The sequence below is a fragment of the Oryctolagus cuniculus genome, chromosome 8, assembly GCF_051225735.1.
Source record: "Oryctolagus cuniculus isolate XC-2025 breed Fujian yellow rabbit chromosome 8, ASM5122573v1, whole genome shotgun sequence".
NCBI classification, from domain to species: domain Eukaryota; kingdom Metazoa; phylum Chordata; class Mammalia; order Lagomorpha; family Leporidae; genus Oryctolagus; species Oryctolagus cuniculus.
In genome coordinates, this window is record NC_142874.1 from 58,794,712 (window position 1) to 58,866,800 (window position 72,089).

Genomic DNA, 72,089 nt, shown 5'->3' on the forward strand with positions numbered 1-72,089 from the left:
AATCCTAATTGAGGGTGATTTAGTAATATCTAACATGGTGATAAATTTACATATTTTGCTGTCTATAAACGTGAAGTAATTCAATTTATTATATCACATAATGCAATTTTATGCAGACATAAAACAAATTTAAAGGTCTGTGTATGGTAATGAGAAAGGATCACTGAGACAAATTATTAATTGACACAATGAATTGAAGAGCAGATTCTGTGATATGCTGCAGCTTCAGTGACTAAGGAACAAGAAGAGGGAGAAGAATTTTCACTACATAACACATGATATATCTTTCATTCAGCTTATATTGAAAATTATATGAAAATGTGAAGACAGTAAGTTGAAATAAAAGAGTTATGTAGAAGACTATATCAAAAAGAACATTTACAGTAGCAATAGTACTTTACTAAAATAGTACAGAATTAAATTATTTCTGTAAAATATTAGGCTAGGGATACAGAAGAACTATTGTGCTAGTCTAAGAACTTCAAAGAAAAAGCTAAAGACATGGAAAACACAAAATACAGCAAAACTAGTGAAAGTAGATGATATAAATATTAACTTAAATTTGTATCTATTCATTAGTGCAACAGATTATTAAACAGAATTTTTTCTATTATCTTAAAATTGACAATGTGGTCTCAGATCCAAAAACAAGACTTCATTACTTGTCCCACATCTATGACAAGCTTCAAAAGAAACAATGAATTCAGGTATGGAGGGTTTTGTCAGAGCTGTATCACAATGTCTTTCACTGTCTTCGCACTCTACCATTACCTTCATCTCAACATACAGGGCATGGGGGAGGCAGGTGGTATGATAAGGGGAGAGTGCCATACAAGTATGTTTTTGATCTAGTTGTGAAGGTTGTGATTCCTATAAAGGGAGTTTTCTTTTCAGACACACTTTCAAGTCCAATGAGGCTGACTATGCTCTCAAAGAATCATTTGAAGAGATCAGGCTTGCCTTCAGGAGTGGAAGTGAAGCTTTGATTAGCTGCTCTATCTACATCTAGATGAAAAGGTTGGAATAACTGAAGAGAAATTGCAAAATAAAAAAGTAATTAAACTGTAATATCCTACTTTAATTCATTTTCAATTATTTTTTAAAAATTATTTATTTGAAAGGCAAGGCAACTGAGAGACAGACATAAAGGGAGATTTTTCCATGTGTTGTTTCATTCCCTAAATAATCACAAAAGTCAGCATGGGGCACACAGAAGGCAAGGACTCCATCCTGATCTCCCAGGTGGGTGGCATGGGCCCATGTATTAGGGTCATTTTCCACTGGTTTCCCAGGTGCATCAGCAGGAAGCTGTATCTAAAGTGAAGCAGCATGGGAACAAACGAGTACTCCAATATTGGATGCTGTCTTTATAAGCAGTGACTTAACCTGCTGTGCCACCATAGACACCCCTTACTCATTTTTTGTCAGAGGAAAAATGTATCATCCCACCTCTGGGTGTACCACTGAGCATAGATTCACTGAGCAGTCTTGCTGATTGCCCAGTTAAAGAGGATGATCTGATCGGTGAGGGGAAAACACACCTGCAAGATAGTGTGAATGAAGAATAAATGGATTTTTAGTTGCATTTCCCTTGCCAGATAACTCTGTACTTATCTGAGTCCATGGTGTCACGTGAGAGAGGTACAATTTAAAAACCTGCTATAGAGAAGACACTGATGAGCATTTAGCATTAATAAGAGGTAAATGAATAACTATCAAGGAAGTAAATAACATGAAAAACAGTTATATGAAATAGAATTTGCTTCTATAATCAAGGCCATGAGAAAGGAGAGAATGCAGGTGTTTCTACAGCAGCCCACATAAACATACAACTCAGATCCAAAGGGACTGAACTGGAAGGAGGATTGAGAGGGTGGAGATAATGTCTATTACTCCAAGTCTCCAAGATTACAAGTGTGGCCAAGGCTTTGGGAAACAAAATGGAAAGACTCATATTAAATAGGGCATGAATCTGGCATTTTAAAATGGTTGACTGTTTTATCACCGAATATAATCAAGAAGTATGAAAACTGCCCCAAACATCTCTGGGGGTCAGAAATTATTCTGAAAAGTATGCTTGAAAGCAGTCATTGGAGAAATATAAAATGTTTTTAAACTTGTATCTCGCTACAGTTAAACTACTAAATAAAGCAGTTACCCAAGGAAGCAATAGAAACAATTAGAGCAGAAATGGCAATAAAACCATGCCTGAAGAAAATAATTCAGACTTGAAAAAAAATGAACATTCAAATTTACATTTTTGAAAGGGTCAGGGACCTTTGAAAAAAATCAGTGTTCAGTACTGGGGATGTGGTTTTAGGTTGTCAAAGTCCACTGATGTGAGCACAAAGCCATGTGGGGGAACTCCAGGGTCAGAGGCAGTAGTAATCAGAGAATGTGCATTCATCACAGAAAGTATTTAAGAAAGATTATATATAAGTGACAACATTTTTTCCAAAGGTTTCTGTATCAAAATTTCAAATATGGCTTAATTTCCTTGTCTAAAATTTTAGCTCCCACAGCAAAATATTTTGGAAACTCAACACCTGTGTATTCAAATATATTCACTGGATAAAACCTCTCAGAAACGACCAAAAGATGATAGAACTTATTTAGAATATTACATAAAGTTGCCCAATACAGGTTCATAAGGAAATACACAGACAATTTTATTGGACTTGCAAACTGTTGGCTCACAATTGTTAGGGAGGGAGCAGCTTTTGACTCCCTTCTCTAATCTGATGGCCCTTTTGCAGATGTGACCTGAGATCAGCTCTCAGAGAGTCAATTGCAGAGACTGATATTTTCATCAGAAAGAGGAGATTATCATGTGTCATGACTTATGTGAATATCACTTTGAACAATAGCAGTTTGATGTTTTTCTCCCCATATCCTACTAGGGACTTTTAAGAAATCTGGTAAGTCATTGCAAGGCACAGAAATGAGGTAGCAATGGTAGAGCAAGGGTTCAATACAAAGACAGCATGAGAAAGATGTCAGATGAGAAGTCATAGCTAGAGACTAACTATGGACAAGTAGTTTTATAACAGGTAGTACTAACTATAGATTGGCCCAGTTCTGGCCATTGAGGCCATTTGGGTAGTGAACCAGCAAGTAGAAGACTTCTCTTTCTGTCTGTTTCTCCCTCTCTCTGAAGCTCTGCCTCTCAAATAAATAAATAAATTTTTTAAAAAATGCTGCTGAGTTGTAACTGTAACAGTTTTCCAAAGTGAAAATGAGTAGCTTTCAAATGATATATGGAAAATGGAATTCAAACATAAAATACAAGTTTCACTCAAGTTTCATCAAGTTCAAGATACTCTTTATCTGAAGAGCAGAGGGGCAGAATAAGCAAGAGAAACAGAGATCTTTCTTTCATCCATTGATTCTTTCACCCAAATGCCTGAAGCTGGGTTAACCTGAAGCCAGGAACCAGGAACTCCATCTGAGTCTCCCGTGTGTTATGGAGATCCAAGTTTTTGGGCCAATATCCCTTTCCTTCCCAGGTGCATTAGAAGGAAGCTGGATTGGAAGCAGAGACAGAGGAAGAATTCAATATCAGTCTCTCCAAAATGAGATGCAGGAAGTCCAAACAGTGGTTTAAATTGCTGCACCACAATGCCTGCTACTTAAGCCACTTTTTTAAGTGATAATACTATTCAGTTGTTCAACCATAGGGATTTAAGGGTTACAGGAATTTAACTATGTCAGCACAGTTTTTCTTATTGTTATTAACTGAAGAAAATTGTGTGCCATTTAAAGATTTTTAAGAATAAGAAACAAAAAGAATTCAGAAAGAACCAAATCAAACTAGATGGTGGTATCTAATGACTTCCCTTGAATGGCAGCATGGCTGTGGTGATGAAGGGCTCTCTGGTGAAATTTTCCCTGGTGTTTTTCTGCTAAAGATTTTGATATTGGAATTTGGTCCCCTAAAATATATACGAAATGTGACCCCTTAAAGTTTCTCAGAAGTCCCACCTGGGGTACCATATATGTTATTGGAATTTGGGGCACCATATGATATTACCATATGCTTATTAATAAGTCCCCAATATTAATAAGCCCGAGTGGGTTCTTGCCTAATATTCAGAGAAGAATTCTGAATATCAGCATAAATGAATGAGATAGCATGATACATTTTTAGCTTTTATTTAGTGAGAAAAATGCATAGGGAATTGAGAGCTTTATCTAAGATATAGGGGTAAATCTGGGTTCATACCGAGTACCAGGAACCAGCCATGTGGAGGGGCATCTATACCAGGAAGCATGGGGTGGGTTGGCCCGAAGGCCATGAGCCCTGAAGACGCAGGGTTACAGCCAGCCCCCAACTGGCAAGAGGCCAGGGCAAGGAAAAAGGAGGAAAGAGGTCAGACACACCCTGTCCCAGGCTTTTAATCCACTTTCAAAAGGGAGGGGTTAATTAACCTGATTGCCCTGTGGGCATTCAGGTGTGGCCAGGTAGGGGCATGAGTTCACACATGGGTGTGCCAAAGGTGTGGTCTTCCAGGTCACAAATCTAGTCAATTTTAACCTGTATGCCTGTCTACTTCAGTTTGAATAGCTTTCTCAAAAGAGTCTCCTAATAAGCAAATGTAATCATGTTTAGTCCTTCTGAAAAAAAAAAAAAAAAAAAAAAAAAAAAAAAAAAAAAAAAACAAGTAAAATGCCTTGGGCATCTCCAAATTTCTTCTTATGATCGTTGATTTTGACCATTTCTATTTAGACTGGACCACTTCTACCCCTTGGCTGCCAATGCTTTGATTGTCCTTTGTAGCCATATTACATCTCATATTTAATTCTTTGAAGTAATATTTTAGGATTTTGATCCCACTTGTTGAAAATTTCCATTTAAAGCTCTGCTCAGGGCCAGCACTGTGGAATGGTGGGTGAGGCCACCGCCTGTAGTGCCAGCATCCCATATGGGTGCCGGTTCGTGTCCCTGGCTGCTCCATTTCCAATCCAGCTCTGTGCTGTGGCCTGGGAAAGCAGTGGAAGATGGCCCAAGTCCTTGGACCCCTGAACCTGCATGGGAAGACCTGGAGGAAGCTCCTGGATCCTGGCTTCAGGTTGGTAAAGCTCTGGTTGTTGTGGCCAATTGAGGGGTGAACCAGCAGATGGATGACCTCTTTCTCTCTCTGCCTCTCCTTCCCTCTCTGTGTAACTTTTTCAAATAAATAAATAAATCTTTAAAAAAAAAAAAAAAAAAAAAAGCTCTGCTCTTATCTGCAACTGATCTGGGGGTCCACAGTTTTGGCATCAATTGGTCAGTTTTCTCCACTTTAATTTCTCAGAATTGCATAAACTGAACCCATCAATATGTCTACAGTGTTGAACACCATTTTTGCTATAAATTGTTGGTCCTTTTCAATTAGGAAATGAGCAAGATTAATCTCTTTCTCAACCACTGATGTGAGTGATCTCCTGCTGCAGGCTTCATCTTCAATATCTTGTGTCCCTTCTTAAAATAATTTGTCTAATTGTAACCTATTTATTTGTGGGTGCATTGTTCCCATATATTTTTTGTAAATGTCAATGATTTAAGTATTGTTTCATCCTCGTTTCATCATACATTAGTTGTTTGATGTTGCACTGACATGGGCTCTGACTGAACTGATGTGTTACACTTTGTAATACCTCAAATTAAATTCTATTCAGCCATGTTATAAAAAGTTAATATGAGTTTATTTTGGCACTAAAATGCTGGAACCCATGCATATTATTCTCAATAAGCATACTTCATTAATTTTTTAAGATTGATCATATTATTCTTATTATTGAAATTTCAAGATAACAAATACTATGGTTTGAATATGTTTCAGCTCCTCTGAAGCACATGTTGAAATTTTATTCCCATAGTAATAAAGTTGAAAAGTGGTGGGAAATTTCAGATGTAATTGAGTCATTACGGCATATGAATACCTTTTTTCAGAGGAAAGGGTTAGTTAACATGGGTGTTTATCCTCCTTTACTCCCTTTCACTTGGACCCCCTTTCCTTTCCACATTCCTCCATGAGTTGAAGCCCTGTAGAGACGTCTCCAGAAGCTGAGAAGATGGTAATACCAGGCTTTCGCTCTTCTAATATCAATTTTGCTGATGTGCAAGGCACATTGAGATGTATATCCACACTTAGGAAGCCAACTCTGATGCTTATTACATAAAATATCCTTACTGATATTTAAAATTAACTAATTCAAATACTACCAAATTGTATCTGATAGGTTTGTCATTCCAAACAAGAAAGGTAAGAGGTGGATATAATAATATCAACACAATGGCAATTAAATTTCAACACGAGTTTTGGAAGGCACTTGCACATTAACATTTCATTTTAGCATTAAACTCCTCATTCCTCAAACTTATATCCTTCTCATGTATACAGTATATTCATCCCACCCTAAAAAGGTCCCAAGGTCTTAACTTATTCTAGCACCAACTCAAAATTCCAAAATTCAGGGCCTCACCTAAATTCAAAGGTTAGACTCAAGGAATGAATCACTGTGAGGTAAATTTTTTCCAGGTGTGACCTTATGAATTTAACACTCTACTCTGAAATACAATTGATAGACATTCCAAAAGGGAGAAATATATATGAAAAAAGGGATAACTGCTACTCAGAAAGTCTAAAATCCAATAAGGGAAATGACATTAAGCCTTAAAACTCAAGAAGCACCTTTTATTTAAATTCCATGCCCCCTTCATGGACATACTCTGTAAAGTTGGTGTCTCCAAGGCTGGGAAAGGTTCTACCCCAAGGTGTTGGCTGAGCTCCACAGACTGTAGTCTCTTGTGAGCAATTCTCCCAGGCTGGATTGCTAGCTGGTAGCTCTAAATTTCCAGAGATAAGGAAGTGGCCACACACCCATTAGGTATTTCCCCAGCAAAAATTTCTCTCTGCAATGGCTGTACCTCTGAGGCAAGTCTCTGACTGGGACCCCAGACTGTTTGGGACTTCTTTGAAATTTAGTGGAAACCATGTCTGCATGAGCACCACATGGATGCCCACAGAGTCAGCTCAAGCCACACCTGGGCCCACCTGAGCCAGAAGTTACTCATTATCCAGTTCCAGAACCAGGTATTTGTATGGCAACAGCTCCATTCCTGGTACCAATATTCTTCAGTATTAAATTTTCTATTTCTATAGCAGAATACGATGGATGTAAATTTTATTCAAGAATTTTATTTATATGGTAAGGATATAAGAACAAACCAGAAAATATAATACTACTATACATGCATCCAAAGAAATAAAATTCATGGGATGAAGGCGATATTATTACAAAGAACCTGAAAAACTTATTTTCGTAATTCTTTTTAACTTTATTTTAATATTTTTCTATCAGGTTTATGATTTGAAGACAAAACTTTGAATAGCAAACATTTTACATTACTAGGAGTATTTTTCTTGATTTTAAATAAAAATATCATTGAGTTCAGGTTGGATTTTACTATAGTGATAACTGATTTTTTAAGTCAACAGTTTATAAATAGTGCAGAATTATTCCTTACTATTGCTAGAGTGATACTGACTACACTCTGGTCCACATTTTATTCACGTGGGACTCAGAGATTAACAAAGTTAACTCTAAGTAAAACATTTCTGATCTGAAGGTAGAAGGGGTAAAAAGCAGGAAACCATTATCTCTTAGAGATTCTGTTCTGCTTTGGCCCACATTTCACTATTCTCTTTCACCCAAGGACAACACCTGTCTGAACCATCAGAAATATCACACCAATAAAATCCTTCTATAAAAATATAACACTGTAAAGAATATTTTAACATTTATAATTGCAAATACAGGGGAAAAAGATGTTGTATGAGCCCTGTATAATCCCTCCCCTTTGATACCTGTGTAGAATGTGAATGTGATGGTAGATCACTGTTGTGATTTTACTATCTCTTATGGCAAAAAAATCTTTATATGTAGTTAAAATACCTAATTTGTTGACTTTGAGTTCATCATAAGGAGATTAATTTAAATGAGCCTGACATATCAAGGTAAACCTTAAAAACAGATTAGAAAAATTTGGAGGCAAAGACATTTGATTGCTGGCAATGCAGTAACAGATCACCACGTTGTGTGGAGTGCTGACAGTCAGTAGAGGCAGCCTACAAGAGCTGATAAAAGTCTTTGGTTGAAAGCCAAGAATGGGGGTTCTCCACATTCAAACAACAGGACTTTAATAATTTAAACAACTAATGAGTTTAGCAGATGATCCTGAGTCTCAGATAATGTTATAGCCTAGCTGACTTCTTACTGCATCCTTGTGAATCCCTGAGCTAAGAAGCTAACTAATCCTTATTCAGACTTAGGATGAGAAATGAGAACAAGCAAATGGGGCTTCCTTTTTGCAACTAAGTTTTGTAGAAATTGTTATAGAGAAGTAAATAAGTAATATAATTACTGTAAAACTTCTATATGGAGCCAGCACTGTGGCAGAGTAGGTAAAGCTGCAGCCTGCAGCACTGGCATCCATTATGGGCACCAGTTCCAGTCCCAGCTACTCTACTTCAGATCTGGCTCCCAACTAATGTGCCTTGGAAAGTGGTGAAAGATGGCCCAAGTGCTTGGGTCCCTGCCCACCTCGGGGAAAGCTTCTGGCTCCTGGGTTTGGCCTGGCCCAGCCCTGGACATTATGGTCATTTTGTGAGTAAACTATCAGATGAAAAACCTCTCTGTGTCTCTCTGTATCTCCCTCTCTGTATCTCTGCCTTTCAAATAAATAAGTAAATCTTAAACAAAAAAAAATCATCTATGGCATTAACAATTCTAAAAACACTGATCAAGCTAATATATATAATATAATATACTATATTATATATTGTATATATAGTATATAATATATATTATATATATTATTATATATTATATATTATATACTGTATATATAATCAGAGGCTTTCTTCCTATTCCTTGTTTTGATAAGACACTCATTTTGGTTATTGGCCTTTAAAAACCACTTCTGATGAAAATCCCTGGAATACCGGATATTTCTGTATAAATTTTGTAAAATAATATCCATGATGTTAAATACATTTTTAGTCTTCCATAGTAGTTATAGTAGTTCACACTAAAGCAAATGTATTTGTAATACATGTAAAAGAAATTAGATTTTACTATTCATTTCCAACTCTTTTGGGTTTCATCTTTGATAATAAAAAGTTTAATTCAATGAAAATTTTTTGCCATTTTCCTCTATCAGCTTAGAAATGTAGCTTAAAAGAGATTCCTCCTGGCTGGTGCGACGGCTCAATAGGCTAATCCTCCACCTGTGGTGCAGGCAAACCGGGTTCTAGTACCGGTGGGGGCACCGGATTCTGTCCTGGTCGTTCCTCTTCCAGTCCAGCTCTCTGCTGTGGCCAGGGAGTGCAGCGAAGGATGGCCCAAGTGCTTGGGCCCTGCACCCGCATGGGAGACTAGGAGAAGCACCTGGCTTTGGATCAGCGCTGGTCACAGTGTGCAGGCCACAGCGGCTACTGGGGGGGTGAACCAATGGAAAAAGGAAGTCTTTTCTCGCTGTCTCTCTCTCTCCCTATCCACTCTGCCTGTCAAAAAAAAAAAAAAAAAAAAAGCTTTTAGTTATTGATTGACAAATTATACAGGCATACAATTTTACCAGCCATATTTTATATATGCTAAGAGGCATTAATAAATACTAGCTTAATAAATAACAAACATTTAATTTCCTATGCACATATGTGTAATACAGTTGTAATTTTGTTTATTCATAATTCTTTTTGTGAAAAATATTCTATTTAATAATCATTCCATGTAAGCACTCAAATTTTTTTTTTTTTATTTTTTTTTTTTTTTATTTTTTGACAGGCAGAGTGGACAGTGAGAGAGAGAGACAGAGAGAAAGGTCTTCCTTTGCCGTTGGTTCACCCTCCAATGGCCGCCGCGGCTGGCGCGCTGCGGCCGGCGCACCGCGCTGATCCGATGGCAGGAGCCAGGAGCCAGGTGCTTTTCCTGGTCTCCCATGGGGTGCAGGGCCCAAGCACTTGGGCCATCCTCCACTGCACTCCCTGGCCACAGCAGAGGGCTGGCCTGGAAGAGGGGCAACCGGGACAGAATCCGGCGCCCCGACCGGGACTAGAACCCGGTGTGCCGGCGCCGCTAGGCGGAGGATTAGCCTACTGAGCCGCGGCGCCGGCCTCAAATTGTTTTATATTGACTAATTTTGTGTCTTTTCTTAAAATTTATTTTTAAGATTTTTTTATTTATTTAAAAGGCAGAGTTACATAAAGAGAGAGACAGAAATCTTCCATCTACTGGTTCACTCCTCAAATGGCCACCATGGTCTGCGCTGGGCCAAGTGAAACTAGGGCACCAGGAACTCCTTCTGTGTCTCCTGTGTGTGGTTGGGATACAACTAATTGGATCATAGTCTGTTTCCAAAGCATGTTAGCAGGAAGCTGGATCAGAAACGGAGCAGTCAAGACTTGAACTATGCCACCACACTGGCTCTTAGAAATGGCTTTCTTAACATACTTCAGTTAAATATTACACACTTTAAAATATTATAAATTAAGTGTTAATGAAATTTATGAAAATTATTCATTCAAATATTTTCTCAATATGATTTTATAAATTTAGGAAAATAAAACACTAATTAATATAGTCTTATCAAGTAAGATGAAAGAATGGATTTGTCTAAAGCCAGGCTGTGTCATTCTATTTTATTTTTAAAAGTAACTACTACTAAACACCTCTTAAAATGTCCAAGTCCTGAATACTGACATCAAATGTTGGCAAAGATATACAGCAACACAAAATCTCATTCATTGTTGGTGAGAAAACAAAATTGTACAGCTGGTATGGAAGATAGTTTGCCCATTCTTTCTGGAAAACAAAAATATTTTTCCTATGTTATCCTGCATTCAAGCTCCTTGATATTAACTTATAAGAGTTAAAAAATTACCTCTATAAAATAAATGCATATGTGAGTGTTAAAGCTGCTTTATTCATAATTACCCAGATCTGGAAAGCTCTGAGATGTCCTATAGTGGATGAATAAACCAGAGTACATCCAGACAATGGGACAATATTTAGTGCTAAGAAAAAATTGATAAAATGGCATGGATGAACAATACATGCGTCTTAATGAGTGAAAGAAGCCCATCTGGAAATGCCACATCCCATATGATTCCAATTTAATGATTTTCTCAAAGAGGTAAAACAACAAAGACAGCTAAAATCTTTGATGCTAAGAGGTAGACTTGAGGGATGGCTGAAATGATGGAACAAAGAGGTATTTAAAGTGCAATTAAAATATCTATAAGATACTATAACAGTGGATAAAGGTCATTATACATTTGTCAAAAATCATAGAATCTACAATACCCAGAATGAGACCTATTGTAAATTATGGACATTGCTTAATAATCATATTTTAGTAAAGGTCCATCAATTGTAAAAGATGTCATGTGGTCTGCTAGGGGGATGTTGAAAATGAGGAAGGCTACACGGGGTTAGGTAGCATGTAAGAAATCTGTGTGTATCATGCTTGATTTTTCCATGGATCAAAATGTGCTCTAATTTTTTAAAGACACTATAAACAACATGTCTGTTTTGATGTACTGCACAGTGTACAGAAATCAATTCACAATGACTTAAGAAACTAAATACTAATAGAATCAATGAAAAAATTAGTATCATGTATCTCATAGCAGCACTACATATCCCTGAATATTGTATTTAATAAGAAACTTTCAGATAAAGAAAATTAATTAATCCTTGATTTGTGATATATTATAATCAATGGTCTAGATGTAGCCATCTTTCATTTTATCATTTATATATATTTTTTTAAAGATTTGCTTATTTATTTGAAATAGTTACACAGAGACAAAAGGAGAGGCAGAGAGAGAGAGAAAGAGAGAGGTCTTCTATTTGCTGGTTCACTCCCCAGTTAGTGGCGAAGCTGCACTGATCGGAAGCCAGGAGTGTGGGGAATCCCACAGGAATCTCAAAAAGAGTCACGGATCACTGCTTACCTGAAAAGGAGATGAACTGTGGAAACACAATAAAACATTGAGTTAAGAAGTACCACTAGCCACAAAATAAAAGTAAAATGGAGGCTGGCACCACGGCTCACTAGGCTAATCCTCCGCCTTGCAGCGCCGGCACACCGGGTTCTAGTTCCTGTCGGGGTGCCGGATTCTGTCCTGGTTGCCCCTCTTCCAGGCCAGCTCTCTGCTGTGGCCAGGGAGTGCAGTGGAGGATGGCCCAAGTGCTTGGGCCCTGCACCCCATGGTTGACCAGGATAAGCACCTGGCTCCTGCCATCGGATCAGCGCGGTGCACAGGCTGCAGCTCGCTGGCTGCGGCGGCCATTGGAGGGTGAACCAACGGCAAAAGGATGACCTTTCTCTCTGTCTCTCTGTCTCTCTCTCTCACTGTCCACTCTGCCTGTCAAAAAAATAATAAAAAAAATACAAAACAAAACAAAAGTAAAGTGGAGTTATAAGTCAGGAGCTGAGGCAATACCTAACGGCTATTAGGGAGACGCTCCTAATCATACCAAGCAGATATCTCTGGTCAGTCAGATAACAGTGTGCAATGGACAATACCTCCTACCCACGCCGACTGGACAGTTCAAACATAAGCAAGGAGGAAACAGCATTGATTGGACATGTTGGAGGATGGCAAGCTGGAGAACTGCCAAAAATGAGGATAAAAAGGGAGCCCTTGCACCACTCTCCATCCTCTGGGATATCACGGCCCAGTGTGTGTGAACCTCTGGATCTCCACACATCTGGACCTGAATGGCAGCCTGCTACTCTAAACAGAGCAGGTAGCAGCACAAGCCAACCTGCAGAGCTGTCCCTGAGCTGTATACCCCACTGTCTGTGAGTGTGTGTGTGTGTGCATGGCCCAGTGTGAGCAAACCTCTGCATCTCCTCGCATTTGGAGTCGAAGAGCCAGACTGCTAGCTTTTGCTACACGGCACAAGGCGACAACGGGATCAAGAGGCCAGTGGAGTGGCTGTGCTGCTGTCCTGCCGCCATGTCTGACCACCCAAGAAGCTGTCTCACCGCCTTGCCTGGAGTCCTTATTAGCCTGCTGGCAGACCTGGCCACAAAGCCAGACCAGGCCTCCCAGCAGGAGACCTCTCCAACTTCTTGCCTGGCCATCCGCCTGGGAACTTTGAGTCTACTGCCCAGAATGACAGCCTTCCCACAACTTCCTGCCTGTAAGTGATTGATCCAAGATCCGTCTCTCTGAGACATGGAGCTCTGGACCTTGAACACTGACACTCTTTTTCGTGACTGTGATACGGGCCTTGAAAACACAGCTTTTATAAATAGTGTTGGTCATGTGTAAAATAATATAACTATACTTTGATCCTATGTTTTGACCCTATGCAAGGTATCTGTAAATAATGCTGGAGAACTTGATGTACATATACTATGATAATTAGATAGTCCTTAAAATTACTTTAACACTGTATACTGTGATCTATGGATTAATGAATTAGTTCAAGTAGCATTATTGATATTGAGTCCTCTAGTCATTAAGGAAATAGTGTTACTCTGATAGTTAAGTATTATAGTAAGTTAAGTAGATGATAAGTAGTTATGTTAAGCTAAGTGATTTAGTAAGTGTGTTAAGTTAGTTATAAGTTATGATAAGTGATATTATTGACATTATTGATAGAGATATTAGTGATATTGATAAGTATGTTAAGTACTTATGTTAAGTTAGGTGATTAAGCTAAGTAGTTAAGCTAAGTAGTTACATTAAGCTAAGTAGCTAAGTAAAGTCATGATTAAGTAGTGATGATAAGTTAATTGATAAGTGTATTAAATAGTATAGATTGATAAGTATATTGGTACTAATAAGTATATTGACCTCAATGAGCATGCTGATGAGTAATGTGATAAAAAACCCTGGTGTGTAAGCAATAAAATCTCTCATTGGAAAGACAGTCTTGTGTCCTGGTGTTCCTTTCTTCCCCATGACTGCACTTGCTGCCGTCGAGCTGCATGACAGTAGCTGCTTGCAACAAGGAGCAAGGAGCTTCTTCCGGGTCTCCCACAGGGGTGCAGGGGCCCAAGGACTTGGGCCATCTTCTACTGCTTTACCAGGCCATAGCAGAGAGCTGGATTGGAAGTGGAGCAGCCGGGATTCAAAACGGCACCCATATGGGATGGCAGCACTGTAGGCAGCAGCTTTACCCGCTACGCCACAGCGTTGGCCCCATTTATATATTTTTAATTCATTCATGCATTCATTCATTTCTAGTAGCATAACAAATACCTTTTCTTAAGATTTATTTTTGGGGTCGACACTATGTTGCTAGCTCCTACTGGATTGCACCAGTTCTGGCCATTGTGGCAATTTGGGGAATTAACTAGCGGATGGAAGATCGTCCCACCACACACACACACACACACCCCATACACACACACCTGCCTCTATCTCTCTGTAATTCTGCCTTTCAAATAAATAAGTAAATCTTAAAAAAAAAAAAAGAAAGAAAGAGAGAGAGAGAGAGAGAGAGAGACTCTTCATCAGTTGCTTCACTCCCCAAAAATCTTCAATGGCCAGGACTAGGCCAGGTCAAATTCAGGAGACTGGAAATCCACTTTGCTTCCCAAAATGGGTACAGGGGCCCAATAATTGGGCCATCTTTTGCTTCTTTCAAAAATGCATTAGGAGAAAGCTAAGTAGGAATTGGAGCAGCAGAGATTCAAACTGGCACTCATGAGACACCAGTCTCAGATTGTGGCTTAATTGGCCATACCACAGCACTAGCCTATGAATACCTTTGAATTCGATATTCAAACACATGCTACATTACCAGCAGGTTATCTGTGTAAATCCATTCTTTCTGCCTACCTTCCACCTAACCAAAGGAGTTAACTTTTATTGCAATCATATTTATGGTTTGAATTTAAGAATTTGTACAAATATATGTGTGTGTACATATATGATAAAACCTTATAGTATTTATCCTTACTAACTATTAGACTTTATTCAAATAATTTCATATCATATATAGTCTTTAGGATTTGCTTTTTATACTCAATGTCCTGTCAAAAAAGTTTTGTTTATATATTTTTATATGTAGCTGCAGTTTTGACATTTTATAGTTATATATAGTTCATTGATTAACTATAATACCATAGTGGGTTTTTTTTTTTTTTTTGACAGGCAGAGTGGACAGTGAGAGAGAGAGACAGAGAGAAAGGTCATCCTTTGCCATTGGTTCACCCTCCAATGGCCACCGCGGCCAGCGTGCTGCGGCCAGTGCACCGCGCTGATCCGATGGCAGGAGCCAGGTACTTCTCCTGGTCTCCCATGGAGTGCAGGGCCCAAGCACTTGGGCATCCTCCACTGCACTCCCTGGCCACAGCAGAGAGCTGGCCTGGAAGAGGGGCAACTGGGACAGAATCCGGCGCCCCGACCAGGAATAGAACCCGGTGTGCTGGCACCGCAAGGCGGAGGATTAGCCTAGTGAGCCTCGGCGCAGGCCATATAATACCATGCTTTTTTGATTTTAAAGTAAATGATACTTTGATTTTTGTTTTTTTTTTTAAATTTCAAATAGTGTTGTTAAAAGATATTCATATGTAAATTCCAATGTGTAATTATGTCTCTTGATATCTATGAATGGAAATTTGAGCCAAATAGTATGAAATATTTCACTGTTACAAAACAAAGTTCTCTAAAATAGTTATAAAATAGATCTATCAATTCACATTCTTTCTAATGTTGAACATTTACAGATTACTTAATTACTACAAATTAAATGGATGTAAAATAGCATATATTTGTAGACTTACTCAGTTTCTTCTTGATTATTGCTAATTAGAACACTTCACACATAGAGTGCCTTTTTCTGTTTCCTCTTCTATGCAAGATCAGTTCATATTTTTGCCAAGTGTCCCATTAGCAAACTGAATTGGAGGAATCCTTTTAATATTCCTAATAGAATTCTGTGTCAGTTGTATGTGTGAAAAATGTAGGTGAATAAATTTTCACTTTGATGTGATATATTTAATAAATAAAACAGGCAAACTAAGATTGTGAAAGTAAAAGGTAGATAAATTAAAAAATTATGTTTACCAAAAGGCACTTGGAGAAAATACAAATATAAAATGCAAAATAGAAGAGAATATTCTCTACACAATTAATTAGCCAAGAATTTATATCATTAGTTTTAGGACTCCTTACTGTCCAATTGAATATGAGAAAGTTTAATCTGCATGCCTGGAAGAAGGTGGAACTGATATTACACATTGAAATTGTTTACCATAAGTTGAATCCATAATATATTCATGACATTATATGCTGAAAATTAGTTCATTTCATATAGGAAGTAAAAAGAAAGAGTGAAGATATATGCCTATAGAAGGTATTCACACATAATGCCAACCAAAGGAAGTAAAAATAGTTTTAGAGAGTAGATAATGAAATCAGTTCAGAGAGTGGTTTTCCTATATCTTGTAAGATATCCATGAGAATATGATAGATCTCATTTGGATAAGGTGTAAGTCATTATCGACGTGTTGGCTTATGTGTAGATATAACTAAACCTGTGGGAGTTGACAAGCATGGCTAGGGTGACTATGGTGAATGTGAAGGGAAAGAAATGAGAAATAAACAGACACAGGAAAGAGCTGTGAGGAATGCAAATAGTCCTCAGGGAAGGCAATTTGGTAGAAGTCTTGAAAACATATGGATGCAAAGCAAGATACAGTTGTAGAACATCCCTTTGGGAAAAACCCTGATAAAAATAATCTGTAGTCATGAGATTAAGGATGTGCTATGAGGTAAGCACAGAATAATCATTATATTACTATATGTTTTTTATCAGGGGAACATCAAAAAATGTGTTTCCTCTCCTTTTAACTGTTTTTGAATTAGTTTGATACAGGTTGTCAGTTTTGATTTTGTAAAAGTACCTTAAGACAGGTATGCATTATGATACTGATATAAAAAGCACATAACGTCATTTTAATAATATATCATATGTGTAAATAAATAATGCAGTGTAAATATCAGCAGAATCATTTTTTCTCAGCTTCCTGAGACCTCTTTATGTAGTTAGCCAGCAAACAGAAAGAATAAACAATCTATTATTTAACAAATTGTAAAATCACACCATTATGGTATTCCAATTTATATTCATAGGAGTACATAGCTATTTATAGTTCTGATGGGAGAAGTAATAACTTCATAAGCTTAGGTGAATATTTGGATTTCTCTGCAACCTATATGGAAATGTGTATAAGATAATAATAATGGAATTCATTCAGTTAAATATTTTCTAAGTACCCACAAGTGTTTCAGGCATTATTCTGTATTCCAGGAAAAATATTATGAGCAAGTGAGAAAAAACAATTCTGCAGGAATTTTATAGTGAGCATCCATACTCACATATGCATATGTATGTGCATATACTAACATATATGTATGGTGGCATACAAGTCATGAAAAAATAAAAGAACATAAGGGAATAATGAATGACAGGAATTTTCCTTTGTAAAGACTTGGCAGTTGAGTGGAAAATGGGTGGTCTGAATCTGGAAATACAGTGAAGAAAAGTGGTCCCAGTAATTTCAAAAGCCTCAAGTCTGGAACAAACATTGTTTGAGAACTATGAATCAGTGCAGTTAAAGAACATTGAGCAAAGGCAAGACATAAGAGAAATGACATCATCGTGATACATAGAAAAGATGACAGATTTATAAGCTATGAAAAGTATTTACATTGTCTTCTACATTAGCTGTTGAAATAATGGAGGATTTTAAGTGCAAATAGTTATGTTTTACTGCATTATTTTGTATAAGATACCCCTTATATATAAAATGTAATATAAATGCAATATGATTATAATATCCTACATATGCATTACACACACACACACACACACACACGAAGTTGAAGGTGATTATTGCTCAATTATGTGTGGCTTCAGCTGAGGTGCAAGTAATGTAAATGAATGGGATCAGGAAATAAGTAAGTTAGAGATAACAGGAACTACTGATAGACTATCTGTGGATGTAAAGAATCAATCCTATGATTCTGATCTATACAACTGTGTACGGATGGGTGATATTTTATGAAAGATGTTAGCTATCTATTTTTGACATGTTAAGTTTTTAGATATTAATTCATATATATACTAAATTATGAGATAATGATTAATTTTCCTCCTAATCTTAATAACTTGTCACAAAATGGCAAAATTCTCTCAAGATTATCCAATCAATACAGGGTTTTGCTCCACAGGGACCAGAGCAGATCCTACCTTCTAGTAGCCATATCCTCTTGATAATATCTTCTTCTTCAAGTGGGAGAAAGGAGTATATAGAGCTTCATGCTCTTTGGAGTTTAGCTGTGACTGTCACATTTCTTTTCGCAGACCATAAGCTAGAAGTGCTCACCAGAACCTGCCCAAAGGCCCTTACTGTGTGGTGTTGTCTGTTGTGCTCAGGAGAATTTCAGGGATTCACAGTAGGAAGTTGCACATACAAGTTTATAGCAGGAGTATGGTTAGGGCTGGAGATATAAAAGTGAGCTATCAATGTATAAATGATGTTTTTAAAAGTTTTATTTATTTCTTTGAGAGGCAAACGGAAAGACAAACAGAGATAAAGGCGAAGAAAAACAAAGAAAGAACTCCCACACATTAGTTCACTTCCCAGATGCCTTGCCACAGCCAAGGAGTTGGGACCCCAATAAATAAGTAAATCTTTTAAAAAATGTTTTCCAAGGGATTAAAATATGTAATGTGGTAATTCAATGCCAAGGAAGAAAGTGCAATATGTGTCATACATATACATTTTCTCTATCAAGCAAGCACATACTGAAGTTAGGTTGGAGGTGGAAGTTTTATGCTCTTCTTATATAATACAAGTCCCCACAAATATTCAAAATTGTCTATTAAGATGCCTTCATGGTTCAATGTATTCCCTAAGGTAGAAGATATATGCAAATGTTTTGAGTATAAAATACATATTATAACTGAATATGTTATAATGTAGCTTGAATCACATTTAAAAACATAATACAGAACATCTTCCACAAATGCTAATAATAATTTTTATATGCTTTCTTCCCAGGGGCTCAGAAGATTTCTATCTTGTTTTAATAGGTATCCAGTTCTCTCTACTTCAATATCATATAAATTAGACTTTAATGAGTATGGTGCCTATTTTTTCATTCATAGCATTTGAAACTTGCAGCAACTTTTTTGAACACACATGCTTATAAAATATAATAGAAATAAAGACTAGATTTTAAAATATAAATATAAGATATTTTAATTGATCTAAATTATGACTATTTTTTAAGGATTTTTTTATTTATTTATTTGACAGGTAGAGTTACAGACAGTGAGAGGGAGAGACAGAGAGACAAGGGTTGGTTTACCCCCTAAATGGCCGCTACGGCCGGAGCTATGCTGATCCGAAGCCAGGAGCCAGGTGCTTCTTCCTGGTATCCCACGTGGGTGCAGGCACCCAAGCACTTGGTCCATCCTCCACTGCCTTCCCGGGCCACAGCAGAGAGCTGGACTAGAAGAGAAGCAACCAGGACTAGAACCCGGTGCCCATATAGGATTCCAGCGCTGAAGGCAGAGGGTTAGCCAAGTGAGCCACGGCGATGGCCCATAACTATTTTCTTTTGCACACACACATAACCGAATGATAATTTAAAATCTAGGAATGTGTCAGTACATAAAATGTTAACCAAAGGATTGAAGGCAATCAAGAATCTTAATTGTTACCCACTTAGAATTTATATTTATTCAGTAGACTTGGATGCAGCAATGCAGGTTGATATAATGTTGAAGTATTGAAATAGATGAAAGAAATAGGCACTGACCAAGTCCTCTAAGGTCCACTCCCAAAGGTCTCCTAGTCACCCAAAGTCCTTGGAAAGGATGCCCCAGAATTCATACAATCCTGCTCAGCGGGATCATGCCATTCGTATGCTCTCAGGTGACTGTGATTGACCAGTGCTCATTAAATCCCTTGAATAACATCACTCACTATGATCTAGATGAAGAAGAGAAAGATTGTTCTTCATTGGATCTGCTATCACCACTATTTTCACAGATATAGTAATAACACTAAACTTTGCGAGGTCCAGAACAGTAAGATCAATGATTTGATACTTGTGCTTTTTTTTTTTTTTTTTTTTGCTTTGGAATGCATATAGTATCTCAAACTTTTTTCTATTGTTTAGAAAATATTACATGATTGAGGATATAAAAAGTAGTCAGAGAATTTGTTCTTTAAGATAACAGAAAAGTAGACAGTCCTCTGCTCTTTTTCTTGTCAGAGTTCAGAAGGATAAGCTGCAAAGTGCAAGGAAGAACAAAAAGTAGTATTAGGGCACTATCTAAAGAAGAGACTGATGGTGCAGACATCTGACAAACTGGAGAGAATCTAGTCTTAAAGAGCAGGGAAATCACGAAATACTTGCTTGGAACAGCAGGTTCACAGTGCATTATCATGGGAACAAAAGCTTCCTGTAACCCCATTTTGCATTGCAATGCATGGACAGAGATAGGGCAAAAACATTCATTCAGGAATGCCATTTTGCAGGCATCATGAACATTTCCCTATTCTATTATTATTCATTATTAGTCAAAGGAATTCCACAGATGACACTACAGTTCATTGTGTTTTAGAACTAGAAAAACTGATTTTCAACATTGTTGAGAAGTCAATCAAAAAAATTCAAGAGAAGGCTAGAAATCATGGAAAAGGTAAGATAATTTGTGTTAAAAGTTATTTGCACTACCAGTGATTATGACAGATGTCTGTACTTTGTGTACTAGGTTAAGTACCAAGTGATTTTATAATTTTAGGAGTCAGTTCTTTATGATCAACTGTTTGTTTGAAAAGAGGTTAAAATAGAACCTGTTTTAGGATGATGTAACAGTCGCGTCTGAACAGTAACATTTCTAAGGAAGAGAAAAGACAAATGAAGACCATTGCTGTAACCCTGAGTGGATGTTAGGTCATTGCTCAACTTTTAAACTTTATTTATTTATTTATTTATGAGAGAGAAAAAGTAAGATGGGGGGATGGAGAGAGAGAGAGAGAGAGAGAGAGAGAATGTGAGAATGTCACCAACAAACAGGATTGGAAAGGCCAAAGCCAAGAGCCTGAAACTCAGCCTGGGTCTCTCACATGATGGCAATACCCAAGTACCACCTGCTCCCTTCCAGGGTGAGCCTCAATAGGAAGCTGAATAAAATAGGGTGTGAATTCCATTGGTGTAGAATTCGATGATATCCGTTCATCTCTTGGTGTGCACCTATGAAACTTTACTAGTTTAACTCAAAAAAAAAAAAAAAAAAGAAAGTTACTCATGATTAAATAAAAACTTTTTCAAATCCAATAGCATTTTTCCAGGAGTTATCAACAATGGTTACAGTAAATTATATTTGCTTCAGCATTTTATAAAGTTTTCTAGTGTTTTGCAAGTAATGCCACATGCACTATTTTTAATTTGTAAAGTGGTGCCCATATTTTGGGTGTGAAATTTAATCTCTGTATTTTTAGTTTCTATTTTGCTGATGTGATATGATTCATTCCACATATTTATTTATTATTTGGGTTTCCTTTTCTGTACATAGCTTTGCAAAATCTTTTGTCTATTTTTCTATCACATTTTACCAATCAATTTGCATTACATCTTTCTTTGTTGTTAAGTGCTTTTTTGTATTGATTCTGCTTTGATATTTATTTGTATTTTTAATTACTATTTTATAATGAGCATATATAGCCAATAAAATTGATTTGTATGTGTGATATAAAGTAAGAATTTTTACAAAAATAATTAAACATTTCTAACTAATCTAGTGATGACTGCTTAGCTATTATTTTGCAAAACCACTTCAGTTGTGTGTTAAGTCCCTACACAGGCAAGGTTTGTGGACTTTAGTGTGTTGCAGATCCACTTGTTTATTCGCACAACACCACCATATGCCCTTTCTCATGGTATGAGAATCTTTCCCCTTTGGTTCAGCAAGTGCTCTCCTTATTTGTTCATATTGATCTATCCTTGCCAGTTGCTACTACAAATAAATATATGTAAATTTCTCATATGCTATATCAATGATTATTGTTGCTATGATTAGAATTGCCTGATTTTTGTAAATAATTCTATAATTTGGGTTGTATGTACATTGGTAAATATTGAGTTTAATCTTATATAAACATACCATTGCTCTAAACTTATATAGGCTTGTTTTAGTATCTTTCAATAACCATGCATAGCTTTATTCATTTAAATGAAGTGCCTCATTTGTCAGATTAATATTTGGTATCCTGTGTCCAAGAAGGTCATGCAAACAGCATCCTTGGGGGTAAAATGCACACTGTTGTGTTGGGGTAATAGTTAAATTGACTTTTTTTTTTAAACTTCTATTTAATGAATATAAATTTCCAAAGTACGATTTATGGATTACAATGGCTTCCCCCCCATACCGTCCCTCCCACCCACAACCCTCCCCTTTCCCACTCCCTCTCCCCTTCCATTCACATCAAGATTCATTTTCGATTATCTTAATATACAGAAGATCAGCTTAGTATACATTAAGTAAGGATTTCAACAGTTTGCTCCCACACAGAAACATAAAGTGAGGAATAATAGATGATTTTTTTTAAATGATGATGAAATTGACTTTTATAGACGCATTTTTCTATAAACAAGGTTACTAAACCCTCATCTTAATTCTAACATCTTTTCTAATTTGAATATTCTTTCCAAACTAATTATTGTAATCTACACATCTTCATTCCGTTCTTTTCAATCCTTGACATTTTTCTATGTTTTCCTATATAATGTTAAATGAATTTGGTGATAGATCATGTGTTCTGGTTGCTTATGTTGAAGTAAATCTCAATAATATTTGAACATTAAGTATATCTTTTCCTATATATATTTGCAATATCTATTATTGAGTTCGAAAGTAGGATACTTGTTCTCATATACTAAGGGTTTTGCTTTTTATTTTACCTATACTACATTTTGAATTTTATAAAAATATTTTCTGTGTATTTTGCTTGATTAATAGAATTACATGCACATGTACACACATACATGTACTTTCAAAAATTTTTGAAAAGAGAATTAAAAGATACTTCTCTTTTGGTGTAAAATAGAGAAATTCTTACATAGTTTTGCAATGTCCATTTTTGAAGCATATGCATAAACATATTTATACATATGTTATATATTTATATGTATAAAACAAAGAGTGTTTGTCACATCTTTGTCCGTAAACAGACTTTCTAGTGAGAATCTTTCTGTAATGCATCTACCTGATTTTTCAAAACAACATTTATTACCCTAATGAATATTACTGAGAAACAAAGTCTTTCTAGTCTTTCCTCTTGTTACATTACATGCAATAGTATATTTATTAGAATTATCTGTTCTATTAATACAAATTATAAGTCACATGTAAAACTCTCCAGATCTACATTTAAGCTAATTTTACATCTAGAACATCAAATACTATAATATTTAAAATATTTTATATTTAAAATTTTTTTTGAGTAAACTATATGCATATATTTGCACATAAATTAAACATATAACCTTTTTTTTGACAGGCAGAGTGAACAGTGATAGAGAGAGACAGAGAGAAAGGTCTTCCTTTGCCGTTGGTTCACCCTCCAATGGCCGCTAAGGCCAGTGTGCTGCGGCCGGCACACCGCGCTGATCCATCCAATGGCAGGAGCCAGGTACTTATCCTGGTCTCCCATGGAGTGCAGGGCCCAAGCACCTGGGCCATCCTCCACTGCACTCCCTGGCCACAGCAGAGAGCTGGCCTGGAAGAGGGGCAATCGGGACAGAATCCGGCGCCCTGACCGGGACTAGAACCTGGTGTGCCTGCACCACAAGGCGGAGGATTAGCCTAGTGAGCCATGGCACCGGCCATATAACTTTTTTTAAAGTGAGCTTTTCATCTAAATCTACAGATTCCTTTGTAATTGATATTCTGCATGACGTTAGCTATATTATCTGCAACTGCCTTTTAAGATTTATTTATTTGTTTTGAAAGGCAGAGTTGGAGGGGGAGTCAAGGCGGGAGGGATCTTCCTTCTGCTCTTTCACTTCCCAAATGTCCACAACAGCAAGGGCTGGACCAGGACAAAGCCAGGAGCCTGGAACTCCATCTGGGTCTCCCTTGTGGGTGGTAGGGGCCCAAGCAGTTCGGTCATCTTCTGCTTATTTCCCAGGTGCATTAGCAAGGAACTAGATTTAAGTAGAGTACCTGGGACACAAGCCAACGCCATTGTAAGAGGTCAGCATCACGGGCTGTAGCTTAACACTCTAAGTCAGAATTCTGGCATCATCAGTTTTCTGTTTATATCATGCTAAGAGATTACAAGACATATAATACTGACTTTTGAAAATCACTGAGAGTTAATTTATGGCTCAGTACAAAGTTTTTATGTTTTCTCACGTAACACTGGGAAAAAGTGTTTACACAGGATTCTACATGTGACTTTTAGAAAGATTTGGTTAATTTTTGTATTTTTCTAGCTCAAAGTTTTTCCTCTATTTTCCTGCATTTTGACAATTCTGACCCTAATATGAGGATGGGTTTTCCCATTTCAAGTTTTGCAAATTTCTTACAATTATATTACTATTAGCTATATTTTATACTTTAAAACTGGAAATTCTAATAATCTAATGCCCTGGGTATTTGAATTCCGCTATGTAAATTTTGATATCGTGTTTCTTTATGCATTCTGTGATATTGCATTTTGAGAGATTATATGGCCAGTGGATAATGTTTTATAGTCATGTTTAATGTCATTTTGCTTTTGCATGATGTTCTGGGATGCAAAAAATCTCTTTCCATTAATTTTTGAATTTTTTGTTTTTTGTTTGTTCTTTCTTTATTTAATAAATATAAATCTCCAGACTGACTTCCATAGTGGCTTAACCAGTTTGCATTCCCACCAAGAGTGGGTTAGTGTCCCTTTTCCCCCACATCCTCACCAGCATCTGTTGTTGGTAGATTTCTGTATATGAGCCATCCTAACCAGGGTGAGGTAAAACCTCATTGTGGTTTTGATTTGCATTTCCCTTATTGCTAGTGATCCTGAACACCCATATGTGATACTGGAGTTAAAAATGGTAGCTTAACCTGCTAAACCACAACGCTAAAACTTGGACAGAATTTTGATCTCATTAAATGTTGTTCAGACTCTTGTAGAGATGTGGTCTTCCTGATTTTCACTTGTTGAATATTATGGCTAATAGTACATTAATTATGTGACTAGAAAGGTGATTGAAATTACATCTTTGTGCCCATCTTCAGCCAAGCCAAAAAACCAGACACTGGTGGGGAGAAATAACAGGATGTTAAGACCTAGTGAATGTGTGGAGCTTATGAGTTGGGACTGTGACAAAAACAACAACAACAACAACAAAAACAAACAAACAAACAAACAAACAGAGAGTGTGTGGGAGAACTCACAGAGTGGCGCTCAGACGTACTCTTGGTGGGAGATGGCACAAACTCAGTAACCTTAGCGACCCAGTGGGAGATTGCAGGGGAATCTGAGCTTACACTGAGGACTGCACAGATCCTTTGTGGGGTCCTTGTGAAAGAGCAGATCTATATTATACCCACAGGGGCTAGCACTCAGGCACTGATTGCCTTCAAGGAGAATAGCTCAGCTCTGCAGAATTACCTCCCTTCTGAATAAGAAAAAGAGAGAGAGAGAAGATTTACCATGCCAAACCTGGGTGTGTCACCTTTGGCGCAACATTAAACCCTAAAGAACTGAATAGAGCTCTCTGGCCACACCCACCACAAGTCTCTAAAGATTCACTAAAAGCAGACAGTCCACTTAATCTAGAGTCATAGTATAACAAGAAAAGCCACGATAGAAAGGAAAAAAAAAAAAAAGAAGAAAAAAAACAAAGAACATCTCCACAATGCCAAGCATTAAATGCAGAAACCAAAGAAATAAGAACAAGGAAGACATTATGATGCCCCCAAATGAACATGACACTCTAATACAAGATTATGAAGATGATGAGATAGAAGAAATCAAGATACAGATTTCAAAAGATTTATGATAAGAACATTTAGAAGTTCTCAAAAACAAATTCATGAACTACAGAAATCCTTACTGGACAGGATAGAAAAACTCTCTTGTGAAAATGAAATCTTAAGGAGGAATCAAAATGAAATGAGGAATCTAGTAGAACATGAAATTGTGATATTGAAGAGAAATAAAAATGAAATGAAGAATTCAATAGAACAAATGACAAATGCATTTCAGAGCCTTAAAAACAGAATCAGTGCAATAGAAGAGAGAATATCGGACTTAGAAGACAGAACACAGGAACGTATATAGTCAAACCAAAGGAAAGAAGAGGAAATTAGAAATCTAATAAAAATTGTTGGGAATTTACAAGATACTATTAAAAAAACCAACATTTGGGTTCTAGGAGTTCCTGAAGGCATGGAGTGGAAGACAGTATTAGAAGGCCTTTTTAGTGAGATAGTAGCAGAAAATCTCCAGGGTTTGGAGAAGGATAGAGACATCCTAGTACATGAAGCTCATAGAAACCCCAATAAACATGACCAAAAGAGATCCTCACCACAATACTTTGTAATCAGACTCACCACAGTGAAACATAAGGAAAAGATTCTAAAATGTGCAAGAGAAAAATGTCAGATTACTCTCAGAGGATCTCCAAGTAGACTCGCAGCAGATTTCTCATCAGAAACCCTACAGGCTAGGAGGGAATGGTGAGATATAGGCCAGGCCCTAAGAGAGAAAAACTGCTAGCGCAGAATATTATATCCTGAAAAGCTCTCATTTGTGAATGAAGGTAAAACAAAGACCTTTCATAGCAAACAGAAATTGAAGGAATTTGTCACCACTCAATCAGCACTGCAAAAGATGCTTAAAAATGTGTTACACACAGAAACACAGAAACACAGCCATCAATACGAAATGAAAGAAGGTAAAGGAAGAAAATCTCCAAGTAAAAGATCACAGGAAGCTCAGAGCATATTAGAAAATATCTTTGGGAAAATGGCAGGGCAAAGTTACTACTTATCAATAGTCACATTGAATGTTAATGGCCTCAACTCTCCAGTTAAAAGACACAGACTGGCTGAATGGATTAAGAAACCAACCCCTCTACTTGCTGCTTACAAGAAACACATCTTGCCAACAAAGATGCATGCAGACTGAAAGTGAAAAGTTGGAAAAAGATATTCCATACCAATAGAAACCAAAAAAGAGCTGGCGTAGCCACCTTAATGTCAGACAAAATAAACTTTAACACAAAAACTGTTAAGAGAGACAAAGAGGGGCACTATATAATGCTTAAGAGGTCAATTCAACAGGAAGATGTAACTATTATAAATGTATATGCACCTAATTGCGAGGCACCAGCTTATTTAAAAGATATGTTAAGGGACTTAAAAGGAGACTTAGACTCCAAGACAATAGTATCGGGGGACTTCAATATTCCACTTTCAGAAATAGACAGATCAACCAGACAGAAGATCAACAAGGAAACGGCAGATTTCCTTTTTTTTTTTTTTTTTTTTTTGACAGGCAGAGTGGATAGTGAGAGAGAGAGACTGAGAGAAAGTTCTTCCTTTTTGCCGTTGGTTCACCCTCCAATGGCTGCCACTGCTGGTGCACTGCGGCCAGCGCACCGTGCTGATCCGAAGGCAGGAGCCAGGTGCTTCTCCTGGTCTCCCATGGGGTTCAGGGCCCAAGCACTTGGGCCATCTTCCACTGCCTTCTTGGGCCACAGCAGAGAGCTGGCCTGGAAGAGGGGCAACCGGGAAAGGATCCAGCGGCCCGACCGGGACTAGAACTCAGTGTGCCGGTGCCGCTAGGTGGAGGGCCTATTGAGCCGCGGCGCCGGCCAAGGAAACGGCAGATTTAATCGACACTATAGCCCAAATGGATCTAACAGATATATACAGAACTTTCAATCCTACATTTAAAGATTTTACATTCTTCTCAGAAGTGCATGGAACCTACTCTAGGATTGACCACATACTAGGCCATAAAGCAAGTCTCAGCAAATTCAAAAGTATTAGAATCATACCATGAAGCTTCTCAGACCAAAGTGAAATTAAGCTGGAAATTAGCAACTCAGGAATCCCTAGAGCATATGGAAACACATGGAGACTAAACAATCTGCTATTGAATGAACACTGGGTCATAGAAGAAATCAGAAGAGAAATCAGAAACTTTCTGGAACTAAATGAGGATAGCAACACAACATATCAAACTTTTGGGAATAGCAAAAGTAGTGTTAAGAGAAAAGTTTATAGCAATAGGTGCCTACATCAAGAAATTGGAAAGGCACCAAATAAATGAGCTTTCAATACATCTCAATGATCTAGAAAAACTGCAGCAAACCAGACTGAAAACTAGTAGGAGAAGAGAAATAATTAAAATCAGAGAAGAAATCAACAGAATTGAATCCAAAAAAACATAACAAAAGATCAGCCAAACGAAGAGTTGGTTTTTTGAAAAAATAAACAAAATTGACACACCATTGGCCCAACTAAATTTTAAATGTTTGTGTTATCTCCAATTAGTGCAATTCTCAAGCATAAACCAATGAATATGATGACCAAACCCTGTGCCAACTCAGTGGAGAAATTTCCATCATAGAACCAATTATGAAATTTACAATTGATTTTTTTCTTTAATCTACGATTGCCTGAGGTCACTTCTTTAAAGAACTCTGCCATAGGCAGTGATCTCAGATCTATCCCACCATCCATGCCTCAAGAGCTGACACAAAGTCTCAGATACTGCAACTACTATTAAACTTATGGCCATGGGTCTTGCTATCAGTTAATATCATCAGAACAGCTTCTGGCTCCATTTTTGCAGGACTATGTCTATGTTTAAGTCTTCTTTTGAAACCTTGTGAATTTTAAACATTCAACAAAAATGATTTGGTACAGTCTATGCTGCAATTTTAGGTATTTTCTAGTGGGATATTTTGCTGGACCATCTAATTTTGACTATTCCAAAAAAGGAAGAATGTCATGTAATTTTAAAGATTTGTAAGTTTAATTTTAAAAAATATCTTAAAATATTTCAAAAATACACTATGAATAAATATTTTGTGTATATTTAGGAAACTTCTACCATTCACCTGTGTTTTGAATCATATAACAACTTAAAAAGTTATAATTATAACATTATGAAAACTTCAATGTCCTAATCATTAAAAATAATCTGGGTTTTGATTTTTTTTAAGATTTATTTATTTGAAAGCCAGAGTTACATAGAAGCAGAGGCAAAGGTCTTCCATCTGTTGTTTCATTCTCCAAATGGCCACAATAGCTATAGGATGGCTGACCCGAAGCCAGAAGCCAAGAGCTTCTTCCAGGTCACTCATGTGGATACAGGACCCAATGACTTGGGTCATCTTCCACTGCTTTCCCAGGCCATGGTAGAAAGCTGGATTGGAAGTGGAGTAGCAGGGACTTGAATTGGCACCCACATGGGAGGCCAGCACTGCAGGTGGAAACTTTACTCAGTATTCCACAATGCCAGCCTCAGTTTTGAGAATTTTGAACTTTGTAAGAGAAAAGCTAAAAGAAATAAGGACAAATAACTTTTAAATGAAACTTAATTACAACCACAGCTTTAAAAACTTATTATAATCTATAATAGGGACTGGTGTTGTAGAGCAGCAGGTTAAGGCATCTCCTGCGATGCCAACATCCTATATGAGCACTGGTTTGAGGCCAGGCTGCTGTACTTTTGATCCAACAACAGACTAATGCACCTGGGAAAGCAATCAAAGATTTCCCTAATTGGGTTCCTTCACCCATGTGGGAGACCCTGAAGAAGCTCTGGCTTCTGGCTTGAGCCTGGCCCTGCTCTGCCCTGCCCTGGTCTTTGTGGTCATTTGCAGAGTGAACCAGCTGATGAAAAATCTCTCTGTCTCTCCCTCTCTCTCTAGCTCTGCTTATCAAATAAATAAATAAATCTTTTAAAATCTATAAAATATGTATAAAGAAAAATTTGAAAGTATTACTAGACAAAGATGAAGAGCTAACTTAAGATCAACAGCTAAGGTGGCCAATGCAGGGCGATGAGTTCAGCCTTTGCTTGGAATGTCCATATTCCATTTTGGAATGCCAGTCCTAGTGTCCCAGCACCTCTGCCTCTGATCCAGCTTCCTGTTACTGTATACTAAGAGTCAAGGATGAATAAATAAATAAATCTTAAAAAATATTTGGTGTCATGTTATTTGTAGGCTATAGTCTTTTGTGGTTGTTGTTTGTTTATCTTTAATCTATGGTTATATAGCCAGCAATATGATCAGGAGAATTTAAAAAGCTAACGGATTTAAAAAACATAATATGGAGATTGCGTTGTCCTAAAACACTAGAACATGAAAGTTTTATCACTATCTTCATCATCAGCATTGTCACTCTCATCCTGTTACTACTCCCTGAGATCTGTATCTGATGGTTCTGTCAGCAGTAGGTTTTGAAAAATGAAAAAATGAAATTTTTTCATATGCATAAATTAAAATTATTCAAAAAGAGTATTTACCAATTCAGACACTGGAAGAATCCTGAGAAAAGGTTTTAGAGATATTATGGTACAAAACATTTATTTATACAGGTGCTGATCATGTGTAAAACTATCCGTAAGACTGAAAGAAAGAAGTGGGTAACTACAATGATCTTATCTACTTTGCTTTGTAAATTATTAAGTACTAGGGAAAGAGATCCAGTGTGCAAGAGTAAATAATATCATTGATGATCATAAGCAATTTTATTATTGTTGCTTTGTTATTGTTGTTAAAATTAAACATGAAGTTTAAAAAACTCCTTCCATGTTGATTATTACAATTATCCCTCATTAATTTCAGTAAAGTAATATTTTAATTATTTTATAAGACCGAAAGAAAACTAAGAATCATGGATATTATTTGAGTTATCCAGGATTATATAGTAAATTGATGGTGGAAATTCATCAGCAACATTCCTTTTATAATCTCACATATACTTTGTGTTATTAAGTCACATGTAAAAGCCATTTATGTAATGAGATTTGGTTTCTCTATAAAATTATATGAGGTTTCTTGAAAACATGCTTTCGGGGCTGGTGCTATGGCATAGCAGGTAAAGGCACTGCCTGTGGCACTGGCATCCCATATGGGTGCCAGTTGGAGTCCAGGTTACCCCACTTCTGATCCAGCTCTCCGTTGTGGCCTTAGAAAGCAGTAGAAGATGGCCGAAGTTCTTGGGCCTCTGCACCCACATGGGAGACCTAGAAAAAGAACTGTTTTTTTGTTCTTTTCACTGGGATCTCACTCACGGAGATCTTTCACTTTGTGTTTCTGTGTGGGAGCAAACTGTTGAAATCTTTACTTAATGTATGCTAAACTGATCTTCAGTATATAAAGAGAATCGAAAATGAATCTTGATGTGAATGGAAGGGAGAGGGAGAGGGAAAGGGGAGGGTTGCGGGTAGGAGGGACATTAAGGGGTGGGGAGCCATTGTAATCCATAAGCTGTACTTTGGAAATTTATATTCATTAAATAAAAGTTAAAAAAAAACATGTTTTAACACATGTTCTTCCTTATCTTCTATCACTTTTACTTATACTGTATTTAAATAACAATACTTAGCAATTTGCTCAAATATCTCTAATACCTCAAATCATACACAGAAGTAAACTTGAATATAAAGTTTCTAAAGCTGAATCACTGAAAGCCTAGTGATGTAACTTTCCTGTAAAAATTACTTTGAATCTAAAAAAAAGAAAGTTTTGATTTCTTTCATCTTTTATAAAATTCATAAATCATCATGTACTAATAGAGAAAAAAATATTTGGTATTAAAAGCAATAGATGACGGGGCCGGCATTGTGGCATAGTAAGCTAAGCCTCCATCTGTGGTACTGACATGGGATATGGCCCAGTTTCTGCCCCTACTGCTCCTCTTCCAATCTGGCTCTCTGTATATGGCCTGGGAAGCACTGGAAGTTGGCCCAATGCTTGGACCCCTGCACCCACATGGGAGACCCAGAGGAATCTCCTGGCTCTTGACTTAGGATCAGCCCAAGTCTATCAGTTGTGGCTTTTGAAGAATGAAGCAGTAGATGGAAGATCTTTATTTCTGTCTCTCCCTCTGTCAATAATGATCCATTTATTTCCTGCTAGTAAATATAATTAAAATGTCCAATTATACTGATAAGAAGAGATATTTATATTTTTGCCAATACATTACTACTTGTAATTACATATTTTTTTTTACTTTTATTTAATTAATATAAATTTCCAAAGTACAGCTTATGGATTACAATAGCTTTCCCCTCCATAACTTCCCTCCCACCCACAACCCTCCCCTTTCCCGCTCCCTCTCCCCTTCCATTCACATCAAGATTCATTTTCTATTCTCTTTATATACAGAATATCAGTTTAGTATATATTAAGTAAAGATTTCAACAGCTTGCACCCACATAGAAACACAAAGTGAAAAATACTGTTTGAGTACTCGTTATAGCATTAAATCACAATGTACAGCACATTAAGGACAGAGATCCTACATGAGGAGTAAGTGCACAGTGACTCCTGTTGTTGACTTAACAAATTGTCACTCTTGTTTATGGCATCAGTAATCACCCAAGGCTCTTGTCATGAGTTGCCAAGGCTATGGAAGCCTTTTGAGTTCACCGACTCTGATCATATTTATACAAGGTCATAGTCAAAGTGGAAGTTCTCTCCTCCCTTCAGAGAAAGGTTCCTCCTTCTTTGATGACCTGTTCTTTCCACTGGGATCTTACTTGTGGAGATCTTTCATTTAGGTCATTTTTTTGACAGATTGTCTTGGATTTCCATGCCTGAAATACTCTCATGGGGTTTTCAGCCAGATCTGAATGCCTTAAGGGCTGATTCTGAGGCCAGAGTGTGCTGTTTAGGACATCCGCCATTCTATGAGTCTGCTGTGTATCCCACTTTCCATGTTGGATTGTTTTCTCCCTTTTTTATTCTATAGGTTAGTATATTCAGACACTAGTCTTTTGTATGTGATCCTTTTGACTCTTAATCCCATCATTATGATCAATTGTGAACAGAAATTGATCACTGGGACTAGTGAGATGGCATTGGTACATGCCACCTCGATGGGATTGATTTGGAATCCCCTGGTATGTTTCTAACTCTACCGTTTGGGGCAAGTCAGCTTGAGCATGTCCCCAATTGTACATCTCTTCCCTCTCTTATTCCCACTCTTATATTTAACAGGGATCATTTTTTCAGTTAAGTATCAACACTTAAGAATAACTGTATTAATTACATATTGAAAAATAGAAAATGGATCAGTACTTCTAAGAATTATTCATATTTTATGTATATATGTATACATATACACATACATATATATATTTGCTTACACACATATATATGTATAGTCTGTCCTTTGTTTTTTTCTTTTTAAAGACATTTATTTATTTGAAACGTGAAATTGCAGAGAGGCAGAGGCAGATAGAGAATACTTCCATCTGTTGATTTACTCCCCAAATGGCTGCAAAGGTTGGAACTGGGCCAGTCTGAAGCCAGGAGCCAGGAGCTTCTTCCTAGTCTGTCACTCAAGTGCTGGGGCACAAAGACTTGAGCCATCTTCCATTGCTTTCCCAGGACATAGCAGAGAGCTGGATAGGAAGTGGAGCAGCCTGGATGTGACTGTGTCCCAGTTGGGTACATAGTGGAATGTGTAGAAGAATTTCAAATTCAAAGCACGTATGAAATTAGAAATCTCATCAACAAAGATAGCTAGATTATTACTTACTGTAGGATTCAGTTCCAATCTGAAAACAATTGTTTTTCTCCATATTGAGTAAAATGAGTAGTATTTATTATTCTGTTGTGTTACTATCATTTTCCTTGCTTAGATGATTTTCTTTTGAAGATTTATTTATTTGTTTGAAAGTCACAAGTACAGAAAGAGAGAGAGAAAGAGAGAGAGAGAGAGAGAGAGAGATCGTCCATCTGCTGATTCACTTCTGAAATGGCCTCAATCATCTGGGCTGTGCCAAGCCAAAGCTAGGAGCCAGGACCTACTTTTGGGTCTCTCATGGTGGGAGGAAGGGGCCCAGGGTCTTGGGCCATTTTCTGCTACTTTCCCAGGTGAATTAGCAGGGAGCTGGAGTGGAAATAGAGCAGCTGAGACTTGAACCCATATGGGATGCCTACAGTGCAAGCAGCTACTGAACTCACTGCATCAGAACACAGGCCCCCATATATGATTGTTACAAAGGATTTGTGAGGAACATAATATGGTAAGATTGAAACAAATCAATGAGTCCTTTACTATATGCAAATTTCTACTATAACATTGTTGATACATCTGTAATGCACAGTATAATATAAAGCAATTATTTTCTATACAAATGATTGCCTATTTTATGCTGATTTATGACTGAGTTGCATATATCAGTTATCCACTAGTGAATATCTACTCTCATGATTATGTTAGCTAAGAATGTAGTAACTGAAACTTCATTGTATGTAAATATTGAGTTAAAGCCTCTACATAGTAAACTTCCTAGTTTCTTTAGAACTTCACTAATTACCCATTAATTTACACAGAAGTATGACTAATATGTATATGTATGTTTCTCTTCTAGTTAGAAATATAAATTAAATATCAGTCACTTTTTTTGAGGAGGGCTATTTTGCAAACTGAATTAACAATGACATTATATATACATTATAAATATAAATTTAAATTGTACTGAAAAGTATGTAAACTCTAAAATCAATCATGCGATCATAATAACAAACTGTGACTTTCAGAGCTCCTAAAAGAATCATTAAAATGAGTTAGATGTATTACAAAGTAGACTTTCAAAATAATTTCTACATTACTCCTAATAGTATTGAATACCATAATGAATCTAAATATCAATGTTTCCATAACTGAGAAAAATAATGTGAAACTTGATAGAACTTGATATTTTGACTATTTTATTAAACAAATGCTCTATATGCAAGAAACAAGTTTAAAATATGTAAGCATCTGCGCTAGTCATAATGCTTAATTTATTTATTTTTACTTTATAGAACTACATGTGCCAATAAAACCATTGTTGGAATCCTAATTATAAAAAAGGTGCAGGGAGAAGTTGCCTCTGTGATATCATTGGGAGAGGGCTAGATGGGGGCTGGAGCTGTGATGCAGTGACAAAGTCTCTATTTGGAACTCCGACATCCCATATTGGAGCAGCTGTTTTAATATAAGCTGTTCTAGTTCCAGTCCAGCTTCCTGCTAATGCACATGGGAAAGCAGCAGGTGATGATCCATGTACTTGGGTGGTTCTGACCATTTTGAGAGTGAGCAATCTTGTGGAAAATGTCTGTGTCTTTCTTTCCCTCCCTCTCTGTCAATCTCTCTCTCAAATAAATCAATAAATCTTTAAAAGTTCAATAACAGAGGCCTGGATGATTGTGCCAAACTGAAATATCAGCCAATCTCCAAACTTCTGAGATTGTTTTTAACTTAAAAAACATATATTACTTTGATTACTGTTAATGCATTTTTGAGTTTTTTATATATTCTGAATAATAATTCTTTCTTAAATGAATATTTCCATGTTCACTTAGTTGTCTCTTCACTCTGTTGGCTGTTTCTTTTGCTGTTTAGAAGTTCTTACATTTGTACAATCTCCTTTTCCTTTTTTTTTTCTTTTGGTTGATTGTGCTTTTGAGGTCCTACCAAAGCTCATTGCTTATGCCAATGTCTTAACATGTTTCCAGGATGTTTTTTTTTTTTCCAATAGTTTCATACTTTGAAATCTTACACTTAAGTCTTTGATCCATTTTGAGTTGATTTTTGTATAAGATAAAGAATAGAGACAATTTTCCCAGCACCATTTGTTGAATAGACTGTCCTTGCTCCAGGAATTGGTTTTAGTTCCTTGATCAAATATAAGTTGGCTGTTGATGTTTGGATTGATTTCTGGTATTTCTATTCTGTTCCATTGGTCTATTCATCTGTTTCTGTACCAGTACCATGCTGTTTTGATTACAACTGCCCTGTAGTATGTCCTGAAATCTGGTATTGTGATGTCTCTGGATTTGTTTTTGTTTTACAAGATTGCTTTAGCTATTCGAGGTCTCCTGTGCCTCCATATGAATTTCAGCATCATTTTTTTCCAGATCTGATAAGAATGTCTTTGGTATTCTGATTGGTATCACATTGAATCTATAAATTGCTTTTGGGAGAACGGACATTTTGATGATATTGATTCTTCCAATCCATGAGCATGGAAGATTTTTCCATTTCTTGGTATCCTCTTCTATATCTTTCTTTCTTTAAGATTTTGTAATTCTCATCATAGAGATCTTTAACATGCAGAAGCATGAAGCAAGACCCCTACCTAACACCTTACACAAAATCCATTCAACATTTATTAAATATCTAAATCTACGACTGACACCATCAAATTATTAGAGAACATTGGAGAAACCCTGCAAAATATAGGCATAAGCAAAGACTTCTTGGAAAAGACCCCAAAGGCACAGGCAGTCAAAGCCAAAATTAACAATTGGGATTACATCAAATTGAGAAGTCTCTGTACTTCAAAAGAAACCGTCAGGAAAGGGAAGAGGCAACCAACAGAATGGGTTAGGATACCCATGTGCACATTAGAGTACCTGGGTTCAATTTCCAACTTTAACCATGATTACAGTTTCTTGCTAATGTAGATTCTGGGAAGCAACAATGAAAGTTCAAATAATTTTTTTTTTTTGCCACCCCTGTGTGTTATCAGTATTACATTCCTGTCTGCCTACTCAGCATCTGTATCTGTCTCCATGGCAAACTTTTGTAAAGTGAACCAGCAGATGGGAACTCTTTTTCGCTATCTCTCTGTGTTTCTCAAATAAGTACATGAATAAATTAAAAATATTTATTCCTAGTTATTTATTTTATTTAGCTTTTGTGAATATAATTGATTTCACAATTTCTTTCTCAGCAATTTGTCATGGCTACATAGTAAAGCTATTAATTTTTGTTGATTTTGTATCTGGCAACGTGGCTAAATTGTTGTTTTTGTAGAGTCTCTAGATTTCTCTAGAGAATTATTTTATCTGTGGACGGGGTAATTTTAGTTCCTCTCTTTCTATTTATACGCCTTTTATTTATTAATAAACACTTCTCAATGAATAAACTAAAATAGCCAACATAATTACTTAGAAAGGCTCAACATCATTAGCTGTCAGGGAATGCAAATCAAAATCACGATGATATTTCATTCAGTCGTTAAAATGCTGGTATCAAAAAGACAAATAGGGGCCATGGAGTAGGGATTGGGCCATAGTCTACAGTGCCAGTATTCCATGTGGGTGTTAGTTCAAAAACTGGCTGTTTCAATTCCTGTCCAGCTCCCTGCTGATGTTCCTAGGTCAGGGGGTGGGAGGCAGTGGAGGATGGCTCAAGTGCTTGGGTACCTGCATCCTTCTGGGGACTTAGATGAAGCTCCTGGCTGCTAGCTTCTGTCTTTGGTCTGGTCCATCCCTAGCCATTGTGGCCATTTGGGGGTGAACCAGCAGATTGAGGATTCTCTCTCTTCTCTCTCTCTTTTTTTTTATCTCTCTGTGGTCCCACCTTTCTAAATAAATAAGCAAACATTGTGCTAAAAAAAACTGTCATTGTGCTACTGTAGCTTAAGCTGATGCTTTCAAGCTGGTACCCAATATTGTACAGCTGGTCTGAGACCTAGCTACTCAAGTTCTGATCCAGCTCCCAGCTAATGCACCTAGAAAAGTAGCAGGTGATGGCCCATGTGCTTGATTTTCTGTCACCTAAGTAGGAGACCAGAATGCAGTTCTGGAAAACCTCTCTTTATGTCTCTCTCTGTCTTTGCCTCTGTCTTTGCCTGTACTTCTCTATCTCTTTGACTTGCAAATAAATTAACTTTAAAAATAAAGATAAATAATAACATGTTGTTGAAGATTTTGGAAAAAAAAAGTATTTCTTATAGGTAATTGGAGGGAATATGAATTAGTATAATCATTATTGAGAACAATATGAGAATTCCTCAATTATTAAAAATAGATCTACCATATGACTAAGCTATTTCCACTTTTGAGTGTATATCCCAAGGAAATCAATATATAAAAATTACCTCTAGGGGAAAGCACTGTGGTAAAGCCACTGCCTGCAGTGCCGGTATCCCATATGGGTGCCACTTCGATTTCCAGCTGCTCCACTTCTGATCCAGCTCTTTGCTATGGCCTGGGAAAGCAGTAGAAGATTGCCCAAGTCCTTGTGACCAAGAAGAAGCTCCTGGCTCCTGGCATCAGATTGGCACAGCACCAGCCATTGCGGCCATCTGGGGGATGAAGCAGTGGATGGAAGACCTATCTCTGGCTCTCTGTCTGTTTGTCTCTTTCTCTCTCTGCCTCTGCCTGTCTATAAATCTGATATTCAAATAAAATAAATTAATCTTTAAAAAATATCTACACTCATGTTTATTGTTGTATTTTTTACAATAGCATATAGAATCAATCTCAGTGTCCATTGACAGGTAAATGGATAAATAAAATATGATATATATTGACAATGGAATAATAAAAATGGTTATTTTACCATTTGCATGAAAATTAATGGAACTGGAAAATATTATGTTAAGTGAAGTAGCTGAGACATGGAATGGCAAATACCACATATTCTCTCATAATTGGAAAATAAATTTAAAAAAATCTGAACATAGAATAATAATAATATCACTTAGGTGAAGGTGTGGGAGAGGGGATAGAGAACATTGTGTAACAGAACCAAATATGTATAGATAAAAGGAATTAATTCTCATGTTCTGCAGCATAGTAGGGCACAAGAACTTAAAATAGAAATCAAAAAGGAAATAAAAATTTTCTAGAAATGAGAGAAGATGACAATAAAATATATCAAATTTATGGCATATAGCAAATGCAATGTTAAGAGGGAAGTTTACCACAGCTGGTTCCTACATCAAGAAATTGGAAAGGCATCAAATAAATTAGCTATAATTATATCTCATGGACCTAGAAAAATAGCAAACCAAACCCAAAATTAGTTGAAGAAAAGAAATGATTGAAATTAGAGAAGTATTAAACAAAAGGTGGCGGGTGAGAGGGAAGTTATGGGGGGGAATTGTAATCCATAAGCTGTACTTTGGAAATTTATATTCATTAAATAAAAGTTAAACCCCCCCTACAAAAAAAGAGATCAGTGAAATGAAAAGCTGTAATTTTTGAAAAAAATAAAATAAAATTTGTACACCATTGGCTCAGCTAGTTAAAAAAAGAGGGAGAAGATCCAAATTAATAAAATCAGATCTGAAAAAGGAGATGTAACAATGAACATCACAGAAATAAAAATAATCAGGAATTACTAGAATCAGCTATTTCCTAACAAATTGGAAAATCTGAAAGAAATGGATACACTCCTGAATACATGCAATCTACCAAAATTGAGTCGTGAAGACACAGAAAACTTAACAGGTCAATAACCAAGATAGAGATTGAATTAGTAAAAAAGACCCTCTCAACAAAGAAAAGATCAGGTCTAGATGGCTTCACTGTTAATTCTACCATACATTTAAGGAAGAACAAATCAAATCCTTCTCAAATTATTCAAAACAGTCAAAAGGGAGGGAATCCTCCAAACCTCTTTCTATGGTGCCAGTATCACCTTAATTCCAAATCCAGAAAAAGATAAAACAAAGAAAAAGAACTATAGACCTATGTCCCTGATGAACATACATACAAAAACCTCAACAAAATACTAGAAGATTGAATTCAATAACACATTGGAAAGATCATTCACCTGGACCAAATGGGATTTATCCCTGGTATGCAGGATGATACATCACATTAATAAACTGAAGAATAAAAAGCACACAATTAACTCAATAGATGCAGAGAAAGCATTGGATAAAATATAATACGTATTCATGATGAAAATCTTAAGCAAATTGGATATTGAAGGAACATTCATCAAAACAGGGCAATTTATGACAAATGCACAGGCAACATTTTATAGAATGGGAAAAAGTTGGAAACTATTCCACTAAGATCTGGAACCAAACAAGAATGTTCACTTTCACAACTTCTAATCAATATAGTCCTGGAAGGTTTATCTGGAGCCATTAGGAAAGAAAAAAAAAAAAAAAAACTAAGGGCTACAAATTGGAAAGAATGAAGACAAACTATCCTTATATCCTTATTTGCAGATGACATGATTCTACACATAGGGAAACCAAAAGACACCACTAAAAGATTATTGACAGTCATAAAAATGTTTGGAAATGTTGCAAAATATAAAATTAGCATACAAAATGAATAGCCTTTGTATACACAGACAATGTCAAGGCTAAGAAAGAACTTCTAAGATCAATCCCATTCACTATAGCTCCAAAAGATTAAATTACTGGAATAAATTTAACCAAGAATGTAAAAGATCTCTATAATGAAAATCACAAAATACAAAATAAAGAAATATGAGAAGTCACACAAAAAATGGAAATATTTCCATGTTTTTGCATTTTTAGAATTAGTATCATCAGAATGTCCAAAATACTGGAAGCGATTTGCAGAATCAATTTAATCTAAATCAAAATACTGAAGACATTCTTCTCATCTCTAGAAAAAAATGATGCTAAACTTCATATGGAAACACAAGAGATCCCAAGTAGATAAAGAAATATTTAACAAAAAAGAAAAGATGGAGTCATCACAGTGCTGGATTTCAAGATGTACTATAGGACAGTTCTAGTCAAAACAGCCTGGTATTAGTACAAACTTAGACATGTAGACCACTGGCACAGAGTAGAAACTGCAGAAATCAATCCGTACAATCTACAACCAACAATTCTTTGAAAAAGGAGCTTAAATCAATCCCTGGAGAAAATAAAATCTCTTCATCAAATGGGAAAAATGAATCTTCACATGCAGAAGTATGAAACAAGACCCCTACTTATACCTTAAACCAAAGTCAAGTCAAAATGGAACAAGGATCTAAATCCAGATACTGGCAAATTACTAGAGGAGAACATTGGGAAAACTCGGCAAGACATTGTCATAGGCAAAGTCTTCTTGGAAAGGACACCAGAAGCACAGACAATCAAAGCCTAACTTGACAAATGCAATTACATCAAGCTGAGAAGTTTCTGCACTGCAGAGGAAACATTTAACAAAGTGTAGAGATAACTGACAGAATGGGTGAAAATATTTGGAAACTGTAACTGATAAAGGATTAAAATCCAGAATCTATAAAGAGCCCAAAAAATTCAACAACAACAAAATTAACAGTCCAGTTAAAAAATAGGCAAAAGACTACAAATAGGCATTTTTCAAAAGAGAAACTTCAAATGGACCATAGTCACATGAAAAGCTGCTTGAGATCACCAGGCATCAGGGTAAAGCAAATCAAGTCCACAATGAGGTTTCACATCACTCCAGTTAGAATGGATCGCATATAAATATCAAGAAACAATAAATGCTGTCAAGGATGTGAGGGAAAAAGTACCCTAATCCACTGTTGTTGGGATTGTAAAATAGTATAGCCATTTTGGAAGACAATGATGTCCTAAACAGCACTCTGGCCTCAGAATCAGCCCTTAAGGCATGCAGATCCGGCTGAAATGCCCATGAGAGTATTTCAGGCATGGAAAGCCAAGACACTCTGAGGGAAAAAAAAAAAAAAAAAAACAAAAACAAACAAACAAAAAAAAAACATAAATGAAAGATCTCCACGAGTGAGATCCCAGCGGAAAGAACAGGTCATCAAAGAAGGAGGTACCTTTCTCTGAAGGGAGGAGAGAACTTCCACTTTGACCATGGCCTTGTCTAAAAATTATCAGAGTCGGTGAACTCAGGGGGCTTCCATAGCCTTACAGCTCATGACAAGAGCCTAGGGTGATTACTGATGCCATAAACAAGAGTGTCAATTTGTTAAGTCAACAACAGGAGTCACTGTGCACTTACTCCTCATGTAGGATCTTTGTCCTTAGTGTGCTGTACATTGAGATTTAATACTATAACTAGTACTCAAACAGTATTTTTCACTTCATGTTTCTGTGTGGGAGCAAACTGTTGAAATCTTTACTTAATGTATGCTAAACTGATCTTCTGTATAGAAAGAGAAATGAAAATGAATCTTGATTTGAATGGAAGGGGTGAGAGAGTGGGAAAGGGGAGGGTTGCGGGTGGGAGGGACGCTAATGGGGGGAAGCCATTGTAATCCATATTCTGTACTTTGGAAATTTATATTCATTAAATAAAAGTTAAAAAAAAAGAAAGCTAAAAATAGATATACCATAATACCTAGCAATCCCATTCCTGGGAATCTACCCAAAAGAAATGAAAGCATACAGAAAAGTTATTTGTCATGTTTATTGCAGCTCAATTCACAATATCTAAGATAAAGATATAGAATATAGATATAGAATCAACCCAGATGTCCATCAACTGATGACTGGATGAAGAAATTGTGAGTTTTCTGAGTTAATTTAATCCTGTATTAATGGTAATATGGGGACATTGGGAGCCAAGGTCAGTAATTTTCAAATAATTGCAAGAATAAATGAGGAATTCAAAGCAGGCATGTTGTTAACGGAGATAGACAGATGATATAGATGAGATAGAGATAGACATAGAGATAGAGATAGAATGCAGATAGAGATAGAATAGTGATAGAGACAGAATATAGATATAATTAGATAATTATAGATTTATAGTATAGAATGCTACTCAGATGTAACAAAAGAATGAAATTTTGTTTTTTGCAACAAAATGGTGCAACTGAAAACCACTATACTTAGAGAAATAAGCCAGTTCCAAAGGAAAAATACCATATTTTCCCTGAGATGTAGTAACTATTACAGTACCAAAATGTATTGTTAGGAGTAAAGTTGATACTTTGAGATTTTTGTTTACAGCTCTTTTCTCTACTGTTGAAGATCAATTGTTTTTCTTTTTACTATTTGTTGAACTCTTTTACTTAGTGTAGGGTTAATCTTATGATCATTAAGTAAGCTGAAAGTAGATCTCTGTAATAATTAAGAGAGTGGATAATAGAGGAAGGTAGAGGGGGTATCAGAGCATGGGCAGGAGGTAGGTAAGGTGGGAAAATATAATTATGTTTCTAAATCTGTATATATGAATTAGATGAAATTTGTTTACCTTAGCTAAAAATTAAAAATAAAAATTATAAGACAGAGATGATATTTAAAATCATATATGTTAATTGGGAAGAGAGGAAAAAGTAATGAACTAATGTCCTTCCACTTAGCTTGGATCATTGGTTTATTCATTTAGGAAGTTATTAGTTTTAAAAGACATCACAGAGAATTATGGTTAATGTTTAAGGAAGATGAAAAATCAGAGTTAGATCAAAAGGAAGAATAAGTTTTAAATCATTACATTATTTGAAATATACATATAGGAAAATAAAATGAAAGCTAACTGGATATGAAAGACAGTATATTTTATTTATTTCGCCAGTATATTCATGCTCAAAGCTTCCTCTGACATATATTGTTGGATAGCAAATGTCAGCAGGAAGGGAAGAGTGAATTTTTCATGCATATTATAAGAATTCAACTGCCAAATAATTTCTCAAATATAATAGATAAATGATAAGTGTTTCATTTTCAATATTACTTTTAAATGCTAATCTTTCTTCCGGAAGAAATATTAATTCAATTTATGAAAAATATTTTTCTAAAACCATCTACTTCTGGTAAAGGTTAAATAGTTTCATGTCAAATAAAAGCATGCTATTTCTTAAATAAAAGGGCAGGTATGTTAATATAACTTGGATTTTCTTGCATATATGTCTTAAATCTTACTGGATGATTAGATTAGATGACCTTTATGTCCATCAAACCCTGGGATTTTGTGATTATATGATTAAATATCTTTTATTTATTCTTATCATATACAATAAGAATGTGATGTATCACCAGCAATTCTAATTAAGTAGTACTTTTTGCACCAGAAGGATTTCTATGCCAAGAATGCAGTGGTAAGAATAACTAACTCTTGGTTAATTTTAATCCTGTATGAATGGCATGATTAGGACCTTGGGTATCAGGGTCAGGAATTTCAAAATAATTGCAAGAATAAATGAGGAATCCAAAGCAAACATGATGTTAATGAATCAAGACTTCATCACTATATCATATGAAGCTCTATAACCTAGATTACAGTACAAACTCCCTCTTCTCCAATTTTATAGTGCTGTAAAAGTTTTAATAATTTTACTCTTAAAATACTGTCCAAATTATATTTTATGTTAATATCCTCTGAATGAATACATGCATGGGTAAGTGATAGAAGGATGAGAGATAGATTTTCTATACGAACTTCTGAGCTTTGCAATTTTTATCCTTACAATGCTGCAATAAAAAAATGTGTCTTTTCTAAAAAAAAAACAATAGTGTTTTGGAGGACATGAGAAAAACCAGTCCTGGTTTTTTTTTACGCCTTGTTTGATAATCTATAAATTTGTAATTAAAAATAATTTTAAACCTGGGTAAATGTGCTTCAATGTAAGAAACGCTAAAGAATGCAAATATATGTTTATCGATTTGTTGATAGAAGTTTATAAAAATGGAGCCAAGGGTCTTTTGAATCACAGTAATTAAAGCCTGTTTAATTTTACCTACTCTTTATGTCTTCAGGTTTAATCCCTTTGCCATTCCAATGGCCCATTCATCTCTATTAGATTTTCTTGATGGACAATATAAAACCGTGCAAGGATATTTCTTTTGAAAAAGGGCTATTTAGCTCAATTCAAGTTTTACACTTCATATTTAGTAGATTTTTTCTTTTTATTAAAGATTTATTTTATTTATTTGAAAGTCAGTGTTTCAAAGAGTGGTAGAGACAAAAAGAGAGGTCTTCTACCCACTGGTTCGCTCCCCAGATGACCACAACAGCTGGCGCTGTGGCTATCCAAAGCCAGGAGCTTAGGAGCTTCTTCCAGGTCTTCCACAAGGGTACAAGGGCCCCAGGACTTGGGCTATCTTCTACTGCTTTCCAAGGCCATAGCAGAGAGCCGGATCAGAAGGGGAGCAGCCGGAACTAGAACTGGCGCCCACATGGGATGCTGGCACTTCAGGGGCTTTAACCGGCTGCGTCACAGCATTGGCCCCAGATTTTCTTTTTTTTTAATGATTTATTTGCTTATTTGAAAGGCAAAGTTATAAAGAGAAAGGGAGAGAGAGAAAAAGAGAAGGAACTTCCATGTGCTTGGTCACTCACCAAATGGCTGTAATAGCTGGGGCTGGGCCAAGCCAAAGCCAAGTACCTGGAAATCCATACAGGTCTCCAACGTGGATTGGCAGGGGCAACAGCACCTGGGCCATCTTCAGTTCTTTTCCCAGGTACAGTAGCAGGGAACTGGATTAGAAGTCCAGCTGCCTGGACTACAACCAGCTCCCATGTGGGATGCCAGCTTTGCAGGCTGCAGCGTAACTCACTGCACTACAATGCCTTCTCCCAGTTAATTTTCTATTAAACTCCATTATGTTATGAAATATCCTCCCTTTCAATTTACAATACATTAACAGACGTTTCAAGGCGAACAGGAATAGATGTAAAAGCTGACATTAAAAAAAAGATTTTATATTTACAATTTGTTCAACAATTATCAAAATCCAAATTATGTGGCAAAGTGTTGTTTAACATACAGCATAGACTGAAAAATAATATAACAGTATACCATCTGTTTAGAAGATGCCTATAAAATTTGTTTTATTTTATTTATTTTTAATAAGGAATTTATTAGTATATTTGATTCTAAGGGTTACAGGAAAGATGTGATAATTACCATAATACAATTCTCATGTTAATCTGAGGTTAAAACAAAGAGGACAGATTTAATGTAGTTTATAGATACAATTTTAAAAATATAATAACACTTTCCTTCCTCCTTTTCTCCCTCTCCCTTTCCTTCTTTCTCTTTCTTACTTTCTTCCCTCCCTCCCTCCTTCCTTCTTGCTTTTCTTTCTTAAATTTTTGAGATAGCATATATTTAAATTACATTATAATAAAAGGCTAAATGCCTCACTAAATAAAATGTACAAAGAGTAAAACGTTAAAAGGCCTTAGTTCAGTGGGAATATAGACAAAGACTATACATAATAAGTAAATGAAAAGTTGACAATTCTAGTCATATACAGTACAATTTAAAACAATCACAGATCATTAAAATTATAGTAGTATATCATTCTTTTTTTGAAAAATTAATGTATTTATTTTGAAGGCCAAAGTTGGGGGCGGGGGGCTAGGCTTAGCCAAAACCAGGAGCCAGGAGCAATTGTTTTACATTTAATAGCAGTGAGGCATAACACTCATTGCTATCTAGTCACATGATCTGAGAGATATTCAAGTTTGTCAATGTCTTAGAAATTTCAGTTGCAACCAAGATGATTATAATCTGAAAGGTTGATAATTCCATGTATTGTAAATCTTCCTAATTTTCCTGGCTACAATTTCTAACTCTTATCAAGCCATCTCTTGCTTTATAATCTCTTTTAGCTTTATTGCTATCTAATATCACATATTTTTTGAAATTCCATCTAAATTATGAGCTTCATGAGATATTTTTGCCTACTGTGTTCATTTCAGTGTCACAGGCCTTATAAGTGTGCCTGTTGATTAACAGTGTCCTGTGAACACCACTTGAATAAATGAAAAGGATTTAAGTTTCCAGGAAATCCTTCAGTTGCACTTGTAAATGCAAAGATGTGATTATTCATTCCTACAGATCAGTCATGGAAAAGCATTTCTTCAGAGACATGGCACAAATTAATGAAAGCCAAGTAAATTCCATTCTTGTATCCACCAATGAACATTATACAGAATTTGAGGAAAAAGTTAAAAGAAATTTTACTTGTATTCCTCATAAAGTTAGATGCATTCAATATTTCTTCATACGTAATAAGTTGTTCAAGTAAAATTCATTAAATCTAGCTATTTTTCTAAGTAGTAGCATGAAATGTTTAAAGCTAGAGTTGGCTTAATTTCAACAAATTAGTTTTACTTTAGTAACCCAGAAAATTAAGCAAACTTACTTCTCTCAAGATTCAATGTCAGAACTGAGTTTGTGTTTGCAGAACTGTTAGTTATAATTAATAACAGTGGTTCGGATATTTTAGAAGATAAAGATTTATATTTTCAAAAGCATCTCATTTCAAAAATATTATAAAATACTGGGATTTTGATGATTAATTTTAATTAACAATAAATAGGATCACGGATTATAACTTTTTTCAATAATTGGCATAGTGAAAATTTAGATCCTTATTTAAATTTTTATTAAAAATGCATGAATTATATTTCTTCAACTTAGTTTCTTTAAGAAAGCTAATCTTTTCAAATTTAATCATTTTGTGCCTGCTTATACTCACACATAAAGCAGAACAATGATAACTATTAATAATTTCAGTAAACAAACATGGCCAATACAACAAATAATTCTAACAAGATTTTTGCCTTAAATTTCCTCCATTGTCGTTTACTCCACCAACTATTGATTAAACTCTACTATGAGTCAAATACTAGGCACTAAGGATTTATCATGTAGAATTTATAAGTTCATGAGAAAAGATTTACAATAAACAAATGAACACATGAATACTTTGATTATTATAAATGCTGAGAAATAAAGTGTTAGGTTATAATCACTGTTAAAGGGTGATATTTAAGCAAATACTTAATAAACAAGGAAAAAGTCATTCAAAAGTTACATAAATATCTTTGAAGAAAGTTACAGGAAGAGGAAACAGTAAATCGAAAATCATGTATAAGGGGTAATTGATGGAGTAGAAGAAGTAATCCTGTTCTTTCCAAGGACAAAAAGAACAGTGTGGTTAGAGAATTCTATCCAAGAAAGATCACAGAACAAGCCACAGATAGGAGACAGGGGTAGAGGCAGGTATAGTGTATATTATGATGGATGCAATCTTTAAGATATTCAAATACATAAATTAACCTATTATTCCTGATCTCAGTCTGAGCACTCCCATAATCAGTGAATTAAGACTAATATTTTTGGTCTTTTGCAAATATAATGACTTTCAATTGTTCCTGCTAAGTACATATATTTATAACAAATACAATCCATAAACAATATAAAATATGTAAATAATGTAATTTGTAAAGCATTTCCCTTTTTATTAGAATAATATAAAGTCATTTCTTTCTGCACAGTAGAGATTTTGAACAGTCATGTAAGTAATAGTTTTCAAGCAAACTCACATTGTGGTTTTGTATTTTCAATAACTGCATCTCACCCATACCCCTCCCACATTGTGGTTTTGGAATTGGCTTTAAAAATTGAAAGTTTGCAAGTATCTTTTGCAGTTTTGAGTTTTTCTTGGAAATGTCCAAAGATGAAAGACTTCCTGGAACATCTTGTACATGGAAACTGTAGGCACCCGGAGTGAGGAAAAGAGCCAACCATTATTCCCTGGCAGTCTAAGATGGATGGAAATGACAGCAGGACAGGTGACAGGAAGGGTCATAGGCCAGTGGGATGCAGATGAGAGACAAAGGGAGAGGCAGCAGCCATCTGGAATCTTCACCAATAAAGAACTGGTGACATCAGGGTACCGTTGAAGAGCCAAAAGTGTCAAGAACATGCTGTGCTGAGACCACCAGACTGGCCCTAAGCCAGGCTGAAACAGCAGACGGGGTAGTGTCTTTCTGCGCCTGAAATCATGTATTCAGTCTCCTGTTTCTAATGCTGTGACCAGGCCACATCAACCCCTTTGAAAGGAAGGAGGAGAGGTGACAGGTTTGAGAAGGAGCTAAGCTTCAATGGCAACCTTGATATTAAAATCAATGGGCACTTGGGACACTTCACAGGAACTAGAATTTTAATTCCTATTGGGCTTTGCAGTTACTGGTCTGGCCTGAGGAAAAGGTATTCTCCAGGAAAGAATCCTGATACAAAAATTAGCGCAACAAAGAGCGCCAGGCTCAACTCTTCAACCAGTATATGCAGAGAATGGCAGGTGCAGGAGCTGAGCCCAACCCAGTGATCAACGCTTACCTGCCAGCGCCTCCTTCAGGTGACTTCATGACAGCAACCCACAGACTCAGAAACATGGGGCATACTATCCTCCTAGCCAAACTGCTCAACTAAGACCAAGTCCTCGCTGGACCGCTCACCCATTCCAAGATAAGCCCAGTGCTATCCGCCCAGCCGCTCCTGGACCACCATTTAGTACCGTGAAACCAACTTCTTCACAGGTTCCACGAATCTCGTCTGCACAGCGTGTTGCTAACACATCAGCACCAACAATGGGACCACGTCCTGAAGCTGCTGCTGCAGCCACTGCTGCTGCCCACATCGTTCCACAGTTCCACAAATATGCTGCCTGAGCTCGCCATCCTTAATCTTAATGCACAGCCATCAGTTCCCAGGCAACAGCCGCTGATCACTTACGAGGTCCAGAACCTTTGCTTCTTTGTTGTCATCTGCACCACCACTCCAGCCCCCTCCATCCCTAGCCCAAGAGCAAAAACAAATCTGTGAAGGTTGCTTCCTCTTATTCAAGCACGCACCCGATTCTTGTTGGTTAATTCATTGGTTCGTTGTTCGTGATAGGTAATGCAGAACTTTATATGCTTGAGTCTCCAGCGTCTCTCTGTTCTAACGATGATGAAGCTGTAGGTGTACTACAAGCCCACCAAGATAAAAAGGCTGCCCAGAAAGCAGTGAACAGTGCCATTGGTGTTCCAAATGTTTAGAACTGATCGGGGATCATGAAAACAAAGAAAAATATCTAAACATTGAAAAACTCAAAATATTGTGGAGAAATGAAAATTATAGAATAAAAAAATGAACATTTTCCATCAAAACAGGTCCAAAAGAAACTTTGAACCTTACACACTGAGCAGGTCTAGCAGGCATACTACTACTTCTAGATTACTTATTGATCTAAAAACAACAAAAATCCACAAAATAGTAAAATATAAAAAAAAATTAAAGCTTTATACAGCCTGGAAAAAAGAATTTTCAGCAAAATACAAAAGTTTAAAGCATTCCTTTCTTTAATGTCAGCTCTGTTTTAAGGAACAGAATCCATAACTGAGCAAGGAAACATAATTTGGATTATAAAATTCCTGCTGTAATAAAAATTGCTTAAACATTGAAAAAATTCAGCTGCCGGTGCTGCGGCTCACTAGGCTAATCCTCTGCCTTGTGGCACCGGCACACCGGGTTCTAGTCCTGGTCGGGGCGCCAGATTCTGTCCCGGTTGCCCCTCTTCCAGGCCAGCTCTCTGCTGTGGCCAGGGAGTGCAGTGGAGGATGGCCCAAGTGCTTGGGCCCTGCACCCCATGGGAGACCAGGAGAAGTACCTGGCTCCTGCCATCGGATGGATCAGCGTGGTGTGCCTGCCACGGTGGCCATTGGAGGGTGAACCAATGGCAAAGGAAGACCTTTCTCTCTGTCTCTCTCTCTCTGTCCACTCTGCCTGTCAAAAAAAATAAATAAAAAAGAAAAGAAAAAATTCAGCACATGTAGTTTTACTTGTGAATTTAGAACAGAGGAAAAACAAAGTGAGAAGGATACATTATCAAGTCAGTTGCCACTATGGACTTCTCATTTGGGGGATGTTTGTTTTGTTTATTTTAAAAAGCTTAGTACATAACTGATAGAATTAAAAAGGAGAGAACGATCTAACATGGGAAGCAGGATACACAGCAGACTCATAGAATGGCAGATATCCTAAACAGCACTCTGGCCTCAGAATCAGCCCTTAAGGCATTCAGATCTTGTTAAAAAGCCCATGAGAATATTTTAGGCATGGAAAGCCAAGACACTCTGGCAAAAAAAAAAAAAAAAAAAAAATGACCTAAATGAAAGATCTCTGTGAGTGAGATCCCATTGGAAAGAATGGGCCATCAAAGAAGGAGGTACCTTTCTCTGAAGGAAGGAGAGAACTTCCACTTTGACTATGACATTGTCCAAATAATATTGAGTTGGCAAGCTCAAGTGTCTTCCATAGCCTTGGCAACTCCTGACAAGAGCCTTGGGTGATTACTGATGCCATAAACAAGAGTGTCAATTGTTAAGTCAACAACAGGAGTCACTGTACACTTATTCTTCATGTAGGATCTCTTTCTTTAATGTGTTGTACAATGTGAATTAATGCTATAACTAGTACTCAAATAATACTTTACACTTTGTGTTTCTGTGTGGGTGCAGTCTGTTGAAATCCTTACTTAGTATATACTAAATTGATCTTCTGTATATTAGGAGAATTGAAAATGAATTGATGTGAATGGGATGGGAGAGGGTACAGGAGAGGGTAGGGTTGCAGGCGGGAGGGAAGTTATGGGGGGAGGGAAGCCATTGTAATCCATAAGCTGTACTTTGGAAATTTATATTTATTAAATAAGAGTGTTTAAAAAAAGCTTAGTACACTATTTAGAGGAATCATACCTCTTTCCAATGCCAAGATATTGATTACTGTCTCTAAAAACCTGCCTAAAGTGTACCTTTCAACTCCAGCGTAAGGGAGCAGCAAAATTCCACACCCCGGGTTGTCACTTTGTGTGCACCAAACTTGAAAACAGGATAAAGGAGAGCTAGTTCTCTGAATATAACAAGTAGACCTGCTATTTCCATTCCATGCACCTCCTTACTTGGAGGTCTCGTTCCTGTTTCCCAATTATGTGATCTTTCCTTTATTATTTAAGAGAAACATCTGCCTCTTAAATATTATATGTGACTCTTGCTGTGAGGTTTTCTTATAAGTTTACCATAAACACGCTTCATAGTGTGAAAGCATTAAATAGCAAGTATTCTACTGTATTTAGTAATGTGTACAATTCAGAAACTTTACCAAAGCATTGGTTAAAACAAAACTTCAGATAAAATGCTAACAATAAAAATATTTTTCAAAGATACAATGTGTAGAAAAATACTACATGAAGTTCTTATACGTAAATCAGTTGATATAATCTTCCTCTCACACGTCATAATTTTTATTATTCTTATGACACATTTGTGGATTATCAACATATTACAACTTTTTCATGAATTCACTATTCTGAAGGGTAGGGAAAGATAATTGAATCAATTGATTTTGAAATATGAAGCTTAGCTTAGAATATAAAATTATAATCATATACCCTGTTGGAAAAACAATGAAACCAAAATATCTATAATGATGAAATTGATAAAAATCAATTGAAAAAGTAGGAATTTATGTTTGTTCTATCAGTTAAGATGCCTACATCCCATAAGAGAGTACTGGCTTGAGTCCTGGCTTCACTCCCGATTTCAACTTCCTGCTAACGCAGTACCTCAGGGAAAGAAGTAATGAACCAAATAGTTTCACCTGCATGAGAGACCCAGATGGAGTTCCCAGCTCCAGGTTTCAGCCAGGCCCAGACCTGGACACTGCAGGCCATCTGCATAGTGAACCAACAAACTGCAGCTCTCTTTGTCTGTTTGCCCCCTCTATATATCTCTCTTTGTGCCTCTCTGACTCTGAAATAAGTAAATAAATGAATGAATAAATAATTTAAAAAGTGTGGGAAAATAAATGTCATTTGCCAACTGTGTACTACTTTTCAAGTGATGAATATAATCACAACTATTATTTCAATTAGCACAAAAAGCCAACAGTGTAGTTATAAGCAAAGAATTTATACTTCTGGAATGTTAAATTAAAAAGTAAGAATTACATGAAATATCGGAATGGTCATTTGACCTTGAAGTTAAGATGCCTGCAACCCATATCAAGCACGTGAGTTTGATTTCCAAAAACGGTTCCTGAGCCCAGATTTCTGTTACAGTAGACATTGAGAGGCAGTGGCATTGCTCAACCTGCACATCATCCACATAAGACACCTAAATTGAATCTTCAGCTTCTAATTTCAGTTCCAGTCCAGTCCTGGCCAGTGTGGGCATTTTGAGGGGTGAACCAGCATATAAGATCTCTCTCTCTCTCTCTCTCTCACTCACTTACACTCTCCCTCTCCCTTTTTCCCACTCTCACCTCTTGGTCTGTCTTCTATCTTTCTACCTCACAAATATATAAATAAAAATTAAAAAAACAAAATCTACATTGAATTATAAGGTAAGCCAGTATTCCATTTTTTTTAATTTTTTTTTTTGACAGGCAGAGTGGACAGTGAGAGAGAGAGACTGGGAGAAAGGTCTTTCTTTGCTGTTGGTTCACCCTCCAATGGCCACCGCAGCTGGCGGGCTGGTGCACTGCGGCCGGCGCACCATGCTGATCTGATGGCAGGAGCCAGGTGCTTCTCCTGGTCTCCCATGGGGTGCAGGGCCCAAGCACTTGGGCCATCCTCCACTGCACTCCCTGGCCACAGCAGAGAGCTGGCCTGGAAGAGGGGCACCGGGACAGAATCTGGCGCCCCTACCGGGTCTAGAACCCGGTGTGCCGGTGCCGCAAGGCGGAGGATTAGCCTATTGAATACTGTGCTGGCCCGTATTCCATTTTTTTTTTTAAGATTTACTTATTTGTCTCAAAGGCAAAGCGAGAACGAGAGAGAGAGAGGAATCCTCCATCTGCTGGTTCACTTCCCAAATGGGTGCAATGGCTTGAGCTGGGCTAGTCCAAAGGCAGGAGCCAGGAGCATCTTCTGTGTCTCCCACATGGGTACAGATGGGTACAGGGGCTCAAGCATAAGAACCATCCGTGCTGCTTTCCCAGTCCATTAACAGGCAGCTAGACTGGAAGAGGAGCAGGCAAAGACTTTACCAGCTATGCTACAATGCTGGCCACAAGCCAATATTCTTAAGGGTTACATTTTAATACAACAACATCAGCTTTATAACTGTGGAATCTCGAATACAGTGATAATTTTTTGAATATTTAATACTCATGATAGCTATCATAACTATATGCCAATGTATTTTTCCCAAAAATGAATAATAATACTCAATAATGATAATTAGATCACAAGTGAGACATGAAACCTAGAATAAAGATGGAAAGAAAAAAAAATAAAAAGGAAATGTATTCTAAAGTAAATATGGTGGGAAGAAAAATAAAAAAGAAATAAGGGGAAAGAAGAGTTTTGTCAAATAGAAAACAGAAAATAAAATAGCAAGAACATGAAAATATCTTAGCTAAACATCAAAATGTTTATTATTAAAACAACAAATAAAACCAAAGCATATGCTGTTTAAAAATATGACATCTAAAATTAAAACATGATAAAATAGCAAATGACAAACTATTTATAAAATAAATAGCTATTGTGAATTGAGCTTATTGCAATTCACAAGAGCTAAGACCTAGAACAAACCCAAATGCCCATCAACAGTAGACTGGATAAAGAAATTATGGGACATGTACTCTATAGAATACTATACAGCAGTCAAAAACAATGAAACCCGGTCATTTGAAACAAGATGGAAGAATTTGGAAAACATCATGCTGAGTGAATTAAGCCAATCCCAAAGGGACAAATATCATATGTTCTCCCTGATCGACAACATCTAACTGAGCACCAAAGGGGAAACCTGTTGAAGTGAAATGGACACTATGAGAAACAATGACTTGATCAGCTCTTGTCCTGACGGTTGATGTACAATGTAATACTTTATCCATTTTAGTGTTATTTTTTGTTCTAGTACTATTGGTTGAACTCTGTAATTAACACACAATTATTCTTAGGTGTTTAAATTTTAACTGAAAAGTGATCCCTGTTAGGAATTTGGAAAACATTATGTTGAGTGAAATAAGCCAATCCCAAAGGGACAGATACCACTTGTTCTCCTTGATAGGTGACAACTAACTGAGCACCAAAAAGGAAACCTGTTAAAGTGAAATGAACACTATGAGAAACGGTGACTTGATCAGCCCTCACCCTGACTGTTGATGAGCAGCTTAATATGTTATCCCTCTTAGTATTTTTTTTTGTTTGTTCTACTTAATACTTTTGGTTGAATACTGTAATCAATACACAATTCTTCTTAAGTGCTGAAACTTAACTGAAAAGTGATCACTGTTAAATATAAGAGTGGGAATAAGAGAGGGAAGAGATGTGCAATTTGGGACATGCTCAAGCTGACTTACCTCAAACGGTAGAGTTAGAAACATACCAGGGGATTCCAATTCAATCCCATCACGGTGGCATGTACCAATGCCATCTCACTAGTCCCAGTGATCAATTTCTGTTCACAATTGATCGTAATGATAGGACTAAGAACCAAAGGGGTCACATAAACAAGAATAGTGTCTGCAAATACTAGCTGATAGAATCAAAAAGGGAGAGAATGATCCAACATGGGAAGTGAGATACACAGCAGACCTATAGAATGGCAGAAGTCCTAAATAGCACTCTGGCCTCAGAATCAGCCCTTAAGGCATGTGGATCTGGCTGAAAAGCCCATGAGAGTATTGCAGGCATGGAAAGCCAAGACACTCTGGGGAGAAAAAAAAAAAAAAAAAAAAAAAAAAAAAAAAAAAAACCAACAACAACTAAATGAAAGATCTCCGCGAGTGAGATCCCAGTGGAAAGAACGGGTCATCAAAGAAGGAGGTACCTTTCTCTGAAGGGAGGAGAGAACTTCCACTTTGACCATGGCCTTTTCTAAATATGATCAGAGTCAGTGAACTCAGGGGGCTTCCATAGCCTTAGCAGCTCATGACAAGAGCCTTGGGTGATTACTGATGCCATAAACAAGAGTGTCAATTTGTTAAGTCAACAACAGGAGTCACTGTGCACTTACTCCTCATGTAGGATCTCTGTCCTTAGTGTGCTGTACATTGAGATTTAATGCTATAACTAGTACTCAAACAGTATTTTTCACTTTATGTTTCTGTGTGGGAGCAAACTGTTGAAATCTTTACTTAATGTATGCTAAACTGATCTTCAGTATATAAAGAGAATTGAAAATGAATCTTGATTTGAATGGAAGGGGAGAGGGAGTGGGAAAGGGGAGGGTTGCGGTGGGAGGGACGTTATGGGGGGGAAGCCATTGTAATCCATAAGCTGTACTTTGGAAATTTATATTCATTAAGTAAAAGTTAAAAAAAAAAAGGAAAAAAAAAGAAAAAAAATACATGGATGTTCGAAATATCTGGTTTTAAAATAAAAGATTTTCTGAGTAAAAAATAAAATAAAATAAATACAATATTAGCTTAATGAAAAAAAATAAAAAAATAAATAGCTATTCAGAATGTAAAAAAGTGAGGTCCACATTGTGGTGCAGAAGGTAAAGCATCTTTTGCAACTCTGGCATCCCACATGGGTGCTGGGTTCCACTCCTGGCTGCGCCACTTCCAATCCAACTCCTTGTTAATGACCTTGGAAAAGCAGTAGAAGATGGCGTAGTACTTTGGCCCCTCCATGTGGGAGACCTGAATGAAACTCCTGGTTCATGGCTTTGGCCTGGCACAGGCCTCGTCATTGCAACCACCTAGAGGATGAACCATCTGGGGAAGAACTAGCTCTCTCTGATTCCTCTTTCTGTAGCCTTGATATTCAGATAAATAAATAATTTTTAAAAAATAAAGAAATTAATGAAAACATCATAGTGTGTTTAATATTTTTTAAAATTAATATATTACGTATAAATAAATAAGAATGTAAATATATGAATGATTTTAAATTTGTGTACTGTGTTCATAATTAACAAGACTGACTATATGTATTATATAGTACTTGACAAGCAGAAAACACAAATTTCTCAAGTATTTTAAAAATTGGATAATTTTAATTCATGCCATGAATTAATAATATTTATATCTTAAGTATGTTCTTCTAATACTATAAATTAGGATTTAAAGGAAAAATATTGCAAAATATTTAGGTAATGTTTAGCAACTGAAATTATTTATAAATATTTAAGAATATTTCATGAAAATTACTGTCTTTTTGGTCCCAAACTAAGAACTCAAATACTTACTATATTGAATAGAATGAATAGGTTATATTACATCTTTGCTATAGATATAAAATTCAATCTGTAGGAAGCTAGTTTATGTTTAAAAACAATCGTCATCGCATAAATGATGCTAGAAAGATCTTTGGAGCTAGTATTTTAAAATATAACAAAATATTGAGTGCAGCACCATTTATGTAAGGCATTTATACATGGACATCTGTGTATTTTGTTTTTAGTAAATACTATAATCCTGGTTTGGAAGTATGCACAGCTACAAGTATGCAGAAAAGAAGCCACTTTCAGATATACTTTGATATATTTTGACAATGTTTAAATATCTTACAACAAAAATTATTTATGCTGGGGCCGGTGCTGGGGCATAGCAGGTAAAGCTGCCGCCTGCAGTGCAGGCATCCCTTGTGGGCACCGGTTTGAATCCCAGCCACTCTACTTCCCATCCGGCTCTCTGCTATGGCGTAGGAAAGCCGTAGAAGATGGCCCAAGTCCTTGGGCCCCTGCATCTATGTTGGAGACTCAGAAGAAGCCCCCGACTCCTGGCTTAGGATCAGCCCTGCTCTGGCTGTTGTGGCTAATTGTTGGGGTGAGCTAGTGGATGGAAGACCTCTCTCTCTCTCTCTCTCTGCCTCTCTTTCTCTCTCTGTGTAACTCTGACTTTCAAATAAATAAATCAATCTTTTAAAAAAATTATGTTATGTTCAATGATTTAAAGTGTAAAACATGGACCTATAAATTACCAACAATTTAATAGACACCTTCAATGCTAGATGAAGAAAATGTTAGTCATCAAGTCTTATTTGGGTACCATAATTTTTTGTGACAAGAATATGATCCCTGGAGAAAGTACATTTATTTTTTCTGCTTTATTACTTTTGTATTCCTTTCTCTGTTCTTATTAAATCTTCAAAAGAAAAGCCGATATGGATATGTCAATCATTGCTGTCAGGTAGGGTTAGCAAAATTGAATTGGAGTCATCAAGATTTGAATGTAAATGTTGAACAGGACTGGGAAGAAACATGGTTTCTTGTTTGGGGCAAAAAAGGAGGGATATCTACAGGGATACTGAATTGGTGCAAAACATAAACTAATGTTCTGTCCGCTAAAAGCTGATGGATGTAGCAGCACTGGTACTCCTATATCACTATGGGATTCCAGACCATGGCTAACTTTTGAGTATGTATCCCTGTGAATTGCAGAACACTCTGAAACATATTCATTTCCCAAAAGACGTAATGGGATAGGACTTATGACACTGGCTAGATAAATGGCTAGAATTCCCATCACCCAGGGAATTACTTGTGCAACAATTCACAGCCCAATTCTGCTTTATGAATTATTTCATATATAATATAGTATGTCATTTTAACTACCTCTACAACCTTTATTGGGTGTTCTTATACCACAGAGACACCTGTTATAACTATAATCTTACAGGAGAAATAGATTTTTCCCTTTAACTGACCCTTAGTTTTCAATGCCAGACCAAGAAGTTCTTATTAAGGCAAACTTCAGGAATTCATCTAAACTCATGATTAACATAGTCAGCAAAATATTTTGCATTAACTCCTGAACACTTTACTGATTAAAAAAATAGAGAATGCCTAGTTTTTCTATGTTTAATTTTTAATAAGTGATATTTTAAAATTTCTCCACTTTTAAAAATTTAGTTCATTTTCGTTGGTATACCTAAATGCGTGTAAAAGATATATATATATATATATATATATATCACCAGCAGAAATTTTTAAAGTTTATGTATGAATATATATATATATGTGTGTGTATATATATATATATCCCTCTTTAATCAAATACTCTTAACCTAATTTCATGGCAGATATCAATCTAAAATACAACATAGTAGATTACTAGAAATAGTCAATGTTTAGAATATGGTAATAAATATTGAATTTTAAAGCTTGAAGAGTTTTCTGCTTTACTGAGAACAATCTTCTTATTGAGGACAGTCATAAATACATTAAAATATTCCAATGTGATAAGAAGGAGCCGCAGATTAGGTCATTGTGGAATTATAGTTCCCTTGCTTAATGATTGTAGAAAATTGCCTGGCAATCGAACAAAGAGAAAGAGGGCGATGTGGTGAATGCGGGCTAATTAAACCAATAATTGCTTCTTGTTGTGTACCCAGATAATGTGCCCCTGATAATTTCAAATGAAGTCTTGAAGCACTCTTCTTGAATGAAATGCTGTGCTAGTTAAAGCTCTGTGCAATTCTCCTTGTGCATAGAAGGTGGCCTACTTCTCACAGTCCCTTGCATTGCTTGATTAAAAAGAAGTAATCAGTGGCATGGAAGACTTCTCATATTAGAGATGCATCTGTCAAATGATATTTTTGTATTGATGTTTCTATTCCTCATAACATTTTCATGTCACTAAATATGTATAAATTGGGTGGTTAATCACTCTAACAGTAGTAATGCCATACCCACATAATTTTGGGGAAGAATTTTGAATATTAAATATGTTGATCCATTATACTAAGCACTATATATATATATATATTCTATATTATGTTATTTACAATTAAGAGAAAGGTATTCTTGTGATAAAAAATTTCTTGACAGGTATACCCTCCAAAAAAGAATCATTTACACTGTTTTTGTGCCTATCTCAGCCTACAATTCTGTTTATGAATAGTATTTTATTGACCTCAAGAAAACAAATTCAAATTTGTATAAATTTTATCATCTAGTGTCTATACAATATGTTAGAGATTCTAGGAGTCTCAGTTCTCTACAATGATTTCCTACAACATCCAAATTTTTCTCATTTATAATATCAACATTAATAATATCAATGTTACTCTTATTTCTTCACTTACATTGTGACAGACACAGAAATGACGGTCTTTCATGATTTATTGCACACAATGCACTGCAATGTTCAGGATTTCCAGATTTTATTGTTAATCATAAGCCTTTATTATTATCTGCATGGTTACCAATTCATGGCTTTAAAAACATGATGATTGTTAATGCCCATAATGAGATTGAAAATGCTTCTTTGGACACAAATTAAACAACTTGATCATATTTATTTGTAATATTGTAATGATAGTTATGACAGAAGATATGATGAGATTCTATAAGAGTGAAACTATTTGCATGTATTATTCCTTTAACAAAATATTTAATCCAAGACTAGTATTTCCCCAAGTGTCAGAGACTTCTCAAACTGAAGAAGTGTTCCATATTCAGGAATGCAATTTTCTTAACAAGTCATATGTAGTTACTACCAAAAAACATCACAAATTCGGATAATGAACTTAAAATTCAAACAATGTTTCAGCATCCATAAATATGTATTCAGAGGGAGAATCAAATTGTTAATATTTCAAAACTATCCATATTTTATCTTTGTTCTCTAAATGATCTTGAAAATCTATATACATAGTGTTGACCTGTAATTCAATTATACAATATATGTTTTCTGAGAAATATATGTGGAAAGCAGGATTCCTTTTTCTTTGTAACTTACACATCTTCTTTATACAACTGCACAGTGCCCGAAAGAACTTCATGAATGCCAATGCTTAACAAGTAGCTTGGAGTCACACTGCTTAGGTTAATCTATAAGTTTATATGATTGCATTTTTTATTCTGAAATATAGAAATAATGTCAAAATAGAATTTCTAAACAAAGGAACTGTGCTTTACATATTTGATTGAAGTATACGTTTAATATAGAATAAAATTTATATAAATCTAAATTAAATGAATGCTATATATACATATTTAATCTAAATGAAGTTAATTCATATATTTAAGTGAAATTTAAAATTCTTTAGTGATTAGAAACATCTGGAAATGTGTTTTCTAGAATATAGTTAATATTTGAAGTGTAAGGGATATTAGCCATAAAACTGCAATCACAAATAAACAGAGCTTGTCCCATTTTAAAATTGTAGTTTTAATCCCAACGCAGTCTTTATCTTTTCATACACACATTCAAGCATCTCCTGATATCTTACTGTAAATATTACATGGTTGTCAACACACGAAACAACTTTTTCTGTCACAATAATTAAACCTGTGTCTCCCAGTATCATTCTCCATGAGTGTATCCTGCGGCAATGCTAGGATGGTCAAAATAAGCTTCCATTCTAACCACCAATTGTTTTTGATGGATTTTTAAATTTATGGAACTATCTATTATGATTAAAAGACATTGAGCAGGTTGAGGTGAAACACAAACACACAAAGATATTTTCTTCTAGTTGCATATAAACAGAGATCAATGTTAAACACCAATCCTGCATGGATGCTTTCTTTCATGTTTGTGTGTGTGAGTCTATAATTTCCTTATGAGATTAATATATAAATTTTATAATACAGAACTGATGATAGAAGTTTAAAACATTTTATAAAATGTTTTTATGTTTGTTTTATATGGACATTGCTTAAAAGCTTTAGAGTTTTCATTATATAATAACTTTCTTATTGTTACATTTCAACTATTTTATATAAACCTGAGTATTTCTTATCAAAGTTTTAAAAAATGTCCATAAATGGAGCTGGCGCTGTGGCTCAATAGGCTAATCCTCCCCCTTGCGGATCCAGCACACCGGGTTCTAGTCCCAGTCAGGGCGCCGGATTCTGTCCCGGTTGCCCCTCTTCCAGGCCAGCTCTCTGCTATGGCTAGGGAGTGCAGTGGAGGATGGCCCAGGTCCTTAGGCCCTGCACCTGCATGGGAGACCAGGAGAAGCACCTGGCTCCTGGCTTCGGATCAGCACGATTCGCCGGCCGCAGCGCACCAGCCGTGGCAGCCATTTGAGGGTGAACCAACTGCAAAAGGAAGAACTTCCTCTCTGTCTCTCTCTCTCTCTCACTGTCCACTCTGCCTGTCAAAAAAAAAAAAAAAAAAAAGTCCATAAATGCTTAAAAATGTTTTGATGTATCATTTAATAAGGCAGAATGTCTCCTAACATGCAAATCATAACTATTCTGTATACTTATTAATCATTTGAGTCATAAGATTTAAAAATAATAATTATATAGAAAAGTTGTGACATAATTTAATGTCATATATGAGGGCTACAAAAAGTTAATGAAAAATACACTTATAATATAATCTGTATTTTTATGAACTTTTTGAAGGCCTCTCATATTTTAGAGATGAAGATTATAATTTTGCAAAGCTATTTGTGTAATTACAACACCACCATGACCTTCACTATCCTGGTCCAATTGCACACTGTTTCATGATTGTATATTCCTCCATAGATAGATAAATCTTCCCATTTTATGCTAGCATTTCACTGGTGTAATTGTCTGCAATTTGTATCTAGAGTACATATACTTTGCAGAACTAAAGATACAAAGTTCAGAATAACCCATTTTCCTAGGCGCGTGTACAGTTCAGTCATTGAAAAGTAAGCCTCGTATGGTGATTCCCTCCAAAACAAATTCTGGCAACCTATTTCAGATATAGTAATTATGCTGGAAATTCATGCAAAAATATGTTAACGAATGGATTATCATAAAATTCAACTTTTTTAAAATGTTCAAAGCAATTCTAGTCTTTAAAACTGACATCTATATGTTTATAAGTTGTGAAAATGGATTTCAGAGAGGAATACACTCAATATTGCTTTAGTTGGCAGAAATTCAAACAATGAAAGATATTTTGGCCATGAAGAAATTATGTCTATTTGTTCTCTGTCTTTATAAAAATTTCTGATATAAAACCATCTGTTTAAAACTTGTTAAAAGTCTGCCAATGCATATAATTCTATGCTTTGTAAATTATTTGACTATTGAACATCTGAAGTGTTGTGCTGAGAGAGATGATTTTTAATGATGAATGAATTTACAGAAAGAAAAAAGTGTGCCTGTTCTGAGTGAATAATTGTATACCATTAGTGTTTTATGGACAAATCATCCTAACCCTGCATTTCAATTCTAATTTATATAATAATCATTTGACCTTATATCAGAGTATTTAACACTACTCAAACCATAATATGTGTCACTTGCTCCATTTATTAAGCAAGAACTCAATACAATGAAATATTTAATTATTGTTAGTTGAGATAAATAGAACACCATAAAAATAAAATAAGAAAATAAACGCTACCTAATCATTATTTGTTTAAATGTTTTCACATCACATAATAATACACAGTAGATTAATGGTAAAATTACAACAAAAGACTCAAGGAATATAGCATTATTTAAAAAAGGAAAATTTCCATATTTCCATATTGTATGTACGAATGGGCAAATTGTTTGAAATATGATGTAAAAGTCAAAGTGATTAGTGAAACTCTTGTGACAGATAAAAAGAATATTTATATGATAAATCACTTATGTAGATCGCAGTTTTTTGACAACCTTAACTGTAAAACATGGCAGGAACACAAATATTAGTAGTTAGGACTCTGAAAAGATCAAAATCAATCATACCATTCATGTTAGAACGTCATTCATACTTATTTACTTTAGAGAGAAAAGCCCATTAGCTGAATCACACACAGTCATTACCTACAGAAGAGCACACTAGCATAGTGCTGTCCTACCTGGGCTCTGGGATGAATTCTGACATTTCCATCATATAATTGTGTGCCTCTGGATAGTTACCCAGCCTTCCTATCTTCACTGGTAAAATATAGATTAAATGCTATCATCTTGATATGGCTATCTGGTTAAACAAGTCAGTATAACAAAGATCATTAAACTTATGTTTATGTCAAAATATATAAAAATAGAGGGATTGGTATGGTAGTATAGCAGGTAAAGCTGTGGTCTGAGATGCCAGTATCCCATTTTGGTTCCATTTTGTGCCCAGCTGCTCCATTTCCCATCCAGCTCCCTGCTAAAGGCCTGGGAAAAGCAGCGGAAGATGGCTCAAGGTTTGGACCCCTGTCATCCTGGACATATATATATATATATATATATATATATAAGTTTGTTTCTAGTGGTATACCATTGGACATAACATCTTGTCTTCATTTTTTGACTACATTATTTTCCTACATTCCACTGTTACATACTACAATATTAAATACTTTTACAGGGAAAATTTCTCAAACATGATAGAACTGAACATGACAGTACATGTGATCTCATTTCTGAGATTGGAAATATCTGTCTCCCACTTTCTTAAACAAATAAATAAAAATTTGAAGATTTTTGTTAGAGCCATTAAAATACAGTGCTACAAACATGGAATCATCTAAATATATTCTATAATTAAGACATATACCTGATGCTATAAACCACAATGATGGAATGTTGTGTCCCAAGCAAAATGGTTGAAGTCATACAACAAAAGCAGTAATTTGGCTTAATGTAATTGATTAAATGACTCTAATTCTCTGTCCAATAAAATTCTCACTGAAGTAGCAGAAAGCATACAAAAGGGAATAAAAATTAGACTAGTAAAAAATATAGATTTACTATATGAATAAATCAGAAGATATTGGAATTTCCTGTAGTATCAAAACCAATAAAGGGCAAGATAGTATTGGATAAACAAAACAGAATATCATGAATGAAGCCATTGCAGATATTTAGAACAAATAATTATTTCCCAATACAGTGTGATACAAATCCATATTCAGTCAAAATAAATGTAAGCAGAATGAGAAGTTTTTCATTCAGTAATTCTACATAATATGTGGTTAAGATCTGAGGCCCCTGGAGTGATTTACCACGTGTGTTTTACACTTTAGCCCTACAATTTTCACAATATTGTCAACAGCAAATTAGATGTAGTAAAATGTCTATGTGCATTTGTTGTTGGTGTAAATCATTATAGACTTTACGGAAGATATTTTCCATACATTTTACAATATAAGGTAGACAATATATATAAATAAAGCAAAGTAAATAATATAATGATATAAACCCATGCAAATATATGAAGAATAATGTAAATAACATGTAAACATTTATATTATATTATAAATGATACATCTAAATAATATTGCAATGTAATATACTGTAAATAATATAATGCCTATATTCTAGCATAACATTTCTGCTATAGGAAATATTTTTTTAATTTTTTATTTATTTGACAGGTAGTATTATAGAGAGTGAGAGAGAGAGACAGAGAGGAAGGTCTTCCTTCTGCGGTTCACCCCCGAAATGGCCGCAACAGCCGGAGCTACGCCGATCTGAAGCCAGGAGCCAGGTGCCTCCTCCTGGTCTCCCATGCAGTTGCAGGGCCCAAGCACTTAGGCCATCCTCCACTGCCTTCCCAGGCCACAGCAGAGAGCTGGACTGGAAGAGGAGCAACCAGGACTAGAATCCAACGCCTGTATAGGATGCTAGCACCGCAGGCAGAGGATTAACCAAGTGAGCCACGGCGCCTGCCCCAGGAAATATTTTCTAAAAACATATTGACACACCAATATAAACCTCCAATTAAGTGTATTATGTTTTTAATGTGTTCTGACTTATTAAGCAGTTTATAAAAATATATTAAGAATATATTTTGATACAGAGGTGGAAAGTTGCCCAAGAAATATATTTTGATCAACTTCAAACACAGAAAATTAAGTTTTAGTGATATGAGTATAATGTAATAATAATCATCTTAGTGAATTTAGCATGGACAAATAAATTTGCCAATCTATAAGCTGATACCCAGGTTTAAGCTCACTTGTCCACTCTTAATCTTTAGAAGTAAGCGTTCATATGTTATCTGTATTGTTTGCAATGTATACGATAGGGGCTTTGGAAGCCCTGCTAATGGATAGAGGAACAGATTTGATATAAGCAAGCAACATACTGCCTCTGCTTAAACCTGAGAGCTCTTGGCATCTTGGGAACTCACCCGCTCAGAGGTTGATACATGCAGATATGCCTTGGCTATGTAATGATAGGGACTAATCAGAATCAGTTTTCATACCCAAACCCCTTCCACATGACTCTGGTTGGAAAACTCTCCTCAGATTCATGTCTTAAACATAAATTACTATGGAGTTGGAAAAAGGTGATCCTTATTTTTCCAATTTCTGTTTAGCAAGTGATTCTTCAAAATTGTTGGGATAAAATTAAATGACCCATGGGGCTGGCGCTGTGGGTAAAGCCAACACCTGCAGTGCCGGCATCCCGTATGGTACTGGTTGAAGTCCCACCTGCTCCAATTCTGATCCAGCTCTCTGCTTTGGGAAAGCAGTAGAAGATGGCCCAAGTCTTTGGGCCCTTTCAGTCATGTGGGAGACCCCGAAGCAGCTCCTGGCTCCTGGCTTCAGAATGGCACAGCTCTGGCCATCACGATCATCTGGGGAGTGAATCAGCGCAGGGAAAGCCTTTCTCTCTCTCTCTCTCTCTGACTCTGCCTCTCTGTAACACTGCCCTTCAACTAAATAAATAAATCCTTAAAAAAATTAAATGAACCATAACACATAATCTACTACAAAAAGTGTTTAAGCACCATTTGATTTTGACACTTGGATTTTTCCATATTATTTGCATTTTAATTTTATGCTGCTGAATATTAATACTTATACATAATCACTACTGGAGATTAAATTATTTCAATTATACTTTGTTCAAGAGAGGAGAATTTGGTTGTGTTTTAGTTCCTTGCCTGAGATTTCCCTGCCTCCTTTCAAGAGACCAACTCTTCCCCATGCCATGTGTTGTTCCCCACTCCACCTCTTGCGTTCTTTTCCAAGTTTGAAAGCCCACCAAAAACCTGAAAAACCTGTATGGAGAAACTTGCCTCTGACTGCTACCCTCATCTTCCATCCTGACCCTTAGCCCATCCTAAGATACATAAGGCCCAGTCCACTGGAGGACTGTGTTATGCTGGCAATTGGCTGCATCTGCAAATCTATTTTTCCTCTTGAATAAATTTGTTTTGGGTGTGAGATGGTATCCTCTCTCTTCTCTGTTCTGGTTCCCCTTTCTGTACAAATGCATTCTAGTGTTGATGAAGCTAAATACACAACATTCATAATTTTGTCCCTTTATAATTTTTATTTATTATTACCACTTATTTGAAAGGCAGAAAGAAAGCCATAGCTAGGTAGATGACATAGCTAGCTAGCTAGTTAGCTGGATCTTCCATTCACTGGTTCATTCTACAGATGTCTACAGCTGCCAGGGTCGGGTCAGTCCAAAACCAGGATGGTAGATTTCGCTCCAAGTTTCTTATGTGATTGGCAAGTAACCAACTACTTGAGTCATTTCCTGCTTCTCTTAATATATCAGAAGTAAGGAAGCTGGGATCATAAGCACAGACAGGACACAAACATAGACACTCTGATGTGGAAGGTGGGTATTTCAAGCAGTATCTTAACTGCTGCACCAAATACCCGTGATCATACTTTTTGTTGAAAATTTTCTATTTTATCTCATACCATCACTTGTAATTTTGTGTCTAATTTCATACAACATACCCTGTTTCAGTCATAGCATCAAATCACTTTTCATTAGTACATTTATATATGGCAATATGTGGTCTTCAATACACAGTAATCCAAATATAATATCTTCATAATCTCCAAGCTCTTTAACCCAATCAAAACAAATAGCTTGATGTTCCCTCTAGGAATTATTACAAGAGATCCTGGTCCTTTGGTCACTCAGAGTCTTAATCTTCTATGTTACTTTATACTATTAGTGAGCACTGAAACTGAAGAACCATAGATTTCTCAGTTGCTTCATTTTATGATTACTTTAAATTTATTATTTAAATCCTTTAAATTCATTAAGAATAAAATAAAATAATCAGCATTGTTGAGTATGGTGGCAGCTACATAACCTAATCTCACACCATGATCCATTCAAATTTAAGGATCTACTCTATTTTATTTATTTGAAAGGCAGAGTTATAGGGAGAAAGAGAGTTGGAGTTAGAGAAAGTGAGATCTTCCATTTCTGGGTTCACTACCTAAATGGCTGCAGTGGCTGGGGTTGGACCAGAGCAAAGCTGAAAGTTAGTAGGCGCATCCTGGTCTCCCACATACGTGCAGGTCCAAGAACTTGGACTATCTTCTACTGCTTTCCCGTGTGCATCAGCAAGGAGCTAGATTGAAAGTGAAACACCTATCACTTGAACCAGCACCCATTAGGCCACAATGCTCACTTCTCATGCTATTTTTAACTATTTCAATGCTTCCATCATTTTACTTGTCCTGAATTCTTAAATTCTATTTAAAAATACTTTTATCCTTATTGTTTGTATCTTAATAATTTTTTTTGACAGGCAGAGTAGATAGTGAGAGAGAGAGAGAGAGAGAGAGAGAGAGAAAGGTTTCCTTTACCCTTGGTTCACCCTCCAATGGCCGCTGCACCAGCGCACCGCACTGATCCAAAGCCAGGAGCCAGGTGCTTCTCCTGGTCTCCCAGGCGGGTGCAGGGCCCAAGGACTCGGGCCATCCTCCACTGCACTCCTGGGCCACAGCAGAGAGCTGGCCTGGAAGAGGGGCAACCGGGACAGAATCCAATGCCCCAACGGGGACTAGAACCCGGTGTGCTGGTGCCACAGCCGGAGGATTAGCCTATTGAGCCACGGCACCAGCCATTGTATCTTAATAATTCTAATACTTTTCCAATCATACACATTCCATGATGATTCCTTGGGGAAGATATTCAGAACAACTTTGCTCATGTTATTTTTCCTCCCTTCAAAAATAAAGTCATGGGGTCAGTATTGCAGTGCATCAGATTAAGCCACTGTGTACAGTGCTGGGATCCCATTTGGGCAACGAGTCTAGTCCTAGCTGCTCCATTTCCAATATAGCTCCCAGTTAATGAGACGGGGAAATCAGTGGGAAATAGCTCAAGGGGTTGTGGCCCTGATACCTCTGTGGGTGACCTGGGTGAAGCTCCTTGCTCTTGGATTTGTCCTGGCTTAGCCCCAGCTGTTGTAGCCATTTGGGGAGTGTAGCAGTGAATCGAAGATTCCCTCTCTCTCTCTCTCTCTCCCCCACTATCACTCTCTTTCTCTCTCTGTCTCCCTATTTCTGGAACTTTACCTTTCAAGTAAATAAATAAATCTTAAAAAGAAAAATAAAGCCACAAATTGAGCCCCAAATGAACACTGTTTACCACAGCATCAACCATCATTAGGGTCAAAGACAGAGTTTTTAGAACCTGAAATATCATTACATATCTAAACCACAGTTGCTAGCATTCTGAACAATTTAAATATTCCATTTGATAGCCAAGAGTACAGCTTGAGATTTGCTCCATCTACTTACTATCTGAAAGTCTCAAGTAAAATCAAAGTTGTCCTCCAATTTGGCAGTAGCTACTGTAGCAATGTAAATACATATATATAATAAACTTCCACTATGGCTGGGCATACTATTTATATGGCCCATAAATGAACTTATCTCTTAAATATCTGTGATTTCTGTATAGGTGGGTTCTTGATTGCTTGCTTGGCTCACTTGCCCTTGTTTTGAATTTGTTCTATAATGCAAAAGCAATTTCCTGTCTCCTTGCATCTATCAACCTTGTGTCTTTTTCTTGAACTTCTTCCAGCATTGGTCAAAGCACTTGAAGAACCTCACGCCAGATGAGACAAGAAAGCCAAACTGCCAACTTTGGTTACATTCTAATTCCTCTTTCTCCAAAACAAAGGCTAAATCATAATTTAGATGACAAGCTTCTTTTAATTACTCTGTTCACAATGTCAGTGACATCACTTAAGCCATTAAAAAATAGGAAGTATTTGTAAGACAAACAGGTTACACTTGCATTACATTCTAATACAAGTGAAAAAAAAATATAGAAAACTCTGAAAAGTTCCAAATACAATTCTCACTTTTGCGCTTTCCCCCTCATTCCCAAAATCGCCAGAATCCATACAACAAACACCCTTTATCATTGACTATTGAATCACTCTGATACATGAGGTGTGTCCTTATTTCATTGAAGTCTAGGCAAAAGTTTGCACTTGTGCTATACCTCACTAACTATATAACTGTTTAAATTTGATATAAATCATCAATCTATGCACAGCCTTAAACAATGTAGAAAAACTTGCCCCAGGAGACATTCAGTGAATTTCAAGCTTTAAGGCCACATTGGAAATCCAAAATCAGCATTTCCCATTCTTACTTTTTTTTTAAGATTCATTTAATTGCTTGAAATACAGAGTTGGGGGGTATCTTCCATCTGCTAGTTACTCCCCAGATAGCTGCCATGGCCCAGGCTAAGGCAGTCCAAAGTCACGATCCAGAAGAGTCTTCCAGGTCTCCCATATAGGGAGCAGGGGCCCAAGGAATTGAGTCATCATTTGCTGTTTTCCCAGATGCATTAGCAGGCAGCCGGATCAGAAGTGGAACAGGTGGGACTTGAACCAGGGCCCATATTGGATGATGTCATTGCAGAAAGAAGCTTAACCTGCTATGTCACACAGTGCCAGGCCCTACCATTTGCATCTTGACACAGGGTACTAGACTTTCTGGTGTATTTGCAGATAAACGCAGACCTGTTAACTGTCTCTAATTCAAAAGACAAAGGATTTCTTGTAACTTATATCATCCTGTTCCTTCAATTTTCATTTTCTTGAAATGATACAAATTTTTTTTCTAATAGAACATATATGTATTCCAAATTCCTAACAGGGATCATTTTTCAGTTAAAATTTAAACACCTAAGAACAATTGTGTGTTAATTACAGAGTTCAACCAATGGTACTAGAGCAAAAACAAAATACTAAAATGGATAAAGTATTACATTGTACATCAACTGTCAGGACAAGAGCTGATCAAGTCACTGTTTCTTACAGTGTCAATTTCACTTCAAAAAGTTTCCCCTTTGGTGCTCAGTTAGTTGTTGCCAATCAGGGAGAACATATGATATTTGTCCCTTTGGGACTGGCTTAATTCACTCAGCATGTTTTCCAACTTCCTCCATCTTGTTGCAAATGACTGGGTTTCGTTGTTTTTGACTGTTGTATAGTATTCAATAGAGTACATGTCCCATAATTTCTTTATCCAGTCTACTGTTGTTGGGCATTTAGGTTGGTTCCAGGTCTTAGCTATTGTGATTTGAGCTGCAATAAACATTAATGTGCAGACTGCTTTTTTGTTTGCCAATTTCATTTCCTTTGGGTAAATTCCAAGGAGTGGGATGGCTGGGTTGAATGGTAGGGTTATATTCAGGTTTCTGAGGAATCTCCAGACTGACTTCCATAGTGGCTTAACCAGCTTGCATTCCCACCAACAGTGGGTTAGTGTCCCTTTATCCCCACATCCTCTCCAGCATCTATTGTTGGTAGATTTCTGAATGTGAGCCATTCTAACTGGGGTGAGGTGGAACCTCATTGTGGTTTTGATTTGCATTTCCCTGATTGCTAGTGATCTTGAACATTTTTCATGTGTCTGTTGGCCATACCACTTGTTCTCCTTGATAGGTGACAACTAACTGAGCACCAAAAAGGAAACCTGTTAAAGTGAAATGAACACTATGAGAAACGGTGACTTGATCAGCCCTCACCCTGACTGTTGATGAGCAGCTTAACATGTTATCCCTCTTAGTAATTTTTTTTTGTTTGTTCTACTTAATACTTTTGGTTGAATACTGTAATCAATCCACAATTCTTCTTAAGTGCTGAAACTTAACTGAAAAGTGACCACTGTTAAATATAAGAGTGGGAATAAGAGAGGGAAGAGATGTGCAATTCGGGACATGCTCAAGCTGACTTAACTCAAACGGTAGAGTTAGAAACATACCAGGGGATTCGAATTCAATCCCATCGAGGTGGCATGTACCAATGCCATCTCACTAGTCCCAGTGATCAATTTCTGTTCACAATTGATCATAATGATAGGACTAAGAACCAAAGGGATCACATAAACAAGAATAGTGTCTGCAAATACTAGCTGATAGAATCAAAAAGGGAGAGAATGATCCAACATGGGAAGTGAGATACACAGCAGACCTATAGAATGGCAAATGTCCTTAACAGCCCTCTGGACTCATAATCAACCCTTAAGGCATTCGGATATGGTTGAAGAGCCCATGAGAGTATTTTAGGCATGGAAAGCTGAGACACTCTGGGAAAAAAAAAAAAAAAAAAAAACCTAAATGAAAGATCTCCACGAGTGAGATCCCAGTGGAAAGAATGGGTCATCAAAGAAGGAGGTACCTTTCCCTGAAGGGAGGAGAGAACTTCCACTTTGACCATGGCCTTTTCTAAATATTATCAGAGTCAGTGAACTCAGGGGGCTTCCACAACCTTGG

General features: G+C 36.4%; 1 pseudogene; it reads left to right on the forward strand.

The window, feature by feature from the left end:
• The first annotated feature begins 13,010 nt into the window (after positions 1–13,010).
• Positions 13,011–49,769, forward strand: LOC149125029 (polyadenylate-binding protein 1 pseudogene; annotated as a pseudogene).
• The last annotated feature ends 22,320 nt before the right edge of the window (positions 49,770–72,089 follow it).